Source organism: Notechis scutatus, chromosome Z (assembly GCF_049901735.1).
Source record: "Notechis scutatus isolate UNSWTSFEM ecotype Mainland chromosome Z, rNotScu1.2, whole genome shotgun sequence".
Taxonomy (NCBI): domain Eukaryota; kingdom Metazoa; phylum Chordata; class Lepidosauria; order Squamata; family Elapidae; genus Notechis; species Notechis scutatus.
In genome coordinates, this window is record NC_142025.1 from 3,906,552 (window position 1) to 3,978,640 (window position 72,089).

At 42.4% G+C, this 72,089-nt stretch overlaps 1 protein-coding gene across 1 annotated transcript; it reads right to left on the minus strand.

The window, feature by feature from the left end:
• Positions 1-5,015: 5,015 nt before the first annotated feature.
• Positions 5,016-37,797, minus strand: AQP1 (aquaporin 1 (Colton blood group)). Its single transcript, XM_026688169.2, has 4 exons — positions 37,159-37,797; positions 19,238-19,402; positions 9,126-9,206; positions 5,016-7,103 (listed from the first exon to the last, which is right to left on the minus strand). Exons 1-4 carry the CDS (start codon positions 37,546-37,548, stop codon positions 6,930-6,932), a joined length of 810 nt encoding a protein of 269 aa, XP_026543954.1. The 5' UTR covers positions 37,549-37,797; the 3' UTR covers positions 5,016-6,929.
• Between the last annotated feature and the right edge of the window lie 34,292 nt (positions 37,798-72,089).

The following is a 72,089-nucleotide window of genomic DNA, read 5'->3' on the forward strand; positions in this document are numbered from 1 at the left end:
CAATTATAATAAAGGCTTGGGGAAAATTAAAAAGAAAAACAAACCACGGTAGATATGTTTTGTCTCTTCTTAATTCAAACAACAGCAGACGGCACAATGGCAGCAATCGTGTTACAGGGAGTTAAATAACTGATGGTAAATTTCCAGGGTCAGTTGCTTTGGGGGCCTCTGGGTGGGGCCTGTAATTTTTCTCATAAAAGCAATCAGTTTGTGTGGGGGTGTCTTGTGTGGGGGTGTGAATCTGCTTCTCTTTTGCTCTCTCTCTATCATTATCATGTACTATCTAGTTAGCTATCTATCTATCATATTATCTATCTCCATCTTTAATCTATATCTCTATCTGTCCATCTATCATTATCTATCTATCTCTATCTATCCTTATATCTATCTATCTATCTATTTATATCTATCTATCCATCTATGTATCTATGTATCTATGTATCTATCTATCTATCTATCTATCTATCTATCTATCTATCTATCTATCCATCCATCCATCCATCCATCCATCCATCCATCCAGTCTGTCGGTCTGTCTACTGTACCTACCTACCACTTTCTCTCATTATCTCTCTCCCTCTATCTCTCCTCTAGCCTTACTAGTTCTCTACATCTATCTATATGTCTGTCTATCTATCTCTATCAGTTAACTATCTATTCTATGTATCTATCTATCTATCTATCTATCTATCTATCTATCTATCTATCTGTCTATCTACTGTCTGTCTGTCTGTCTATCTATCTATCTATCTATCTATCTATCTACCTACCTACCTACCTACCTGTCTATCTATCTACTGTGTGTGTCTGTGTATCTATCTATCTATGAATCTATGCATCTATCTATCTATCTATCTATCTATCTATCTATCTATCTATCTATCTATCTATCTATCTATCTATCTATCTATCTATCTATCCATCCATCCATCCATCCACCCACCTGTCTGTCTATCTATCCACCTACCTACCTACCTGTCTATCTACTGTCTATGTCTGTGTATCTATCTATCTATGCATCTATGCATCTATGTATGTATGTATCTACCTACCTACCTGCCTGCCTGCCTGTCTGCCTGTCTGTCTGTCTGTCTGTCTGTCTGTCTGTCTGTATTTATCTACAAGTAGTCCTAGGATCGCAGTTCCCCATGTTAAGCAAGACAGCTGTTCAGTGAGTTCTGCCCAATTTTACACCCTTTTTGCCTGTTACACCTGTTAAGGAAACCACTGCAGTTATTAAGTGAATCATGAGGTTGTTAAACAAATCTGGATTTCCCCCATTGACGTTGTTTGTTGGAAGCTTGCTGGGAAGGTTCCAAATGGTGACCACATGCTACAACCACAGTAAATGTACGCCACATTTTATTAGATAGGTTACATCAAAACACACAGACACACACAATTTGGCTCAGAGTGAATGAACTGTGTTTGGGAGAAGGCCGGTCTGCCCTTTTCCCCCAGGGATGGTGGATGTAACAGCCAAGGTTTAACCACAGTGTAAAATTGGGGAGGTTTAGTATTGATAGGTTTTAAAATGTGGTCCATCCAGAAATCTATTGGAAGCAAATGTGGGCCTCTCCTTTTTGCAAGATTCTCGGTGGAACAGGCAGTGGAATAAGTATATCTCTTCCTAATATTAATAGTCATAATGAGAAAGAAGAGGTAGAAATTGAGTTGAGGCCACCAATTAGCAGAGAGCCGTATTCTCCTTAGTTCACCGTAAAAGCAATTACAGCTTCTTTTCAATATTTCCTGGAAGAACTATCCAAGTACTTGCCCTGGGCTTCCATGAAATGGAAAAATACTGATCGCTCCCAGCTCTTTACAAGCAGCCTCTGTTATTTCCAAAGAAATAGGAAACGGAGGACATTTCCAGAGAAAGTTGAAAGAGTCTGAAAATCTTCCCTGGAACCCTTGAACCTATGGGAAGAGATGCCCATACGGGTTTATCCTGGGTGGTACCTGAGCTGGGTGGCTTTTCTTGCAGACGTTTCATGACCCAACTAGGAAACATCATCAGTGCTAGGAGCGGGATGGGGTTTGTGGAGAGGAGGAGGAGGAGGAGGAAGAGGAGAAGGAGGACTGTGGCTGCTTGGTGCTCTCTGAGTTTGGTGGTTTTCTTGCAGACATTTCATGACCCAGCTAGGGAACATCATCAGTGCTAGCGGGGAATGGGGTTTGTGGAGAGGAGGAGGAGGAGGAGGAAGAGGAGGAGAAGGAGGAAGAGGAGGAGAAGGAGGAAGAGGAAGAGGAGGAGAAGGAGGACTGTGGCTGCTTGGTGCTCTCTGAGCTGGGTGGTTTTCTTGCAGACATTTCATGACCCAGCTAGGGAACATCATCAGTGCTAGGAGCGGGATGGGGTTTGTGGAGAGGAGGAAGAGGAGGAGAAGGAGGAAGAGGAAGAGGAGGAGAAGGAGGAGTGTGGCTGCTTGGTGCTCTCTGAGCTGGGTGGTTTTCTTGCAGACATTTCATGACCCAGCTAGGGAACATCATCAGTGCTAGGAGCGGGATGGGGTTTGTGGAGAGGAGGAAGAGGAGGAGAAGGAGGAAGAGGAAGAGGAGGAGAAGGAGGACTGTGGCTGCTTGGTGCTCTCTGAGCTGGGTGGTTTTCTTGCAGACATTTCATGACCCAGCTAGGGAACATCATCAGTGCCGGAAAGAAGTGAAGTTTGCTCTCCATTTATATATTTGCCTTGTCAGTTTTTGGTGGTAGTATTCTTCAAAATTGAGTCCAACATTAATGTTGCTAAACGAGAGACTTGTTAAGTGAATTTTGCCCCATTTGACAACCTTTCTCGCCACTATCGTTGAATCATGTGTTTATTAAGTTAATAACACAGTTATGAAGTAAATCTGGCTCCCCCATTGTCTTTGCCAATCAGAAGGCCGCAAAAGTCGATCACATGACCCTAGGACACTGCAACCGTCATAGGAATTTTGATCACACGACCATGGAGATAGTACAGTAGTCCTAAGTGTGAAAAATGGCCATAAGTCACTTTTTTCGTTGTTGGTGTAATTTCAAACGGTCAATAAATGAATTGTTGCAAGTCAAGGATTGTAATTATCACTTATTCTTTGAGGCTGAACTTTATCGCTGGTTCAAAACTAAAATTTTAACATTCCCAGTTTCTAAACGAAGCACCAGGAAATAGTACTGGGGGAAAAAAAGACTTATAACTAGTCCTCGCACTTACGACTATCACAGCATTTCCATGGTCACATGATCAAAATCCGGACAACTGAGATGTATTTACAACAGTCCAATTGTCTGAATGTAAACACTATTTCTGACCTTCCCGGATGGTTTCTGAGATGCAAAGTCAATGGGGGAGGCCGGATTCGCTTAATGACTTGTGATTCACTTAGCAACCATGGGGATTCGCTTAACAATCATGGCATTAAATAGTCACAAAATCAGGCGTGACTTGCTTAGCAACAATCTTTGTTAGCCACAAAAATTCCATTCCTAATTGTGGTCATAAGTCGAGGACTACCTGTAAATTAGGAAATAAATGTCTTGGGTTTTTTTTTTTGTTTTTTGTTTTGCTTTAGCCATTTAGCGGATACCACCAAGATATCAAGCATTCCCCAATGCAAATTGTTAAATAGTAAAAACTGAAAGTATTTCATCAAAGAATTATATATAGAGGGGAGTAGAGATCAAGCTATTTTCTAAAAAAAACAAAAAAACCAGACAAGGAATAATGGATGGAAATTGATCAAAGAGAGATTCAACCTTGAAATAAGGAAAGCGATCAACCCATGGTACAGAAGTTGCCTTTGGAAGTTGTGGGAGCTTCATCACTTGAGACTTTCAAGAAGAGGCTGGACTGCCCTCTGTCATAAATGGTGCAGGGTCTCCTGCTTGGGCCGGGGGTTGGACTAGATGACCTACAAGCTCCCTTCCAACTCTGATTATCTGTATCAGATTGCATTTTAAGCTTCAGCTCTTCGTTTGCATTTTCAGCCATCCATTTCCTTTCATGTACACAATGAATCCCAGCGCATCGGTGCAGAAGCTGTTTATATATTCACGAGATGTCAACACAACTTGTTTTGGCAGGGTTTTTTTTTTTACATGTGGAACAGAAATAATGGTAGATCATCATTAGAAACATACCTGAGAAGATTTACATAAAGTCTGGCTTGTGCTACATAGTTCAATCTTACATAGTACAGGTAGTTCTCGCCTTACGACCACAAAATTTCAGTAACTAAGCGAGGCAGCCTTTAAGCGAATTCCTCCCCCATTTTTACAACCTTCCTTGCCACCGTTTGTAAGTGAATCCCTGCAGCTGGTAAGCTAATATGGTGGTTCAATGAATCTGGCTTCCCCACCAAATTTGCCTGTCACGTGACCCTGGGATACTGCAACCGTCATAAATATGAATCAGTTGCAATGGTCTTAAGTGTGAAAAACTGTCTTAAGCCCCTTTTTTCAGTGCTGTTGTTAACTTCAAACAGTTATTAAATAAACAGTTGTAAGTTCTGGAGAACTTGTACATAAAAATCTGCAATGATTCTGACAGAATTCACCTTACGTCCAGTTAAGCTGGCCGTCCACTTGTCAGAGGATCAAACCAGAGGTGGATATTCAGCTGGTTCTGACCAGTTTTGGAGAACCAGTAGCGGACATTTTGAGTAGTTTGGAGAACCGGCAAATCCCACCTCTGACTGGCCCCGCCCCCATCGATTCTCCACCTCCCACGTCCCAGCTGATTGGCTGGGTCTCCTTTGGTTGCCCTGCACTGGAGAACGGAGCTGGAAAGCAGGTCAGTGGGTTGGGGAAAGAATGGGGATTTTGCAGTCACCCTGCAACACCCACCAAGCCATGCCCACAGAACCGGTAGTAAAAATGTTTGAATCCCACCATTGGATCAAGCACAAATTTTAATTCAGTTTGATCCGGATCGATGTCCCCAACTTGTGCCATGTTCTAAACCAAGCGATATGTTTTTAAGGGCAAATCAGCCCTCATTTTCTATGGAGAGAAAAAAACAAACCAACCAGCAATACATTCAGATATTCAGATATTTTTACTTGGATTTTTGTGGAACATTTCTGGATGGAAGATACGCAGCGAATAATCAATACACTTTAGGTTCCCAAGCAAGGCAACTGTGAAATTGTCACTGTTTTAGGGTGACAGTTGACATCCGTAGAAAATGAAGTTAGGAAATAAACATATTTAGAGAAGCGGTTTAGAGAAGAGAGATTCTTACAGTAAGGTATGGCGGTAATCTTGTAATATGTATAGCTTCATATCAAAGTATATTTTTCTTCCATGGTTTGGACAACATTCAAAGTGGCACACACATATGTACATGCTAAGCAAGAGCTGGTTATTAGGCACCACGCTTCCAAGTGACCCTATTTAATGCCTTGTGGGAATATAATCTATAAGTGGTCATCAGTGAGCCATGTCAAGGGGTGCTAAAACATACGAAGAATGGTTGCAGGAATTAGTCTAGTTTAATGCAAAGAAGGACTAGGGGTGACATGATAGCAGTCTTCCGATTTGAGGGGCTGCCCCAAAGAAGAGGCAGTCAAGCTGTTCTCCAAAGCACCTGAAGGCAGGACAAGAAGCAACGGATAGAAACTAATTAAGGGAAGATCCAACCTAGAACTAAGAAGAAATTTCCTAACAGTGGAGAACAATTCAGTCGGTTGAACAATTTCCTTCAAGAAGTTGTGGATAGCTCCAATATTGGAGGTTTTTAAGAAGAGATTAGACAGCCATTTGTCTAAAATGATATAGAACCTCCTGCTCTAAAGATCTTCAACAACCGAACAGGATACCTTGGGTGATGATGGATATCTGGAGATGCTTCAGCAGGAGAAGGCATCTGTCTGGAATGCTATAGTAGTGCTTCCTGAATTGGGCAGTGGGTTAGACTAGATGATCCTAAGGTCTCCTCTAACATTCAGTGATTCGAGGAGAGGCAACTACACCCTCATCCCAGAGAAGGCCTGCCTACCTACTATATGTCAGTCTTTGTCAAACTTGGTGACTTTAAGATGGGTGGACTTCAACTCCCAGAATTCCCCTAGCCGCGTGCTTTAACAGGTATGGACTTCAACTTTCAGCTGGATAATTCTGGGAGTTGAAGTCCACCCAGCTTATGGTTGCCAAAGGTGAGGAACACGGCTCTGTTGCTATTACGAGTCAACGTGGATTTGAGGGCATCAAAATGTGTGTGTGTGTGTGTGTGTGTGTGTGTGTGTGTTTATGTGTGTATTCTATTCTCTAAACCAGGGGTCCCCAAACTTGACAACTTTAAGACTTGTGGACTTCAACTCCCAGAATTCCTCAGCCAGCATAGTCTTAAAGCTGCTAAGTTTGGAGACCTCTGCTCTAAACAATGGAGAAAAATATTTATTTTCCTAATATCTCCAAATGGCCCAGATTCTCTAGAAAATTCTACTAAATTTATTTTTTGCCACTGACTTTCTCATTTCTAAAATCTGGAACTTGGTCTAAGATCAAGGCATTGCTCTTCCTTGGCTTTTTTCTTTTCTTTTCTCTCTCTCTCTGGATAACATAATTCCATATTTATTCCCTGCTTCAGGCAGGCTCTTCCTATCATTCTAGGCTGAAATAATACAAAAATAATCTACTTTTTCAAGGCACCTATCCCTTTGGCTCCAGAACAACGACAAAAAAAGAACACACGAGGCTCCAGAAACATCTCCCTTCAATTCTCCCAAAAGGCTCAAGTTTAGAAATTTGGAGAGGGGAAAAAACAAACAAACACAGAAGCAAAGTCATCGCAGCTTACAAAAACGTTTGGAAAAATGGCAGGTCATTTTAGAAAGAGTCTATAATACTGATCCAACAGATGCACGTGTAAAAAAAAAGAGAGAGAGAGAGAGACAGCACGTTTTCAGAAACGAGTGCTTTGGCTTTCCGAGACCCCTCTCTTCCCTTTATTTCGGTTTCATCTCTACTCGCGAGTCGTCGGCGTCGAGATCGTACTCTTCCACGTTGCCAGTGGTCCAAACCTTCATACGGTCTGTGATCTCGCTGCTTCGTGGTGCCAGGATGAAGTCGTAGATGAAAGCCGCAGTGGCGCCCCCCAATAAGGGGCCAACCCAGAAGACCTGAAATTCAACCCCAAAAAGAGCACTGATCAATAATACAGCTGTGCCCGCCCCCAGGTTGGCAGAGCTGCCAAGCCATCAATCAATCGCTACCCTGTGTGCAGGGGTGGGATACAAAAGGGATAACTACTAGTTCGGGATTTACGAGCTTCCCTGTAAATCATCATAAATCATCATTAGCGAGTCATTAGCATGCTGCCTGTGGAGAAGCAGCCTTTTTCTTGTTTTTTTTTAACTGCAGCTGTGCCTCGTTCGGCAGCTGAAGTTGAAAAACCAGGAAATAAAGATCAGGTAAGAGCCCGGGTGGGTGGGTGGGTGGGTGGCCCTAAACATCAGCAGACATAGAACCGGTTCTATGTCTGCTGCTCTTCAGAGCTACCGGTTCTACAGAGGTGGACAGAACCGGTTAAAACCTACCCCTGTCTGTGTGTTCCCTCAATGCATGTTGGATAATCTCTACCCCAAACAATGCAAGGGAATATTTGGATCTTGGGGTTGAATAGTCAGTTCCTTGGTTCTCTTTGAGCCTGGGAGTTTTCTTGCAGGCATTTCGTAACCAAAACTAGGTGACATCCTCAGTCCTAAAAGGGAACGGATTCTAGCTTCTAGCACTGATAATGTTACTGTGATGACCCAAAGGGGCGTGGCACCAAGGCAACACAGTCAGATAATCAGTAGGAGTCCCTTTATTAGCTCCAACTTTGCCCCCAATGTCCAGGTTACCTTCTGGCTGGAGAAAAATTCTCCCAGGAACAGCTTTTGGGTGCAGAGAATCAAGTCCAAAACATGGTCAACAAAAACGGTAACTATAAGTCCAAACAAGGCAAAATGAGGTGATTAGTCCGGCAGGGCAGGAGAAGGAATTCCAGATGTGAAGGAACGGCAGTAATTCAACATGATTGAGAGGATGCCAGGAATACAGATAAACAAAGTCAACACAAGATAAACTTACATTTGCTCCCAACAGCTGCCACACTCAGCATGCATCTCTTTTAAACTCTCATTCCCAGGTGTGCCTAATGAAGGGAATCAGGGCCCTTTCCTCCCCCGTAAGCCACACAACCCACATTTTTCTCTTCTCCATTCCTCCCTGCGTGCCCTAGGATGAAGAGGGGGTGGGCCTGGGTCTTCCTCTGAACTCCCTTTCCCCTGCTCTACATCTCCCCTGCTCTGCCCAGCCGGACCTTGCCCTTCCCCAGTTTCCTCCACAGCCAATGGAGCCACACTTCCACTCCCTGCCAACTGTTCAGATTCAGACTCTGGCAGGGGCATGACAGTTACCTAGTTGGGTCACGAAATGTCTTCAAGAAAAGAACCAAGCTCAGAGGGCACCAAGGATGTCACAATCTCCTCCTCCCCCTCCCCCTCCTCCTCTTCTTCCTCCTCCTCCTCCACTCTGACACCCAGTCCCTTCTAGTACTGATGATGTTACCTAGCTGGGTCATGAAACGTCTGCAAGAAAATCATTAGGGAACTTACAAAACGACTACACCAATAGTCCTCGACTTAAAGCCCTTCACTTAGCGACCTTTCGAAGTCACAATGGCACTGGACAAAGCATCTGAGGACCAGTCTTCGCCCTTATGACCATTGCACCATGGCCAGGCGATCAAAGTTCAGCATTCGGCAACCAATATGTCACCTGCTTTAGAAGCAAAAAGAAACAGCAGAGGGGCTTCTCTACTGAAGTTTGTGGTGACGGTTGTCAACAATGTTGTGTGCACGTGTGTGTGTGTGTGAGTGTGTGTTTGTGTGTAACGTGACACTGCTGGAAACTATCACCCCAAACATTTGGAGGGCAGCCCCTCCGACGTTTCCTTCTGCTTCTAAAGTGCTTCTCTTTGCATTTTCCTTAGCTCATCCTTTGCTTTTGCTGTGTCCCGCCGCCAGTTGTAGCCTGAAGTGACACCCAGCAACTTTTAATGTAACTTTGATGAAGCTTCTTCTATCCAAGCACGGGATTCTCCACTTAGCCCTTCCGTGATGCATGTGTCCGGCTTGCGATCCTGATCGGAAACCTACCCAGTGGTCAGAGAAGTTAGTGGTCACCAAAGCTGATCCAAAGGAGCGTGCAGGGTTGATGCCGCAACCGGTGTAATCAATCTGTGAAGTGCAAAGAGGGGGAGATTTGGTTAGCTGGGAGTCGTGCCTGCAGGCCAGAATCAGTCATTTCAGGAAGAATTGTTTAGGGACTTCCGTTCAACGCAGGAGAGCTGAGTTTCCAAGTTTTAAAGATCACGGGCAATTCAGGCCAGAGTCGATGAATGCACCACTCAGAGGGTGTTCTGACTTGATAAGGCCTCATTTGGAATATTTGCATCCGGTTTTGGTTGCCAAGATGTAAAAAAAGATGTTGAGACTCTAGAAAGAGTGCAGAGAAGAGCAAGAAAGAGGATTAGGGGACTGGAGACTAAAACATACAAAGAATAGTTGCAGGAATTGGGTATGTCTAGTTTAATGACAAGAAGGACTAAGGGAGACATCAGAGGTGGTATTCAGCAGCTTCTGACCAGTTCTGGAGAACCGGTAGTGGACCTTTTGAGTAGTTTGGAATACCACCTCTGACAGGCCCCGCCAACCCCATCTATTATCTGCCTCCCGAGTCCCAGCTGATCGGCTGGGTCTTCTTTTGTTGCCCTGCAGAGGAGAAGGGGGCTGGAAAGCAGGTTAGTGGGGAGGGGAGGGAATGGGGATGTTATAGTATCCTCCCCCCTGAAGTGGGGAGGGAATGGAGATTTTGCAGTATCCTTCCCCTGCCACACCCACCAAGCCACACCACGCCCACCAAGCCACGCCCATAGAACTGGTAGTAAAAGAAAATTGAATCCCACCACTGGGAGACATGATAGCAGTGTTCCAATATCTCAGGGGCTGCCCCAAAGAAGAGGGAGTCAAGCTATTATCCGAAGCACCCAAAGGCCGGACAAGAAGCAACAGATGGAAACTAATCAAGGAGTGAAGCAACCTAGAACTAAGGAGGAATTTCTTGACAGTTAAGAACAATTAATCAGTGGAACAACTTGTCTCCAGAAGTTGTGGATGCTCCAACACTGGAAGTTTTTAAGAAGAGATTGGACAGCCATTTGTCTGGAATGGTACATAATCTGAGCAAGGGGTTGGACTAGAAGACCTCCAAGGTCCCTTCTAGCTCCGTTATTCTTTTATCCTATGCACTGATTTGCTTTCCAATTTGAGGACATGTCAATATCTTCCTTGTTCCTTGAAAAACATTGCAAAGGGCTGTGATAAATGAGGCAATCTGAAAAACCGAATCAGGTTTGTGTGTCGACCAAATGCCCAAGTTGATACTTACTGTCCTGCCTTAGACACGAAAGCCGTTTGGGTGACTTTGAACCAATCACCAGGAGATGGTGAGTTCTAGTCCTGCTTTAGTCATGAAAAAGCCAGCTGGGTGATATGAATCAGCCCTTCTCTCTCAGCCCCAACCTGCCTCACAAGGTTGTTTTTTGTTGTGAGGAAAAGAGGAGGAGGAAAAGTATTAAATATGTTTGCTCTGTTGAGTTACTTGCAAAAATAATGAAGGCAGAATAAAAATAAATAATATCTTTCTCTCATGTATCTTTCATTTATGTTTATGTAGTGTATGCACTCTGTGTGAGTGTGTGTGTGTGTGAGAGAGAGAGAGAGAGAGAGAGAGAGACAGAGCGAGACAGAGGGGGGGGCAGAGGCAGAGAGAAAGACAGAGACAGAGAGAGAAACACAGAAAGAGACACAGAGAGACAGAGACAGAGACACACACACACGCACAGAGAGGCAGAGAAAGACAGAGACAGAGAGAGAAATACAGAGAGACACACAGAGAGACGCAGAGAGAGGGGCAGAGGCAGAGAGAGAGAGAGAGAGAGAGAGAGAGAGAGAGAGAGACAGAGAGACAGAGACACACATACAGAGAGACACAGAGAGAGACAGAGAGACAGACACACACAGAGAGAGAGAGAGAGAGAGACAGAGAGACAGAGAAACAAAGACAGAGACATATATATATATATATATATATATAGAGAGAGAGAGAGAGAGAGAGACAGAGACAAAGACAGAGGGAGAGAGAGGGAGAGAGACAGAGACACACATAGAGAGAGACACAGAGACAGAGATGAACAGAGAGACACACACACACACACACAGAGAGAGAGGCAGACAGAGAGACAGAGACACACAGAGAAAGACACAGAGAGAGAGAGACAGAGAGAGACAGAGAGACAAAGACATAGATACAGAGAGAGAGAGAGAGAGACAGAGAAAGACAGAGAGAGAGGCAGAGAGAGGCAGAAAGAGAGAGAAAGACAGAGAGACAGAGAGACAGAGACAGAGACTCACACAGAGAAAGATAGAGAGAGGGAGACAGAGACACATAGAGAGACACACATACAGAGAGAGAGGCAGACAGATACACACAGAGAGAGACACAGAGACAGAGACAGAGACACACAGAGAGAGAGACACAGAGAGCGACAGAGAGACAAAGACAGAGACACATAGAGACAGAGAGAGACAGAGGGAGAGGGAGAGGGAGAGAGAGAGGCAGGAGAGGCAGAGAGAGACAGAGAGACAGAGACACACATAGAGAGAGACACAGAGACAGAGACACACACAGAGAGAGACAGAGAGACAGAGAAAGACAGAGAGAGAGGCAGAGAGAGAGAGAAAAAGACAGAGAGACAGAGACACAGAGACACACATATAGAGAGAGACAGAGAGACAGAGACACACACAGAGAAAGATAGAGAGACAGACACATAGAGAGACACACACAGAGAGAGAGACAGACAAACACACATAGAGAGACACAGAGACAGAGACACAGAGAGAGAGAGACACAGAGAGAGACAGAGACGCACATAGAGAGACACAGAAACAGAGAGACAAAGACAGAGACACACAGAGAGAGAAAGAGACAGAGAAAGATAGAGAGACAGACAGACAGAGACAGACACACACATAGAGAGACAGAAGACAGAGAGAGAGAACAACCGAGAGAGACAGAGAGAATTTTTAAGGGGGGGGGTGTATTTTGCAGAGGTGGAGCTTCCTAATTAAATGGATTGGATACACATAGCCCAATATATGGAAAACAAGATAAGGCAAACCACGATTGATTGATTGAACATCTTAATTACCTTAATGGAGTCTAGCGTGTGAAATGCGTCAGGAAGAAAATGAGCAATGGCTGTTTTTGTTTTCATTTGTGGCAAAGAAAGAAAATATTCCCTTTTTTGTGTGTTCCTTGCAAGTACAGAAGAATTAGAAAGTTGGGCAGACTCTGTCCAGATCAGTGAAACATACGTGTTCTCTTGGCATGTCCAAGGTGGAAGTATTCTATGGTCAGACTAGTCCAGAGATTTGCAAACTATGCAACTTTAAGACTTGTGGACTTCAACTTCCAGGGGAATTCTGGGAGTTGAAGTCCACATGTCTTAAAGTTGCATAGTTTGTAGATCTCTGGAATAGAAACCATAAAACTGGAAGAAAAGAGGAGAGAAGACATGAAGGAAGGGAAGGGAAAAGAACAAGTACAGAATGGAGGGATGCACTGAAGTGATAGACATAACAATTGTAGGTGTGCACCCAAGAACAGGTGAAGAAAAGGAAGATAAAGGCAGAAACTTTCAACCAGTTGGTATGCTGTGATTGAATTCAATCATGGCACCATCAATACAGGTAGTCCTCGACTTACGAACACAAATGAGCCCAAAATTTCCATTGCTAACCAAGACAGTTGTTAACTGAGTTTTGCCCCATTTCATGACTTTTTTTGCTGCAGTTGTTAAATTGGTGTCTGCAGTTGTTAAGTGAAGTCCACTGGGTGCCATTTTACCTGCTTTGTTGCCACAGTTGTTAAATCAATCACTGCAGTTGTTAAGTCATGACACGGTTGTTAAGTGAATCTGGCTCCCCTCCCCCATTGATTTTGCTTTTCCCAAAAGTGTGTTGGAAGAAAAATCCTTCTGGGTTCAGTTCCAAGTGGGGAAAAAGACACTGGAAACATGGAGGCTGTTTGGAAGGTTTAATGGTGGACAGGAGGACCCACATGGCCTGGAGCCCCAGAGTGAAAAGGAAGGATGATCACATGCTCCAAGGTGAAGGAAGAGATCCAGAAAAGGGGCTGAGGTGCTGAGAGTGCCTGGGTTTTATAACCTTTGTGGGGATTTGAATTGGAGCTTGTATTCTGATTGGTTGTCAGACTCCCATGGGGCCACGCAGGGGCAACTCTGTAGGCTGTCCTGGGTTGCAGGCTTGATTGAGCCTGGCTGGATGATGATGCACTGAAAAGGGCTTTTGAGCAATTGCTATAGTTTTTTACATGGAGATCTTTGTTATGTAAAGTATTCTGGCCCAGGCCTTAATGCAGGGGTCCCCAACCACTGGTCCGCGGACCGGGACTGGTCAGTGGAACAAGTCCTACCGGGCCGCTGGCTTGCTGGGCGCCGCCATCTTTTTTTTATGAAAAAGTGCTTCCGGTGAGCTTTTCCGGGTAGAAAGCTCACCAGAAGCACGTTTTCATCAAAAAAAGATGGCGGCGCCCAGCTAATGCCGGTACCGGGCCGCGCCATAAAAAAGGTTGGGGATACCGGGCCGAGGCGTAAAAAAGGTTGGGGATCACTGCCTTAATGGCCCACCCATTAACAAAGGTGGGGGTGAGCTTCTGCTTCTGAGTTTCTATTCTTTTTAGATGAAATATTCTGCCTTTTTAATATTTCCCAGGATATTTCATTTTTCTAGGAGAGGGGTGAGTACTAACTTCCTACAAGTAGATCAGATGATCCCAGGGCATTGCAACCGCCATAAATATGAGCCAGTTGCCAAGTGACTAAATTTAGGGCTCAGTTGTGGTTGTAAGTTGAGGACTATCTAAGTGGAAAATGAACAATATTCCCTGCCCAATCTGTTCTTTCTTCAGAGCAGCCCAATCCAGCTGTTTTTGGGTGGCCTGGGACTTTTTAAAAAAAGCAAATGTTCTGGAACAGGAAGTGGTTTGGGAGAGCCACCTTGGCATGCTCCAAGTCCCTCAATTGTGGTCTGGAGAAAGGGTGGAAAGTTCTAGAGTCCCTCGGAATAGTCTATTCCAAAAGCAGAATTTTTCACAGATCTACCGTAGAGGCAGAATATGATCTGCAGCTGAGGTGAAAAAGAGTAATCCAACATACTTTCCTACCTGATTTTAAAAAGCCAACATTGGATGGTGTGTGCTCTCCATCCCCGGAACAAAGATGGTTTAGCTTTCGAAGGTCTGTGGGAATCTTGACAACACGAGAACTTGTCTCAAAGAATGACACATTCTAGGGATGAGCTGCAGCCTCCTCTAGGAATGGTCTGTTATCTAAGCCTGTATCTGCCTCCACAGGTAAAGTTGGATGTCTTAAATGATGTAAAGATACACCTTCTCCATTATCTAGATCATTCTCCAACCCATTGAGTAGAACATGGGAGACGTTAAAAAAAAAAAACCTCGACAGGTTCTTTCATCAACAGAAGAGAATATTGGTAGCTCAAGGTTGAACTGTGGGGTTCTTGGTGCTCCTTGATCTGGGTGGTTTTCTTGCAGACGTTTCATGACCCAACTAGGGAACATCATCAGGGCTAGAAGGGAAGAGGGTTTGGGGAAGATAGGAGGAAGAGGAGGAGGAGAAGGGGAAGATGGAGAAGAAAGAGGGGGAGGGGGAGGATTGTGGGGTCCTTGGTGCTCTCTGAGCTTAGTGGTTTTCTTGCAGACGTTTCATGACCCAAGTAGGGAACATCATCAGTGCTAGAAGGGAAGAGGGTTTGGGGAAGGGAGGAGGGAGAGCGGGAGGAGAGGGGGAAGGTGGAAAAGAAAGAGGAGGAGGAGGAGGAGGATTGTGGGGTCTTTGGTCGTCTCTGAGCTTGGTTGTTTTCTTGCAGACATTTGATAACCCAACTGGATAGCATCATCAGTTCTAGATGGAAACGTTCTATCATGCCATTGCAACTGTTATCTTGACTTTTCAGACCTTTTTGTGTCCCCTATGGCAGTACGCTGACTGTTTTGCACTGTCGGTTTTGCAAAAGCTATCAAATTTATTTCTAATTAGATTAGAATATGAGTGCATCTTTAATTTTTCCTTTCTCTCCCATTCAGAATGATGAACTTGGGGATGGCATCAGGGGTGGGATTCTACCAGTTCGGACCTATTCGCTAGAACCGGTTGTTAACATTCTAATCAGTTCGGAGAACCGGTTGTTAGAAGAAATTCCTGGCCTAATCCTGTAAGGAAGGCAGGAAGGAAACATTCTGGTGTTGCTTACAGAAACTGCCTCTCCATTAACCCTTATTACATTCTTGGCAGGACTAGACTTCCTGTCTCTGGAACGTCTCTGGAGTTTTTTCCCCCTCCTTTGCTGGTACTTTGCTTGTGTGGAGGGACCATTCAAAGTTACAATGGCACTGAAAAAATTGACTTATGACCATTTTTCACACTTTTGACTGTTGCAGCATCCCCACAGTCACGAGAGGCCAGGAGATGCGTGCCTTGATGTGAGTGATATTGAGTTGACCACGCCCAGCCAGTCACATGACCACCAAGCCATGCCCACCAACTAAGCCATGCCCACAGAACCGGTTGTTAAAACAATTGAATCCCACCCCTGGGTGGCATGGAACACTTTTGAAGTATGGAGTCTTTGTTCCATTACCTAAATTGGGTAACATCATTAACGCTGGTGAGCGTGGGGCTTGTTCATCAGCACCATTGTCTATAAAGATGCTAGCTACTAATATTCTAGCACCAAGGAAGTTACCTAGTGGGGTCATGAAATGTCTGCGAGAAGACAGTCAAGCTCAGACAGCATCAAGGATTCCACAATCTTCCTCCTCTTCCTCCTCCTCCTCTTCCTCCTCCTCTCCACAAACCCCACTCCCTCCTAGCACTGATGATGTTCCCTAGTTGGGTCGTGAAATGTCTGCAAGAAAACCACCACGCTCAGAGAGCATCAAAGACCCCACAATCTTCCTCCTCCTCCTCTTCCTCCTTGCAAACCCCATTCCTTTCCAGCACTGATTATGTCCCCTACTTTGGTCATGAAACGTCTTCAAGAAAACCACCCAGCTCGGAGAGCACCAAGGACCCCACAGTTCAACCCCAAACTACAAATATTCTCTCTCTCTCTCTTTGCTAATCTTTTCAAAGACCGTGTCAGCCCCCAGTAAGTGAACCAGATCAGAAATCAATCCTACAGTTGAAAGCTACATGTTGATTGAGAGTGGGTACCGTAATTGAATCTTGCAGGCCTGTGCTTTTATCTCTTGCTTTTATACTCACGTGAATTATTGTGGTATCAGTCTGAGCTGCTTCCATATTGTTTCTGCTTGTTTAGGACTTCAGATATGTTTTGATTTCTGTTGCTTTGGTAACAGACCTGGCCTGTGTTAGGGTTTTTACTTAATATGTACACAACCAAGACAGCGCTTCATTTTTTTCCATACAACACTGTTAAAGTATAAAATATAATTCCCTACCGCATTCTATTTTCCATCAGTTTCTATTCTTATTTAATCTATCCCTTTTCTATCCTTGTATTCTATTTCTATGTTCTTATTCCTTTGTGTATAAATCTCATGTTTTTTTAAAAAAATCTTATCTATTTCTTAGCTCTTGAGGTTTTTTTTTTCCTTTTAATTTCCCTCTTCTCTATGTTCTTATTCCTGTGGGTATAAATGGTGTGACTTTTTAAATTATTTCTTAATTCTCTAAAAAAAATCTATTTTGAGTGTTTTTATTCATGTATGTATAAATCTTACGTTTTTAAAATCTAAACTACATCTTAGGTTTGTTTTAATCTTTTCTATTCTGTAGTCTGTGTATACATTGTATGTTTTTTCTTATTTAGTTTTTTTAAATAAATCTAAATAAATTATCTAATTAAATTATTTAATTAGGTTTTTTTAAATTACCCTATTTTTTCTGTTCATGTTCCAGTATGTACAAATCTCATTTTTTTTCTTTATGTTAACTATTTCTTATGGTTTGTTTTTTAATTCTCTTCTCTTTTCTTATTTCTGTATGTATAAACCTTATAGTTATTTTTTTAACCTCAACTATTTCTTAATTCTTTTCAATTTTCTTCTTTATGTTCTTATTCCTGTATGTATGAATCTTATGTTGTTTTTAATCTTAACTATTTCTTAGTTCTTAGATTTTTTTTAAAAAAATTCTTCTTTTCAAGGCATGTAATCCTATTATGTATAAATCTTGCTGTTTATTTTTTTAATTTTAACTATTTCTTAGCACTTAGGTTTTTCAAAAAAAATTCTTCTCTTCTACATTCTTATTTACCTGTGCATAAATCTTATTTTTTTTTAAAAAAATATCTTATGGCCAAATTCACACAATTGGTGTAACTAGGCACGTGAAAGCATAGAGGCTACCTTTACGCAATATGTTAAATTTGCATTGACTATGGTCAGATGTTATGGGCTTAATGTATGAAATTAATCCAGTATGGTTGATTAATTTATGATTCAGTATATTGCATTAACCCAGAAAATGGGTTAATCCAATAAAAAGGTTACAGATAGTCCTCGACATACAACTGTCACAGAGCCCGTGCAAAATGGTAATACTCCTTAACTATTGTAGAACGGATCAGCCACATGAAGAACTGCAGTTGTTAAATTAGTAACTGTGTTGTTAAGTGAATCTGGCTTCCCCGTTGACTTTGCTCACCCAGACGTGACCCCAGGACACTGCAACCATCATAAATATGAGTCAGTTGCCAAGCGTCAGAATTTTGATCACGTGACCCTGGGGGGTGTTGCAACGGTGTGAGAAAAGGGTCTGAAGTCAGTTTTTCAATGCCGTTGCAACTTTGAATGGTCACAAACAGTTGTAAGTCGAGGAATACCTGTAAGGATAGAGTTCCAATAATCCTGGAGGCATTTGTTTCCTGACCTGGCCCACCTGAAAGAGCCAACGTAGGCATCTGGATTAAGCCAGGAAACCATGTTAGGTTCATTATGTGGCATAGTGGTTAGAGTGCAGTACTGCAGGCTCCTTCTGCTGACTGCTGGCTGCAGTTTGAGTCTCACCAGGCTCAAGATTGACTCAGCCTTCCATCCTTCCGAGGTGGGTGAAATGAGGACCCAGATTGTTGGGTGCAAGAGGCTGACTCTGTAAACCGCTTAGAGAGGACTGCAAAACCACTGTGAAGCGGTATAAAAGTCTAAGTGCTATTGCTATTCCTTCCTTCCTTCCTTCCTTCCTTCCTTCCTTCCTTCCTTCCTTCCTTCCTTCCTTCCTTCCTTCCTTCTTATCCATCCATCCATACCAGCTCAAGGTTGACTCAGCCTTCCATGGTCAGTAAAAATGAGGACCCAGATTGTTGGGGGCAATTGGCTGACTCTGTAAACTGCTTAGAGAGGGCTGTAAAGGCACTGTGAAGTGGTATATAAGTCTAAGTACTATTACTATTTTTCCCTCCCTCCCTCCCTCCCTCCCTCCCTCCCTCCCTCCCTCCCTCCCTCCCTTCCTTCCCAACCATCCATTCATCCATCCCAGCTGAAGGTTGACTCAGCCTTCCGTCCTTCCAGGATGGGTAAAATGAGGACCCAGATTGTTGGGGGCAATTGGCTGACTCTGTAAACTGCTTAGAGAGGGCTGTAAAGGCACTGTGAAGTGGTATATAAGTCTAAGTACTATTACTATTTTTCCCTCCCTCCCTCCCTCCCTCCCTCCCTCCCTCCCTCCCTCCCTCCCTCCCTTCCTTCCCAACCATCCATTCATCCATCCCAGCTGAAGGTTGACTCAGCCTTCCGTCCTTCCAGGATGGGTAAAATGAGGACCCAGATTGTTGGGGCAATAGGCTGACTCTGTCAACCACTTAGAGAGGACCGTGAAGCACTGTGAAGCAGTATATAAGTACTATTGTTGCTTCCTTCCTTCCTTCCTTCCTTCCTTCCTTCCCTCCCTCCCTCTCATCTATCCATTCCATCCTTCCTTCCATCCTTCCGAGGTGGGTAAAATGAGGACCCAAATTATTGGGGGCAAGAGGCTAACTCTGTAAACCGCTTAGAGAGGGCTGGAAAGCACCGTGAAGCGGTATATAAGTCTGCTATTCTGGTTTCACAAATGTGCCGATACAGCTCCTGAATTCGTACTCACCGCCAGCAGGTGACCCAAAGCTACGGAAAGACCGATGGCCAGTGGGGCTGACCCAGAGAGGTCCGTTCGCCTCTTGTCCGTGGTGGCGAGCACGCAGAGCACCAGCTGCAATGTAGCGATGATTTCGATGCCCAGGCCTTGACCAGCATTGACCCCCGGTGCCAACTGCAAAGGAAAAAGGCCGCAAAGAGGAGAAATCACAGTTCTGCGCCAGGATGAAGCTGAATTGGACACTGGCTCACATAATGACCATGGTAGCCATTTTATGACCGCCAAGTTCACTTAACAACCTCCACAAAAAAAGATCATCAAATCGGGATGGATACATGATCAAACCCACCTGTTTTGCAACCATCACGACTTATGGGCCAGCTCTAATACGGTCTTATGTCCGAGACTATCGGAATTGCTTTGTCTCCAATACGGTGGTGTGTTTTATGACACTGTATTTCCCTCCTGGTGTTTTATAGCTCCAAGCAACATAATAAATAAGCTGATTAAAGAGTCAGAAGCCAAAATCCGAGGCCATTTGAAAGAGGAGGATTTGCTTAAACTTACGGTAGGGAAGCTAGGCCTTGACTTACAACCATTCGTTTAGCGACTTCTATATCAGTGGTTCTCAACCTTTTCTGGCTCCACAGACCTGGGAAGATAGTGGCGGTGTGTGTGGGGGGCATGGTTTTATATATGCATGTGCAAATGAAGTTTCACACACTCGCCTGCCACTTGCGTGGACCGGTTCCCAACCGGCCCCGGACCGATTCCCTGTCCTACATAGAAAAATCAATCATGTTGCTTTGAGCAAGGTGTGAAATGAACTAATGGGATTACTACACAATTTTGTGGCTATGTGTTTTGAGTTTCTCTCTCTGGAGCAAATGTCACTGCCGAACTTCTGCAGAAGGTCTTTTGATGACCTTCTAAAATAGCTTTCCTCAGCCTTTCTGGGTTGGTGCCCTGGTGTGTGGGGGGGAAAGGAGGGGAATGGTGTTGTGTGAGAGGTAGGCATGCGGGAACAGGGACACAGCTTCATTTGTGCTTCAGGCATGCGGGCACACAAGTGGAGGCTGTGTGGCACACACCAGAGGTGGGTATTCAGCTGGTTATGAACGGTTCTGGAGAACTGGTAGTGGAAATTTTGAGTAGTTCGGAAAACTGGCAAATCCCACCTCTGACTGGCCCTGCCCCCATCGATTCTCCACCTCCTAAGTCCCAGCTGATTGGCTGGGTCTTCCTTGGTTGCCCTGCACAGGAGAATGGAGCTGGAAAGCAGGTTAGAGGGGTGGGGAGGGAAGGGGGATTTTGCAGTATATCCTTCCCCTGCCACGGCCACCAAGCCACGGCCACAGAACCGGTAGTAAAAATATGTGAATCCCACCACTAGCACACACACTCATTTGGCTCATGTGGCCCAGCTCCCAATGGTCTGTGGCCATGGCTCAGGAGTTGGCAATCCCTGGTCTAAAGCAATCTCACCATAGGATGGACCTGCAGATTCCCAAAGGAACAAAATGGCAAGATTGCTTTATAGAGAATCACTTTGGTTTTAGTTACTCAACGTTAAGGGAATGAAAAGAGATAATGGTTTCTGGTAATTTCTAAGTAGTTGCTGAGAACTGGGCAGTGGATAATAATATGGAGGAGGAGGAGAAGGGCAGGAGAGGAGGAAGGAAGGAAGGAAGGAAGGAAGGAAGGAAGGAAGGAAGGAAGGAAGGAAGGAAGGAAGGAAGGAAGGAAGGAAGGAAGGAAGGAAGGAAGATAGAAGGGGCAAGGAGAAGAAGGGGGAGAAAGGAAGGAAGGAAGAGGGAGAGGGGGCGGGAGGGAGGGAGAAATGGGAGGAAGAAGAGGAGGAGGGAAGAAAGAAGGGAGGGAGGGAGGAGTGGGAGGAAGAAGAAGGAAGGAAGGAGGAGAAGGAAGGAAGATAGAAGAAGGAAGGAGAAGGGAGGGAGAAAGGAAGGAAGGAAGAGGGAGAGGGAGGGGGAGGGAGGAAGGGAGGGAGGAAGACGGGAGGAAGAAGAGGAGGAGGGAAGAAAGAAGGGAGGGAGGGAGGAGTGGGAGGAAGAAGAAGGAAGGAAGGATGATAGAATGAGGAGGAGAGAGGGAGGGAGAAAGGAAGGAAGAGAGGGAGGAGGAGCAAGGAACTGGAGGAGCAAGGAAGGAAGAGGGGGAAGAGAAGGAGGAGCTGAAGAAGGAGAAGGGAAGAGATTATAAATGCAATCAATGACTACAATTTACTCCATTTTGAGGGAAACAGGCATTTACTTCTGGTATCCGGCAAAAATGCCCCATAGTGAACAATGGATTTGCTTAACAATGGTGGCATCCACTTAACAACCATCATGTTTGCTTTAGGACCACCACAGAAAAAGGTCATAAAATTGGATGTTGTCACATAGCAACTTCCTTTATGACTGTCATGCCTTACGCCTGAAATTGCTGGCTCAATTACATTCATAAGCTGAGTGTCAGGATTCCAGCAGTTGCCCTAATTAAATCATTTGAATCAATTAAAACCTTTCTGTGCTTGTTTTAGAGTTGCCACTGAGGACTGCTCGTATGCTTATGCATGTGTTCTTTTTTTAAGCTGTCACAGGCTGACTTCTCTCAACTATAAAAATATAAACATTAAAACCATGAAACTAGGGGAGATATTAAGCTATAGTAAAGGAGCATGCGACAGATGTAAAAGAGACACCACACACACCCCATCGTGGGGAGAAAAATATCACAAATTTAAAAGGCACGCCTTACTTGTGACAAAAGTAAACACTTGTGGAAGTAAAGGCTTTGCACATTGAAGGAAAAGCCCAGAAACTCCAAAACACTCCGTGCAAAAAAGCAGTAGGGCTACCATCTTGACTTTTTTGACTTCCTCCCTTCCCATGGATACTCCTGGCACGGAAAAAGACCTTCCTACTTCCTCACATTGGTGCCCTAGGAATGTATGAATTATCTTCAAAAGCCAGCTTGGGCATTTTCACACAGGAAATCATGGCATTGGCAAAAAAAAAAAAAAAAAAAATGATCCATAGGCAAGGCAACTTGACCTAGGCTGCAATATTCCCGATGGCCACAAAGAGCTGGTGAGAACTCATCTAAATTCTTGACCACCATCTAGTGGTGGTCTGAAGTATTGCCATCTTAGGTCTTCTATGAGAAAAAAGAAAAATCCATGAATTTTTATTTTATTTATTTTGATCCCACTTTAATTGTGGTGAAGTGGGTGGCAAACAAATTTAATAAATTAATAAATATATGAATAAATAAATAAGAAAAACAGAAATAAATAAATAAATGCACAAATAAACAATTTTTATAAATAATTAAAGGAAGTAAATATATCTAATACTCATCCCAACTCCTATTTTTCCCACAACAACTGGACTAAAACACCCTTCATGTTCATGGCCATCTCAGCCAGAGTAATGACACTTGTGGTTCCGGAGTGCTGGAGGCCTGGAGAGAACCAGCCGCCTATCAACTAAATAGGAGGAATTGTCAGAATAAATGTCAAAGTGGACTAAGTGCTACTGTGGAAACATGTCTCCTAACATCTACGTTGTTTGTCAGAATCAGTGAGAACACTCAGTCCAAGGAAATCGCACGTTTCTGGCCTCCGCAGGCATGACCCCCAAGCGCATACGGAGCATCAGTGCATCGGCAGCAAAAGGCCAGAGTGTAATTGGCTGGATTAAAGTGCTCCCTGCTCATTCTTGGATCTGCAGACGTGAAAGACCCTGTCCTCGCTGCCAGCCCCACTTTTATTCTTGGTGCCCATTTCCTGTCGGCCCCAGCCTTCGCTCCAAGGCAGATTGTAAACCTCTTGAGACTTTATGGACACCTTTGGAAGAATGGGGGAAATGTTATTTGGATGTTGGAAGAGATAAGGGGAGCATCTCAGTCAGGGGTTAGGGACAGATGGAAGCCAACATGGTAGGGAGGAGGAAGAGGAAAAGGTGAAGAGAGATAGGGAGGAGAAGAAGAAGAGAGACAGGGAGGAGGAGGAGGAGGAGGAAAAGGAGAAGGAGAAGAGGGACAGAGAAGAAGAGAGAGAGGGAGGAGGAGAAGGAGGAGAAGGAGAAGAAGAGAAAGGAGGAGGAGGAGGAAAGAGAGGAGAAGGAGGAAAAGGAAAAGAAGAGAAAGGAAGAGGAGGAAAGAGAGGAGAAGGAGGAAAAGGAGAAGAAGAAGAGAAACAGGGGGAAGAGGAGGATTATTGTGGGGTCCTTGGAGCTCTCTTATCTTTGATATTTCTTGCAGACATTTCATGACCCAACTAAATAACACCATCAATACTAGAAGGGAGTGAGGTTTGTGGAGAGGATGATGAGGAGGAAAGCTGACATTTCAGAGCATCTTAAAGATTTTCTAAATGCATTATGCTAGATTTATATTTTAAACCTACTTTCCTTCCTTCCTTCCTTTTGCCTTTCTGGAGTTCACTTGACACAATCTTTTGCATTCTTCACGAATCAAAGTATTGTTGGAACACAGAAATGGCTTCATTCATGCTCTGCTTTACTGTCAGCCAACCAATATTGGTCTCTCTGTATAACAACCTTAAGTGACATTCTACCTCTCCACATTTTGGCTCCCCAAACAGCCTCTGGCTATTGTTTTGTTTCAGGTTCTTTTCTTTTTTCCTTCTTCTTTTCCTAGGAATTTAATTTCCACCATTTGAAAAAAGAAATGCAGATAACAGGGCACATATTTCAAAGTCAGGATTCTCATTTTCTGTCTGAACTTTAATGCACAAAGGGCATTAAATGCCGCCTTCGGTCTGATCTAAGTATAGTATATAAAATCATACATTGCAAGGTCCTACCAATGTCAATGAATACTTCAGCTTCAACCATAACAATACCAGAGCACACAATAGATACAAACTCAAGGTTAACCGCACCAAACTTGATTGCAGGAAATACGACTTCAGCCACAGAGCGGTCAATATCTGGAATATTCTACCTGACTCTGTGGTTTCTTCCCCAAACCCCAAAAACTTTAACCTTAGACTGTCTACTGTTGACCTCACCCCTTTCCTAAGAGGTCTGTAGAGGGCGTGCATAAGCGCACCAATCGTGCCTACCGTCCCTGTGCTATTGTTTCTTTTATTTTTCTTATTTTTTTATTTATATGTATCCATGTATTCATAACTATGTTTTTACTTATATCTATTATCTTGTAAGCAATTGACAAACCAAATAAAATAAATAAATGAATAAATTCTGGTGTTGCTTACAGAAACTGCCTCTCTGTTAACCCTTATTACATTCTTAGCAGGACTAGACTTCCTGTCTCAGGAACGTCTCTGGAGTTTTTTTCCCCTCCTTTGCTGGTACTATGCTTGAGTGGAGTGACCATTCAAAGTTATAATGGCACTGAAAAAAGTGACTTATGACCATTTTTCACACTTACAACTGTTGCAGCATCCCCACAGTCACGAGAGGCCAGGTGAGGAGATGCGTGCCTTGATATGAGTGATGTTGAGTTGGCCACGCCCAGCCAGTCACATGACCACAAACTACGCCCACCAACTAAGCCATGCCCACAGAACAGATTGTTAAAAAATTTGAATTCCACCCCTGATTGTAGGCCTCTCTTAAGACAACAACCCTCAAAACATTTGAGCAATGTAGCTGAAAAATCCCATCAATTTAGGATTCTGAAGGTCCTAAGACAGGGGTCCCCAAACTTCTACTGCAGGATGGGAAAAATACAAGTCCTGCTAGGTCAAGGGTCCCCAAACTTGGCCACTTTAAGACTTGTGGACTTCAACTCCCAGAGTTCTGGGAGTTGAAGTCTACAAGTCTTAAAGTTGTCAAGTTTGGGGACCTCTGTCCTAAGATATTTGAAGGACGCCAATTGAGAAGATGATACAAAACAAGGACTGTCCTGCTGGACTGGTTCAGACAAAAGGTCCATCTTTACTTCTCATGGAGATCAACCAGATGAATCTGAGATGTTTCCAATAAGAAGGGACACCGTTCTTCTGCATGGTTTACATGCGGCTGCAGTTTGGAAGCATCTCAGAGCTAACTATCCCCAACTTGGAGCCAATATTGAAACTTCAAGACTGAAAACCCTCAACAGACTTGTTCTTCATGAAGTTTAAGCCTCTTCTAATAAAAATTCCAGAGCAACCTACCCGCTGGAGAAGACCAAGACCCATCTTAGATCTTTATACTGGTGGTCTAAGTAGCCATCCAGATGCCACTGGGACACTAGCAGAAATGGACGCTATTTATTTATTTGTCAAACCAAAATTGCAAACTTGAACCAACAAAATGAAAAAAAAAAGAAAACTAAAATATGACAGGGATGGTAGGCACCTTAGTGTTCTTACGCACATCCTCTTAGGAACCTCTTACATATGGGATGAAGTCAGAGGTGGGTATTCAGCAGGTTCTGACCAGTTCTGGAAAACCGGTAGCGGAAATTTTGAATAGTTCAGAGAATTAGCAATACCACCTCTGAGTGGAGATTTTACGGTATCCTTCCCCTGCCACACCCACCCAGCCACGCCCACAGAACTGGTAGTAAACATTTTTTTTGAATCCCACCACTGGAGAAAGTCCACAAAAGTTAAGTTGGAATTAAAACTATGAAAGTTTAGTATCTGAAACAACTGGCTTGAGTAAAATATTCCAGATTTTGACAATACAAAAATTGAACTTGTTAACAACCAAATTTAAAGTAGTTTACATTAAGTTTGGAACTGTTGCTCACAAGTGTTGCATTACAATTAAAGCTAGAATAATAGAATAAAATATTCTTTATTGGCTAAATATGATTGGACACACAAGGAATTTGACTGCAGAAGCCCTCAGCGTACATACAAGCCACAAGTGATAAATCATGACTGTAATCATAAAATACAATCAGCATAAATCATAAGATACAAACAACAAAGTGTTAGTCATAAGATGATAGAGGGATATGTAATATGAAAGATGAGAAGGTTATAATAATACAGTCTACTACATGATTTGATTATCCTCGAGCATAAGACAGTGTAGTGTTTAGCAGAGTGATGGCACGGGGGAAGAAACTTGTGTCTAGTTTTGGTGTGCAATGCACAAGGGTGTCAAATTGGATTTCTTGGAGGGCCGGATCACAATTGTAGTTGTCCTCTGTGGGACATTTGGGGAGGGGGGGAGGAGGAGATGGGACGAACGGCTTCCTGCAGCACCCTGCTGGCCAAAATGGTTTGCGGAGGAGTGCCCACATGTCCCACTTTTGCTAGCAGAGGCACCGCAAGCCAATCCTTTGCTATTTCCAGGCTGGCTGTGTGGGCCAGAATCCAGTTTGACACCCCTGCCTTATAGCATCATCTTGAGGGAAGAAGTTGAAAATAAACTAAAAAACTTTTTGAAACTAAAAATGTCATTTATAGGTAAGACGCTACTATGTACAATTTTGTATGCAATACCTAAATTTGGCCACAAGTGTCACAGTTCTAAACTACCCAGCCTAACACTTTCAAGCCTTGTAGCTTAAGGTATTGTGCACAGAAGAGTGCAAAACATGTCTTGTCAGAGTGCAAGAAAGCACTTAGGTCCTCTCCCTCCAATGTTCTTGGGTGATTGGTTTTTGGAGGCAGTTAACCCACTCATGGAGGAATGCTCCCCCACCCATAGAATGTCCTCTCGTCACATCCAAGAGCCATGTCTTCCCTTGTAATATTGAGGAATATTAAAAGTTTGGGAATTGGGAATCAAATCAGGGCATAGTTTGCAAGGCTGTGGATCAAGTCGCTGGCACCGACCTCAAGATCCCATCATCGCTTTGGGGCATGATCTGCTTTTCATGCCAACATCTGGAATAAAATTAAAAACCACCCTCAAAAGAGCAGAGAGAGGGGAATATGAGCCAGAAGTGTGCTCCAGCTACAAAAACAACAACCTAATTAAGTCCTAGGCTGCATCAACAGAGGGATGGAATCAAAATCACGTGAAGTATTAGTACCACCTTATAAGGCCTCAGTAAGGCCACACGTGGAATACTGCATCCAGTTTTGGCCACCATATTATAAAAAAAGATGTTGAGACTCTAAGAAAGAGTGCAGAGAAGAGCAACAAAGATGATTAGGGGACTGGGGGGGTAAAAATGGTTGCTGAAGTTGGGTATGCCTAGTTTAATGGAAAGAAGGACTAGGGATGACACGATAGCAGTCTTCCAATAGTTGAGGGGCTGCCCCAAAGAAGAGGGAGTCAAGCTATTCTCCAAAGCACCAGAAGGCAGGACAAGAAGCAACGTGTGGAAGCTAATCAAGGAGAGAAGCAACCTGGAATTTAAGGAGGAATTTCCTGATAGTAAGGACAATTAATCAGTGGAACACAACTTGGCTGCAGAAGTTGTGGGTGCTCCAACACAGGGAGTTTCTAAGCAGAAACTGGACAGCTATTTGTCAGTAATGGTATATAGGGTTTCCTGCCTGAGCAGGAAGCTGGGCTAGAAGACCCCCAAGGTCCCTTCCAACTCTGTTATTCTATTCTATCCAGAAGCTGGCATGTGGGTTGTAACATTTCATAACACAATTGGAATGTGGAGATCAAAAAGGCAATTTCACATAGTACTGAATCGAGCTTGCAATCTGAGCTGGGAGGGGAGAAGGAATAGAAGTAGGCAATTAAATTAAGAGCGAACGACTTAGCTGCATCAACATCTCCTTTTCAACTTCTGGGTCAAATGAGGCATTTCAAACAGAAGAGCTTTGATAACACAGCCCAAGACGTAAGTGGTTTAATTTTGCCAGAATTATTATTCTTATTAGATTTTTTTTTTAAATCCTGTTTTCATTAATTTATAAGTTACTTGAGGAGGTAAACTCCTTCTTTGTGCTATTTTCCCACAACCACAACCCTGTGAAGTGGGTTGGGTGAGAGAAAGGGACTGGTCCAAGGTCACTCAGCTGGCTATCATGTTTAAGGCAGCACTAGAACTCACCATCTCCTGGTCATTGGCCTAGAATCACCCAGCCAGCTTTTGTGCTTAAAGTGAGACTAGAACCCACAGTCTCCAAGTTTTTGGCCCAAAGTCACCCAATTGGCTTTGTGTCTAAGACAGGACGAACTCACCAAGCTGATTTTCATGTCTAGGTGGTACTAGAACTCACCGTTTTGTAGTTGATCAGCCCAAATCACCCAGCCGGTTTTTGTGCCTAAGGCAGAACTAGAACTCACCGTCTCCTGGCAATTGGCTCAAAGTCACCCAGCTGACTTTCATGCCAAGGTGGAACTAGAACTCACCATTTCCTAGTGATTGACTCAAAGTGGAAAGCCCCCACATCTTGCCACATCAATGTGCAAGAATGCTACATTTACCCATCAGAGTTTTTGCAAAATTCTCTCCTCTTCTGCAAGGATTTTTCTTCCATAATTGAATGAGAAGCAATTAGGGAAAAAAATGAGATAATTTTCCTGACTTACTATGGTTGGCCTAGGTAACTATCCGCACCTAGAAAGTGCTAAACAGAGTTTGGTTAGTACTTGGATGGGAAACCACAAGGATTTATCCAAATTGTGAATTCTACAAAATTCACATTTATAGTAAACCATACTTGTAGCAAATCACATTTATCCACCATTCAAAAGCAGTGATGGGATTCAAAAAAATTTACTACTTGTTCTGTGGGTATAGCTTGGTGAGTGTGGCTTGGTGGGCGTGGGAGAAGAAAGATACTAACCTGTTTTCCAGTTCCGTTCTCCTGTGCAAGGCAACCAAAGGAGACCCAGCCGATCAGCTGGGACTCAATGAGAGGCAGAGAATAGATGGGGTTGGCGGGGCCAGTCAGTCAGAGGGGATATTTGCCGGTTCTCCAAACTACTCAAAATTTATACTACCGGCTCTCCAGAACTGGTCAGAACCTGCTGAATACCCACCTCTGATTCAAAGGAGTAAATGAAAAAGCTAAGCTGGAAGCAAAAGATTAAGAGTCTACATGCAGACAAGCAGGGATTAACACCAAACAAGCCAGCAGACAACAATATCCTAATGAAGGAACTACCAAGGAGAAAAGCGCACCTCACCAACAGAGAGGCAGGACTAACTATTATATGGGTAGTACAATCATTTGTTTAATGATCCAAAGTTACTATTGCACTGAAAAAAGTTGCTTATGACCATTTTTCCTACTTACGACCATTGTAGCATCCCCATGGTCACATGATTTAAATCAAACCCTGGGCGACTTTTGTGATTTTCTGACAAGAAAGGTCAATGGGGAAGCCTGATTCACTTAACAACTGGGGTGAGAAAAGTCATAAAATGGGACAAAACTCACTTGACTGCCGTCTTGCTTAACAATGGAAATTAGGGGCTCAGTTGCGATCGTGAGTCAAGGACTGACTACCTGTATATAAGCAAGAAGCAAGCCCAAACTCACGAGCACTGATAATGTTACTTAATTGTGTCATTAAAAACTCCAAACTCAGAGAGCACAAGGATTCTATAGGAATGGAGACCACCAAGAGAACTCTCAGAAATTGAAAGCCATTCTGGAAAAAGACAGGGCAAACTGCCTCCACAGTTGTTGCCAAGAACGCAACACAGATGTGTATGTCCATCAATCACCAGAAGCTTCATCATCCTTAGAAGTGTGTTCCTCAACCTTGCAAATTTAAAATGTGTGGATTTTAACTCCCAGCATTCTAGGGAATTGCATGCTGGCTGGGAAATTCTGGGAGCTGAAGTTCAGGCAAGCTATCTGGAGAATCCTGAATTATAATGTTCTACCTTGCCAGGAAACGCAGAGGAGAAAAAAACATATCTGTTTTTATCCCTTCCTTGGCAGCATTTCTTTAACGTTTACCTCTACATATGCTCTCTGTCTCCCTCCCTTAGTTGCCATAGGAAAAAGTTAACAAAAGTTTCCATGCCACAAAATTTAGCCACAAGCTTGGAAACCGTTCCCTTGAGAACACAAAGGATTTCTACACAAATGAAACAATGCCGAAACATACTGTTGGGACCTTCTTGTCCTGCACATAGAAAAGTGTACTGCTACGCCCAGCAACATAACAGAATAACAGAGTTGGAAGGGACCTTTGAGGTCTTCTAGTCCAACCCTCTGTTCAAGCAGGAGACCCTATACCGTTCCTGATAAATGGCTGGTCCAGTCTCTTCTTAAAAACTTCCAGTGATGAAGCAGCCACAACTTCTGGTGGCAAGCTATTCTGCTGGTTGATTGTTCTCAGTGTCAGGAAATTGGCAATGGCCTGACCCAGAGATACTGCAACCATCGAAAATTCATGGCAGTTGCCAAGTGCCTCAATTCTGACTCCATGACTGTGGGATGCAAGGATTGGTCATAAGGGCAAGGACCGGTCATAAGTAAAAGTTTTCAGCACTGTCATAACTTTCAAGAGTCACTGAGGAACAACTGTAAGTCAATATATATCCTCTGATATATTCTTCTAACAGGTACAGTAGCTTCTCAAAAGCCATTGTTGAGAAAAGTCAAAAGTCAAGCTTCTCTTTGTTATTTTTGTGTCTTCCTAATGCCATTGTTAGATAAAATACTCAGCCTCTGCTCAGGAACAAGTTTTTGTTATTATCAATGCAGCCATGGAAAGCGTACGGCCCCAGGTCCTTAAAACAAAGTCTGATGATAGATCGATAGAGAGACAGACAGAGATAGATATCTAGATAGGTAGGTGCGCAGTAGATTTGTGTGAACCTCATGGTAGACCTCATGAAACCTCTTGAGATGTTGGTGGTCTTGGAAAGGAATGGCTCGTGGCTGGTTTCTTCTGCCATTTGGCCCATCTGAGAAGACTGCAAAACTGCATCCTAAGTGGTCAACAGATTCTTCCGCCTCCCCCGCTCCACCACATACACACACACTAATCCTTCTGATAATTCATCTGGATCTTGGGACATTTTACCAACATACAAATTCTATCAAGAAAGAAGTCCATTGAAACAGAACCAAGTCGAAGAGCAGCAGTGGAAGAGGGAGGAGGGAGGAGGGGAGAGGAGGGAGGAGGAGGAGGAGGAGGAGGAGGAGGAAGAGGAGGAGGAGGAACATAGAGAAAAGAAAATCAGGTCATTGCTGCAAATTTCAGGCTTTGAAACCTGGAGACAAACTGTTAGTAACTTGGAAATGTAGGTTTTGTGTCCAAAACTTTTAAACCTTTAAAAAGTTTAGTTGACAACGTTGTAGAGGATTTTCTCTCTCTCCTTTTTGCAAATCTCTCTTTTTCCCCTCTCCCCCTCCCTCCCTCCCTTTCTCTCCCCCTCTCTCTCCCTCCCTCTCCCTCTCTTTTTCTCTCTCCAAAATAAAAACCTGACATGAGGGGAACTGACTAGCTGAACTGAGAATGAAGTGGGCAACCTTCCATTCCAAATGGGTAAAATTAAAATCTAGTAGTGGTTCCCAGATCTTCTGCATGTTTGAACTGGGCTTTTTCTCCAATCCTACTTCCAACCCCACAACGTCGCATCAAAAGAAACTATAAGCCAACTATAGAGAAGTTGGAAAGGCAAAAAAGCCCGCTCTTCTCATCCAAATGTTTGAGATTTTACAGTTTTTTTCTATAGAACAGGGATCTGCAAACTTGGCAATTTTAAGACTTTTGGACTTCAACTCCCAGAATTCCTCAGCGGTTGAAGGTGAACTTGGTGGGGGAGGGAGAAAGAACTTTTTAGATAAGCAATATATTATCTTTGGTATTATTTTTCCATCTCTCAGTGCTGTTTCTTGCATGCTCAAAATTTAGGGCTGCTGAAAACACCTGTTGAATTGTGATCAAAAGAGATGAGAACTGGCTTTCCCGATGCATCCTTGAATCACTTAGTTTCTCCCTGAGGCAAAACCAGATGGGAAATGAAACATTCCTGAACAAGAAAAACAATCCAAATATCTAGTTGGACCTGCAAACCAGCCTGCAAAACTTTGTCTAGCCAGAGATGGCGGTCATGAGTTTAAGAGTTTTTCCTGCTCTTTAGTGGTCATTGGTAAGTTTGCAGTCTAAATGTGGAGGTTTCCAATAATTTTTCCAACATTTGTCATCACGTTTGCTAACCAAGCGTCATATTTTTAAACATGTTGTTCCTTGGATAAGGAGGTTGCTTGCCTAATAAAGTCAGCAAATGATTGTTTATAGTATTCTCTTCTGTTTCTGTTCTCTGTTAGGAAGAAAAATGGATTCAAAAAGCAGAGGAATTGGCCCGAGGTGGCAAACGGTCAATGAAACTTCTGTTCCCTCTCTGACTCGTTCACTGCATCTATTCATCAGCAATTCAGTTCTGCAAGTGCCAAGAAGCTTCTCCCAAAAATGATTTAAGTTCATACAACAATTGAACATTACAAGATAGGCCCAAAGCAGCAGAAAGATAAAAGCCCAATGTGTTCTGACTAGGATTGGCAGGCAGGATTTCTTCAAGATTCAGGAGCAAAAAAAAGCAGGGTTGAGCTAGGGTGAAACAATTGAAACTTCCCTTCATTTATCCTCCCTTCCCCTTCCCCTTCCTTCCCTCTCTTTTTTCTTTCTTTTCCTTTCCTCTCCTTTTCCTTTCCTTTTCTTCCCTTTTCTCTCCTTCCTTCTTTCATTTCCCTCTATTTATCCTCCCTTTATCTTTCTTCTTTTTCTTTTTCTCCTTCCTCCCTCCCTCCCTCCCTTCCTTCCTTCCTGTTTCTCTCCCTCCCTCCCTCTCTTCTTCTTTTCATCCCTCCCTTTCTCTGTCCTTCCCCCCTTCCCTTCTTTCCTTCTCTCTTTGGCCTCCCCATTGTTTTCCTTCCTGTAGCCACAGATGGCAATATCTAACGGGCCAAGAATGGAGGTGGATAAACTGTAGCATTTCGCCCCCAGAACATAAGCTCTGATTTGCTATTGCAATTTAAAAGTCAGATATCGTTACTAAGAAAAGTGGGGTTTGGGCTGCATCATGAAAAAGAAAAATGGTGATTCTCATATTTTTTTCATGGGGCAATTTCCGGGTAGGGGGAAAGTTTTAAAATTATATTTTATTTTTGAGAGAGGGGACAGCCCAGACAGACCACATTAATAGCCTCTCTTGCCCCTGAACAAGAAACAGATCATTCCTCATTTCTATGCCAACTGCTCTTCCTCTGACAGTAGTTAGTCTAAACAGCTTTCTAGTCCTCATTGTGCCTCTTGTGTAATTTCCTATAACCTAGGGAAGAAAGGTTCTTCCCCAAGCTGATTTCCTCCCGTGATTTCCAACATTCTGTCCCCACATTTGCAATGCTGCCATAGTCAAGAAAGTAGTCATTTGGAATGAAGAATCAATGTTTAAAAATCCAAGCCAGGTGGTTTAGCTGGTGTTCTAGACAGAGACCAGCTGGTTTGATGGATCCTGAAGGAATCTACCACTGTGTGAAGTGCTTTTGCTATAACTCAATAACTGAGCATGGGGTATTTTGTCTCTTTCCTTCCTTCCTTTCATCCATCCATCCATCTCTTCCTTCCTTTCTTCCATCCACCATCCTTCCATCCATTATCCACCCATCCTCCATCGATCTACCCAACCCTTCCTTCCTTTCTTCTATCCATCTTTCCATCCTTTCATCAATCCCTTCCTATCTTTCATCCACCATTCTTCCATCCCTCCATCCATCCACCCACCCCTTCCTTTCTTCCATCTACCATCCTTCCATTTATTATTCATCCCTCCATTCCTCCTCCCTCTATTTACCCAACTTTCCATCCTTCTTTCCATCCATCCATTCATCCATCCATCCATCCTTCCTTCCATCAATTATGCGTCCCTCCATCTATCCATCCATTCATCCATCTCTTCCTTCCATCCATCCACCCATTGTTTTTAAGCCATTGAAGAAGAAGAAGAAGATGCAGATGAAAAACTCTTCACATGTTAAGTTGGGAGATATAAAGATATATTATGTGAATTTCTTTTTGCCAGTATATAAAAACGCTACACACTATCAGCATTTGTAAATGAGGGAGAACCATGTTAGGATATTTAATTTAGTAGATAGGACAGTAAAGGACAGTTGCAGTTGATTGACTGGAGAGTGCTGGCTCCTGCATGAGGCAATCTACGCTATGATTGGCTGTTGTAGGTATGAAGGGGGCGTTTCCCTTCTTTCCCGCCTTTTTTCTTCTGTGTGTTCTGCATGTTGTTAATTTTATCTCATGAAGTTCCTGTGTACCTGACTATTTTATGTTCTTCCTTTTCTGAATGATGACAAAGACTACTGAAAGTTTGAACATTAAATATATTTACATAAAAGACTACAAATTTATGTCTGTGTCTCCGACAGCTGCTGTGGACAGCTGCTGTGCAATTCCATGACACAAAGCTTCTACTTGGTGGCCCCTAAAAACTGTCATTAAATATGCTTTGGGAGGGGAAAAAAGTTGCTGTAATTTGAGGGAATCCCTTTTTATTTTAGCTACTGGAGAAGATTTTTCTTGCAGATATTTGAACATAGGCAAACAAACTGGACCTCATCATGCAGGGAGTTTGCAAAGTATGGTCAAAAAAAATCAAAGATGCAATGTGCATAAAAATACTTGAGGCTTCGATAGGACCAACCGAGTCACCAGCTTGCCTTTTTTGACCTGATCCTGTGGACCGCTTGCCATAGTTATGTGTGCAGCATGTTGGGACGCACCTCCTGCCCCAATACTCAGTCAGCCTGATTTTAAAGGGAGGTGGATAAATAAGAAGCAACTCATTGCTTAATTAAAAAAAAATACAAAAAAGATGTTGAGGCTTTGGAAAAAGTGCCAAGAAGAGCGACTAAGATGATTAAGGGCTTGGAGATTAAAACATATATGAAGAACGGTTGTAGGAATTAGCCAGTCTAGAGAAAAGAAGGAATAGGGGTAATATAATAGCAGTATTCCAGTATTTAAGGGGCTGCTGTAAAGAGGAAGGGGTCAACTTATTCTCCACCTGAAGACAGGACAAGCAGCAACGGATGGAAAATAATCAAGGAGAGAAGCAACCTGGAATTAAGGAGAAACTTCCTAACAGAGAAGACAATTAACCAGTGGAACTGCTTGCCACCAGAAGTTGTAGGTGCTCCATCACTGGAGAACTTCAAGAAGAGACTGGACAACCATTTGTCTGAAATGGTTTCCTGCTTGAGCAGGTGGTTGGACTTCCAGCTCTATTCTGATTGATTGATTGTTTTAAAACTTTGGGAAATTTCAGTTTGAAGTAAAGAGCAATTTTGAGCTGTTGCCAGATGGGGCTTCGGGGGTCATAGAGCAGGGGTCCCCAATTCCCAAGCCACAGCCCACTTCTGAGCCTTGGATTCTTTGGAACCGGGCTGCGGAAGTGACGAGCGTATACATGCATGTACATCCCCATTTGTGCAAGTAGCGATCGAGTGCATGCATGCATGCTCCATTTATGCGATGGGCATATGTGCCTGCTACTCATGCAAATGGAGCTGTATGCATGTGCTTGCTCGCCGATCACATGGAACCATTCCCTCTCCTCTTTTCTCCATTGGGCTGCAAAGCTGGAAAGGTTGGGGAACTTTGTCGCAAAGAACCAAGCGCCCCCATGGATTCTGCAAACTGGGCCAGGAAGATGGCCAAATGTCTGCTGCAACTGACAGCTCCATAGAGGCATGTGCCAAGGAACATAGATTATTCCTGAGTGTGCAAAGGCCATGCCTACATGTGCAAGGGTGGAAGATGGCCAAATGCTCACTCTTTTTGGGTCACTCCTATTAAAGGAGACTGCATCAAAACATGAAAACTGAGTGTCTCTTTTGTACATTTCTTAAAGACGCAATTCTGGAATGGGCTGCCCCAGATTGGTGTCTCTGTTTGCCTTGGTAATTATGAATATCTCCAGAGTGGTCTGCTAGAGAAGATAAGAGACCATCTATGAGCACAGACTGATGGAATATCTTTGAATCTCCCCCAATGGAGTGAGTCTGCCAGAGAAGATAAGGGTCCGTCTATAGGTAGAACCTGATGGTTGACCTGTTTCTGTATTTGAAGGAGATACTTGTTTGTGTTTAAAGGGGCCACTCCCAGTTTTAATTTCTCTGAGTTCTGTTGTTTTAAGAAAAACAGGATAACTCACACACACATGAGGGGGGAGAGGGAGGAGGAGGAAGAAGATGAGGAGGAAAATAAAGAAGAAAGGAGGAGGAGAAAAAGAAAAAAGGAGAAGGAAAAAGTGTGAGAGAGAAAGAAGGAAGGAAAGGAGAAGAGGAAAGGGGGGAGAGAAAAAAGGGGAAGGGGGAAAAGGGGAAAAGGAAAGAGGCCAAGAGATGAGGATTTCACTTGTTAAATTTCTGCCTGTTGCCTCTCTGTTACCAGCTACGCCAGCAGACCTACCTCTCAATTTTCATGCTTTGATGCCCACCAATTTCATACTAGTAAATTCTGGGTTCTGGAATAGTGTACTTACAAACACTTCAAATTCCACCTTTGGCAAAGCTTCAGGGCTGAACAAGGAATGCAGGCTGCCAATGTCCTTTCCGCAAAGAAGCTCCTCTGCTATCACCAGATGAACAATTCATCTCAACATGGGACAATTGGAAACCCGGAGCCCCAATATTTAAAATTTATCTTGTCAAGGGATAAATGTTCATCCTTTGCAGCTTATCTCCGACCTAATATGCCTTTGCGTCCCCATGCTCTGCCCTATTCTTATCTCTAGCTACAACAAGCTGTCCTTTGCTTCTCACACCCAGCTGTTAAAAAGCACCAACTCTGGCTGGAAGCAAAGTCTTATGAACAGCTCTTGGGAAAAAGTTCCTGAAAACCCCCTCAGAAGAAGAATTTGCTCTTTTGGCTTCCATGAAATGAATGTCTGGGCAGCCGAGAAGAACATCACTGACATCCTCAATTCATTTGGAGCAGCTGGTGCCAATTCATGTCTCCATCACCCATGAGGACTAGAATCTTTAAAAATCCACACCCCCAGGGCAGGAACAGCAGAGAAGAAGAGCTTCCCAGCCCACTTACCTGGTTGAGTCCCAACAGATTGCCATCCAGATTGGATGTGATGCCTGAAAGAATGGCAGTGCCCACCACGGCGCCCAGGCACTGTGCCACAATGTACATGACCGCCCGGAGGATGCTGATTTGGCAGCTGAGCAGAAGACCTAAGGTCACGGCCGGGTTCAAGTGGGCTCCGCTAATGTGGCCCACGCTTTGGGCCATGGTGGCAATGGAGATGCCGAAAGCCAAAGAGACTTTCACGTTGTCTTGAATGGGCGTGATAGTCTTGTTGGCCATCACGGGGAATTGGAAACCCAGGGCTGAGCCGATGCTGATGAAGATGAAGAGACTCATGGCCAAAAATTCGGCCACGACAGCTCTCCAGAATGCTTTCTTCTTTAATTCACTAGCCATGATGTTCTTCCTTCTCCGTCTTCTCTTTGTCCTCCTTCTTTCTCCTCTTCGCCCTTTTCTCCTTTCCTTTCTCCCCTAAGGTCCTCTTCTAGCCTCCTCAGCTGGCTTCCTGCTGCCTTAAAAACTGGGAAGTGAGAAAGACAGGAGAAGACGGGATTATTTATAGGGTTCTGGGTGGCCAGGAGGAGGGAAGGGTGTTGTACAATGAGAGGAAAGAACCTCAAGCTTTCTGCTCACTGTTAAACCGATGCAAAGCACCATCCGTTGCTTGCCAATTTTTTTCCCTCCCTCTTCCCTTAGCTTCTCCCACCCACAAAACTTTTACTCCCTCACTTCTTCCTCTGCAGACTCTGTTCTTTGCGGCTGCTGCACCATTCTTCTTTTTGAATAATTCCCGATTAATCAGCCACCACCATGGCTCATATTCAGGCTTTTTAAACACCTTTTCCTCATCTTGCACCTATGCAAACACAGAAATGGGCCACAATTAAAGCCCTTTCTGACTCTCTTAACCAGAACTGCCCTAGTTGAGTTTTCTGGAAATGTTTGCAAGTGGTTAAATCTCCCTTGCAAGGACTGTGAAGAAGCGGGGTCCTAAGCTTTAAATATATATATATATATATATATATATATATATTTTAAAAATCGGAGGTACAATAACCAAAGAGAGAAAGGTTAGTCCTTCACTTTTGCAACCATAAGGGAGATAGAAGCCTCCTCTGATTGGGCTTTTTTAGAGGTTGTGATCAATTTCTCTCTCTCCGGATAAATGGTTGTTAGGAAGCTAATCCCACAAAGGACAAGTTTGCACAGTCTTGGAAACAGGAAAACAAAGCAGAAAAAAAATATATGTATGATTGTTTTCTGTTAAATGCCAGCAAAAGAAGTGGGAACTTATACTCACTTGAAAAGTGGCTCCTATCAGCTTCAGATCCTGAGAGGCTGCCATGGAAACCCCAGCCCTGAAGCTCACCCGGGAATTTGGCTCACTCCGTTTAAACTTTTCGAGTTTTATCTCAGATTCCTTCAGTAGCTTGTCTCTGAACTGCTCTTTTCGAGCCCAACGTGGTGACAGCAGATCTAGACTTGGGATATATTTTATTTGTATGTGACATTCCTTTTGGGTGAGTAGTCTCCAGGGATCTAAAATAGCTTTAACAGTCCTGCCTAAGCCGTGATCATATTCAGATTTAAGGTAGACGTTTAAGAGGCTTTATCAGAATGACCAGCTGAAGATGAAACTGGGTTTTTCTTTACCCGTCCTATTTCTTCAAATATTTGCGTGGTCAAATTAACCTCCAAAGTTATCCATTTGGTACAGATCAAACTGTAACTGCTTGGATACCACGATGTGAAATTCAAGCAGCCAAGAATAAAGTAAGTTTTATAGTGACAGTGAGAACAACTAACCAGTGGAATGGCTTGTCTCCAGAAGTTCTGGATGCTCCAACACTGCAGGTTTTCAAAAAGAGATTGGACATGAAGGTATAGGGCAAGGAGGTTGGACGAGAAGACCTCCAAGCTCCCTCTATTATTCCGCTTTCTGTTATTTTTAAGTTATTCTGCACTGTAACAGCATTTGATATAGGGCAGGAGGAGAAAACTAAGCTAAGAAAACTTTTCTGCTGGAAGCGATTTCAACCCTGGAAGAAAAAAAAAGATCAAAACAAAAAACTTAAAAGTAGTGCGTAGAGCTGTTTTCCATCACCAGGGACTATACAATTACAGGCCAGGTTTCTACATCAAAAGGGAAGGAAATTCTATAGATGGTACAGTAAGTGTCTATTTAGAAAAAATGTACAAGACGGCTTCTATATGTGTTTGTATCCAGCCCTCGTGAAGCAATATAAAATGCTCCAAGTAATATTTTAGAATTTGATATGTCCTTATATCTATGAGCAGTACAAAATGTATTTCTCTCCCACAACGACCCTGCAAGGTAGGCCGGTTTAGAAGAGACCGATGGGGTACAAAACAGCCTGTGAAGTCTCATGGTTCAGCAGGGACTAAGTAGTCCTTGACTTATAACCACAACTGAGAAGCGAAATCTTCATTGCTAAGCAAGACAGTTGTTAAGTGAGTTTTGCCTCATTTTACAACCTTTCCTACCATAGTTGTTAAGTGAATCACTGCAGTTGTTAAGTTAATAATACAGTTGTTAAGTGGCTTCTCTATTGAATTTGCTTGTAGAAGGGCGCAAAAGGGCGCAACCGTCATCTGAATTTTGATCACATGACCATGGAGATGCTACAATGGTCATAAGTGTGAAAAATAGTCATAAGTGACTGTAACAAACGAATAATTGTAAGTCAAGAACTACCTGTAATCAAACTGAATCTCTTATTGTTAGATATCTCTCCTACATTCTTTACAAAACTTCCCAAGTTCAATGCAATATACAGTACTTTCTTTTTTCATTTCCTTTGCAGTAACAACAACCTTTTGAGGTAGTCTGAGCTGAAAGAGGGAGACAGGGACAAAGTCCAACCCATGAAGCTTCTATGGTGGAGGAAGAGTAAAACCTGGATCTCCATTCTTTCTTCTTCCTCCCCTCCTCCTCCTCTTCCTCCTCCCTTTCCCCCACTCTCCCACCACCCTTTCCCCTCCCTTTCTCCCTCTCCTCTTCCTCCTCCTCCTCTTGTCCTCTTCCCATTTTTGACTCCTGTCAACTACCAAGTCCCTGCAATATTTTGGCAACACTTTAAAACTGGTTTATTTTTTATTTATTGTTTATTTATTTATTTTTATTTGTCAATTGCTTACAAGATAATAAGTATAAGTAAAAACATAGTTATGAATACATGGATACATATAAGAAAAATAAAAAATAAAAGAAACAATAGGACAGGGACGGTAGGCACGTTGGTGCTCTTATGCACGCCCCCTACAGACCTCTTAGGAAAGGGGTGAGGTCAATAGTAGACAGTCTAAGGTTAAAGTTTTTGGGGTTTGGGGAAGAAACCACAGAGTCAGTGGATTCCAGACATTGACCACTCTGTGGCTGAAGTCGTATTTCCTGCAATCAAGTTTGGTGCGGTTAACCTTGAGTTTGTATCTATTGTTTGCTCTAGTGTTGTTATGGTTGAAGCAGAAGTATTCATTGACAGGTAGGATATTGCAATGTATGATTTTATATACTTAGATCGGACCGAAGGCGGCGTAGTTCTAGGTTTTCTAGGTCTAGAATTTCGAGTCTGGTGCCATTGCCTTCTTTCTAGGGCTGAAAAATGCTTAAGATCACCTAGCTGGCTCCATGCCTGAGGCAAGACTAGAACTCACAGTCTCCCTGTGATTCTAATGTACTCCAAAACATGGCTCTCACCCACCAGCATGGAAATCATATCCCCAAAAATGCAGAAAGTACTTTTTGTTCTGTGTTGGACCTCCTTGTGGCACCAGTTGTTGTTTTATCTTAACACATATACACACAGAGAGAGAGAGACATTTAAGTCATTTCCTTGAGCAATCCTTTGCTTAAATCGTGCGCATGATTTGTAGTTTGAAATCTGAAGCATGCCCAGCCCAGGACCTTCCTCAATTAGTGGTTCACAATTTTTCTGAATCACTAGCACAATATTGAATACTGTATAGCAGTTATTCTATCGCACATCAGAAAATTATTAATCATAAATACATGTTTTTTAATATGTTAGATATGGTCGAAGGCCAGTTATACATATATGTTTAACATCTGCACTGTATCAAATATATACATTATGCAGGATATAATTAAAAACAAAAATAACACAAGATTAAAAAAAAAACTCACAGCACACTATAATCAAGCCCATGGCTACTGATACATTGTAGGAAATTGTTTGAGAATCAATGTCCAATGATATTATGGTGCTGTTTTAATTTTTTTTTAAAGCTGGTAGATTGAAAAAGAAGATAAAATACTGAGAGCCAGTTTGCTGCAATGATAAGGTATTGGCCTAGAAATCAATATGCAATGAGTTCTAGTGCTGTTTGGGGTACAAAAACCAAAGGGATGACTTTAGGCCAATCAACACGAGACAGTGAGTTCTAGTATTGCCTTGGGCATGAATATTGGCAGGAAACTTTCAGCCAATCACTAGGAGACAGTGACTTCTAGTCCCGCTTTAGCCGTGAAAGCCAGCTGGATGACTTCAATCACCATGAGATGGTGAATTCTAATCCTACCTTAATCACTTTGAGCCAATCACCCCATGCCCCTTGAATATTCTAGCCAGGTGGTGACCAGAATGATCATAAACAGAAACTTATGTTCATTTCAAATGAACATATTCTTTTAGTTTTGCAAATTTGTTTTATTGCTCATACCAAGAACTGAAAATTCAAATGCAGTTTTCAAAGTTCCATGTTGGATTTTAGTAAATGGTTTTAAAAAAAGAAGTCCTATTCGTAACCACAATGCAACTGAGCCCAAAATTTTCATTGCTAAGCAAGAAAGTTGTTAAGTGAGTTTTGCCCCCTTTTTCAACCTCCTTTGTCACCATTGTTAAGCGAATCACGGCAATTGTTAGTCACCTGGTTGCTAAGTGAATCTGGCTTCCCTATTGACTTTTGAATGTCAGATGGTTGCAAAAGGGAATAACATGACTCCAGGACATCATAAATATGAGTTAATTGCCAAGAGTACGAATTTTGATCACATCTATGAGGAGTGCTGCAACTGATATAGGTATTAAAAACTGTCATAAGCAGGGGTGGGATTCTACAGGTTCGCACCTATTCTCTAGAACCGGTTGTTAACATTCTAAGCAGTTTGGAGAACCGGTTGTTAGAAGGAATTTCTGGCCTAATCCTGTAAGGAAGGCAGGAAGGAAACATTCTGGTGTTGCTTACAGAAACTGCCTCTCCATTAACCCTTATTACATTCTTGGCAGGACTAGACTTCCTGTCTCTGGAACGTCTCTGGAGTTTTTTCCCCCTCCTTTGCTGGTACTTTGCTTGTGTGGAGGGACCATTCAAAGTTACAATGGCACTGAAAAAAGTGACATGACCATTTGTCACACTTTTGACTGTTGCAGCATCCCCACAGTCATGAGAGGCCAGGCGAGGAGATGCGTGCCTTGATGTGAGTGATGTTGAGTTGGCCACACCCAGCCAATAACATGACCACCAAACCATGTCCACCCCGTCACATGACCACCAAGCCACGCCCACAGAACCGGTTGTTAAAAATTTTGAATCCCACCCCTGGTCATAAGTCACTTTTTCAGTGTCATTATCACTAAACAAATGGCTGAAAGTTGAGAAACTCTGAACTTCTGCCACACATGAACCAAAATCTTGATTCAAACTGAATTAAATGTTTTATTTTCCATCTAATAAAGGGCAACCTGCAGACAGGATTTTTTTTAATTATCTGACTCTTTACATCTTTTCTTGAAACCAGCGTATACAGGATGAAATACTCTGGGCAATATCTTTTGAATTTTTTTAAAAAAAATTTTTTGCCAATATAAGCTGTTAAAATCTTAGTATCAATACTGAAGAAAGATAAAATGGAGGCTAACTCAGATCAGGTCTTTACTGACTCCAACATTACAGTAGTAGAAGCATTATGGTTCAAAACTGGAAGCACTTTAGAGTCACAAAATATTTGCAAATTAAATATTTACTAAACAAAAACTGGGAAATAAATTAGGACAAAAAATTACAAAAGCATACCATAATCATAACCACTAGGGCAGGTTTTGCCAACCTTTAGTCATTTTAAGATATGTAGACTTCAACTCCCAGAATACCCCACCCAGCATTGCTAGCTGGGGTTTTCTGGGAGCTGAAATCCACACATTTTAAAATCTTTAGACCCAGCAGAGACTTCATAATGTATCAGGAAGAGGATTTAGAGTAGCACTTAGACAGAGGCAACCTGGAATTAAGGAGAAACTTCCAGACAGAACAATGAACGACTTGCCTTCAGAAGTTGTGGGTACTCCAACACTGGAAGTTTTCAAGAAGAGATTGGACAGCCATTTATCTGAAATGGCATAGGCTTTCCTTCCCATCCAGGAGATTGAGCTAGATGACCTCCAAGGTCCCTTCCAACTGTTGTTCTGTTAGTCCTATTATTTCTCATGCTTGAGAACCTTAAGATATGTGGACTTCAACTCCCAGAATTCCCTCTCCAGCATGTTTTAAGGTAAATGAACTTCAACTTGCAGCTGGAGAATTCGATGCATCTTAAAGTTGCAGAGGTTAAGAAATACTGCTGATAAATGACACATTAAAAGATAGTAGAAGAAGAAAGAGAATAGGGATGCAAATAACTTGGAACTTTGTCTTTCAGTCCATCTGTCCATCCATCCAACCGTCCATCCACAATCATTCATTCATTCATTCGTTCGTTCGTTCTGCCTCCTTTATTAAAAGTAACCTAAGGTGGCAAACATACATAATACTCCTTCATCCAATTTTCCCCACAGCAACAACGCCGTGAGGTGGGTTGGGCTGAGAGAGAGTGACAGGTCCAAAATCATTCAGCTGGCTTTCGTGCCTAAGGTGGGACTAAAACTCACCATCACCTGGTGATTGGCCCAAAGTCACCCAGCTGGCGTTCATGCCTAAGGCAAAACTAGAACTCACCGTCTCTTGGTGATTGGCCCAAAGTCACCCAGCCGACTTTCATGCCTGAGGCGGGACTAGAACTCACCGTCTCCTGGTGATTGGCCCAAAGTCACCCAGCCGACTTTCATGCCTGAGGCGGGACTAGAACTCACCGTCTCCTGGTGATTGGCCCAAAGTCACCCAGCCGACTTTCATGCCTGAGGCGGGACTAGAACTCACCGTCTCTTGGTGATTGGCCCAAAGTCACCCAGCCGACTTTCATGCCTGAGGCGGGACTAGAACTCACCGTCTCCTGGTGATTGGCCCAAAGTCACCCAGCCGACTTTCATGCCTGAGGCGGGACTAGAACTCACCGTCTCCTGGTGATTGGCCCAAAGTCACCCAGCCGACTTTCATGCCTGAGGCGGGACTAGAACTCACCGTCTCCTGCTGATTGGCCCAAAGTCACCCAGCCGACTTTCATGCCTGAGGCGGGACTAGAACTCACCGTCTCCTGGTGATTGGTCCAAAGTCACCCAGCTGACTTTCATGCCTAAGGCGGGACTAGAACTCACCGTCTCCTGGTGATTGGCCCAAAGTCACCCAGCCGGCTTTCATGCCTGAGGCGGGACTAGAATTTACTGTCTCCTGAATTCTAAGCTGCTGTCTTGACCAAACTGGCTCTCATTTTATTTTTCACTGCTTATTTGAACCCCGCACATTTTTTTTTTTTGAAGTTTGAAGTTGCTTTGATATCACCAGGGAGATAGGCTTTAGAATATACATCAATCCCCCCAAAGCAATCCTTTTTCTGTTTCCCAGGCAGAATGTTTCAGGGAGTGGCAGGCAGTTACTCAGGAAGCATCTGGTTTAAATATTGATTTTATTGCCAACGATGGCAACATTTTATTCCAAGACAGTACCATGATTTCATACGTTAAATCATCCTGCCTAATACTTTTTTAGGTAGTAATGTCAGCCATGTCAAGACTTGGAGGGAGCCTATAAATGATACTAATAAAATAATTAATAGACCGACTAGGTGAGAGAAAAATTGGTTTGCCAATCAATAGTTTGCATACATACAAACCACAAAATGTTAAATCATAAATCATGTGATTCATAAGGTAAACAGATTTCTCAGAGGTTGCAATACTAAAAATCCCATTAACAACTTGTCTTTTTAAAATATCCTTTTTACATATATGGAAATTGAGGGCTATGATTATCTAGATAAGTTTTTTTAATGGTTCGAGATATTTTTAAGAGCCTTTTTTTTTTTTTTTTTTTAGTTTATTGTTCCCAAGCGCAGGCACAAATCCTATTCAGATTTAATTCCTTTTGTTCAGGATGTTTGAAAAATAGATGTATATTCTGTGAGTTCCCATAATACCTACTGGTTGTAAAACAAAACAAAAATACACCCAAGGCCATTGGATATGAAGGGTTGAAACATCTGAGTGGAGTCCAGAGGGATGAGGTCAAAAAGTGTCAAGATGGCCTCCATAACCATGTCATTAAATCTCCATCCCATTTCTAGGTATGGTGTGAAAAAAAATTGATATTTCCATGCCATTCATCTCTCTGTCTAAAGGAGAGGCCTCATTCTCGCGGCCCAGCGAACTAATTCTGACCGCATGAAGGCGATATCCTGTGCCCACCGTGATATGAAAGTATAATATTAGTGTATAATATAAATATAAAGTATAATATAAAGTATAATATTATGCGGCCCAGCCTCACCCAGCCTCTGCCTCCAGCGGCCCCCAGGTAAATTGTGTTTGAGACCCCTGGTGACTCTGGTTGTAGTGGCCATTTTGACTCTTTCGACATTCTCAGAATAAGAAGCTTCTCAAACACACTGCAGGAAACAATACTGATAATCCTTGACTTACGACAGTTCATTTAGTAACCATTTGAAGTCGCAACAAGGCTGAAAAAAGTGATGTAGGACCGGTTTCCACACTTACTTGCAGCATCCCCAAGGTCACGTGATCAAAATTTGGATGCAAAATTTGGCTCATGTTTATGATGGTTTCAGTGTTCCTGAGTCACGTGATTACCTTTTGCGACCTTCTGACTATGGGGAAGTCAATGGGGAAACTCACATAACAACTGTCTTGCTTTGCAACAGGAATTTTTGGGCTCAATTCTGGTCATAAGCTGAGGACTACCTGCACAGTGCTGCTAAAAAGAATGACTTACAACCATTACAGCATCCCTTTAGTCACATGATCAAAATTCAGGCACTTAGCAAGCAGCATATATTTTTGACAGTTTCAGAGTCTTGGGGTCACATGACCCTCATTTTAACTTCCCCAACTAACTTCTGACAAGCAAAGTCTCATTGTTTACAAAGTTGATGGCAGAAGCCAAATTCATTTAACGACTGCATGATTCACTTAACAATTGATAGTAAGCAGGCTAGAGTCCCCTTTTAGTCAGATGAGCGGCATATAAGTTTTAACAAATATATAAATAAACAACTGCAACGATTCACTTAACAAAGAGGGCCAAAAAAAAAAAAAAGTTCATAACATCGGGTGAGACAGATTTAACAACTTCCGTGCTTAGCATTGGAATTTCTGGTCACAATTGTTGTCACCACAATTGTTGACTCCCTGTGTTAAAATAACAAAACAGTAAAAACATCCCCCAAATAAATACATTTCATCTGATGCTGAAAACAGAAGCTCTGTCCCACTTCAGAATCCTGAGGCTGGTTCTTATACTTATGACCATCGGTTTTACAGAATAACTGAGTTGGAAGGAACCTGGAAGAGAAGAGAAGAGAAGAGAAGAGAGGAGAGGAGAGGAGAGGAGAGGAGAGGAGAGGAGAGGAGAGGAGAGGAGAGGAGAAGAGAAGAGAAGAGAAGAGAAGAGAAGAGAAGAGAAGAGAAGAGAAGAGAAGAGAAGAAGAGAAGAGAAGAGAGGAGAGGAGAGGAGAGGAGAGGAGAGGAGAATATAGAATATAGAATATAGAATATAGAATATAGAATATAGAATATAGAATATAGAATAGAATAGAATAGGAATAGAATATGGAATAGAAGATAGAATAGAATGGAATGGAATGGAACAGAACAGAACAGAACAGAACAGAATAGGTTAGAATAGAATAGAATAGAATAGAATAGAATAGAATAGAATAGAATAGAATAGAATAGAATAGAATAGAATAGAATAGAATAGAATAGAATAGGTTAAAATAGAATAGAATAGAATAGAATAGAATAGAATAGAATAGAATAGAATAGAATAGAATAGAATAGGGGATGGGGATGGGGATGGGATGGAAGAGAAGAGAGGAGAGGAGAGGAGAGAGAGAGGAGAGGAGAGGACAGAGTTGGAAGGGACCTTGGAGGTCTTCTAGTCCAACCCCTGCTCAAGCAGGATACCCTATACCATTTCAGACAGTTGGCTGTCCAATCTCTTCTTAAAAACTTCCAGTGTTGGAGCATTCACAGCTTCTGGAGGCAAAGTCGTTCCACTCAGTGATTGTTCTCAATGTCAGAGAACCTCCTTAGTTCTCTCCCTGATTAATTTCCACCCCTATCTTCTTGTCTTGCCCTCAGGTGCTCTAGAGAATAGACTGACCCACTCTTCTTTGGGGCAGCCCCTAAAATATTGGAAGACGGCTATCCGGTCACCCCCTGATGCCCTTTTCATTAGCCTACATTTCATTGAAGTTGATTTTCTTTACTTTCAATCGTGCGTCTTGATTTTCATTAATAAAATGTGCAGATGGTGTGCAGTTATGGCTATCAGGGTAATGTTATAACATCAGGATGTGATCTTTAGCATATTCCAAGATTTTGTTGGGTGTGGCCAAAGCGCAGTGAGTCTTAAACAATTTTTTAATCTCCCTTAACACATTCCACAATTTATAAGCAGCTGTTTGCTTTGCAAATCCCTGCCAAAAATTTCAACATGTATTGCATGCAACTCTCAGGAAATACTTGCTGTTGATTTATTTATTTCGTGACAGGGCAGTGGTTTTTTTTTTTTTTTTTTTTGCAATCATCTCTGGGTAAACAATACAGATAATCCTCAAGTTACTCAAGTAACTAAGCAATTACCTTCTGTTAGAGGTTCGATAGATTTAATCTAGTGGTGGGATTTAACCAGTTTGCACCACTTCAGGAGAACCAGTTGTTAAACTTCCTGAGTAGTTTGGTGAACCGGTTGTTGGAATAAATCATTAGGGCAGATAACTGGTTGTCAAGTTATTTGAATCCCACCACTGATTTAACCCCACGCACAAACACTGCAGCGTGTTTTGTACTCCCTCCCGTATCTGGGCCGGGAAAGGGGTGTTCCTTTGGACACTTTCCCCCAGTCCTACTTTATCCGAAAAGGAGTTTGAACAGTTGCAATCTATATTTGATAGTCCTAAAATATCAGAGACTTAATTTCACCCATCCACTTCCATATAAAAATATTTAGTTCTAAGGCTGTGATTTTCTTGAGCACAAAACCATATGTGAATACTGAGAATACTAAAAAAAAAATGGAAAGGATTATAAAACATAAAATTCCTTTTCTCCAATTATAGTTATTAATCTCTACCTTAGCTTTGCTTCAGGGTTCATGTTCTCCAACCATTAAGAATGTAAAAAGAGACAATATGAACATGAGAAGAGTTTGAACAATCAAGAAAAGAGAGTTCCAGATTTTAAATCAATCACAATAGAACTGGAAGGGACCTTAGAGGTCTTCTAGTCCAACCCTCTGCTCAAGCAGGAGACCCTATACAATTTCAGACAAGTGGCTGTCCAATCTCCTTTTTAAAAACTCCAGTGTTGGAACACCCACAACTTCTGAAGGCAAGTTGTTCCACTGGTTAATTGTTCTCACTGTCAGGAAATTCCTCCTTAGTTCTAGGTTGCTCCTCTCCTTGTTTAGCTTCCATCCATTGTTTCTTGTCCTGCCTTCAGGTGCTTTGGAAAATGACCCCACTCTTTTTTGTGGGAGCCCCCAAATACTGGAATATAGCTCTCATGTCGCTTCTAATCCTTCTTTTCTCTAGACTAACTATACCCAATTCCTGCAACTGTTCTTCATATTTTTAGTCTTCAGGCCTATTTATTGGTATGGAGTTTTTTTAAAGTTATCTAGATTAGTGTGTAGACTTCAACTCCCAGAATTCCCCAGCTGGCACGGGTGGACTTCGGGACAATTTAGATTCCATACATGTAGTCCTCAACTAGTTTGTTAAATGACCATTCAAAGTTACAACAGTAACAGAAAAAAAGTGGCTTATTGTTTTTCACACTTAGGACCTGCAAGGTCTTAATTCAGATCAAAATTCAGACACTTGGCAGTTGACAGGGATTCTTGGATCCCCTTTTGCAATCTTCTGACAAATGAGCTCAGTGGGGAAGCCAAATTCACTTAACAATCATATTACTAATTCAACTGCACAACAAATTCTAGGTTGCTTCTCTCCCTGATTAGTTTCCATCCATGGCTTCTTATTCTGCCTCCAGGTGCTTTGGAGAATAGCTTGACTCCCTCTTCTTTGGGGCAACCCCTGAGATATCGGAACACTGCTCTCCTGTCTCCCCTGGTCCTTCTTTTCATTAAACTAGACATACCCAAGTTCCTGCAACCGTTCTTTATATGTTTTAGCCTCCAATCCCTTAATCCTCTTTTGTCAGAGCATTTGCAGCATGACTACTAATTATAAGACAACCCAGGAACAAAACACACCAGACAGAGACATTCAACAGTGTTTTATATATAAGACATATACAGAAATATATGTGGTAGGCAAATACCTGACAAGCAAGCAAACTTCTGAGCTCTACACAGAGAATTGTGTAAAGGAGCAAGGAGAGAAAACTCTCCCCCTAATGGCTGCCCTATATAAACTTCTGTGAACTCATTCTTTGTCTTAAAAGAGCAATACCCATGCTATGCTGATTCACCCTCAATTGCATCAGCCTAACATTGCACCAGACTTACAGCGGCTGGCAGCTATTAAATTTTATACCTCAACATCTTTGCTGCTCTTCCCTGCACTCTTTCCAGAGTCTTTTTTATATCGTGATCACCAAAACTGGATGCGGTATTCCAAGTGTGGTTTTACCAAGACTTTTTAAAGTGGCATTAACACTTCATGTGATCTGGATTCTATTCCTCTGTTCATGCAGCCTAGGATTGCATTGGCTTTTTTTTTTTGGCCGCTGCAACACATGGCTGGCCACTTTTCTCACCACTGAATTTCATTTTGTTAGATAGGGCCCTGTGTTCAAGTCTGTCTATAGTCAATTGCGGGTGAAGAACAAATTCTCTGCTGTCAGACTGGTTATTTGAACATCAACATAGAGAAGATGATGGCCAAGGCCGGTGATCAAAGATGTAGATTTTGGAATCTGTGGGCCATCAGAGGTTAAACAGCTTTTCGATGAAGGCACAATGCAGCCTTCTTTCTTTCTTTTATTAATGCCTCTTCACAGTTAATGGAAATATTATATAAAGAAAAAGAGAGATGAAATTATCTCACTGCATTTTGAAAGGCAAAACGCATAAGAGGATTAAGAGTTTTTTAACAATCTCCATCAGCTGCCTTTTTAGTTTTTGCAGGAAAAAGCCACTTACAAATTAAATGTTGCCAGACACAGAATAGATGGACTACTCTTGAGCTGTTGAGAGGTGCATCTTGATTTTCCTACATCTTTATTTCTATTAACTGATCCAAAATATTTTTGAGGCTAATTGCTATTTATGGGAAGATAACTGTTAATATATTTCATTTTAAAGCAAGATGTGGGGCTTGGGGCTTGAATGAATAAAGTCTTCAAGTCAAGGTGGATTTGAGGATATGTTTGCCCAGTTTTTTAGTCAATAGAATAGAGTAGAATCTGGAAGGAACCTTGGAGGTCATCTACTCCAACCCCCTGCGCAAGTGGTGGCTGTCCAGTCTCTTCTTAAAAACCTCCAGTAATGAATCACTCACAATGTCTGAAGGCAAGCTGGTTAATTGTCTTCACTGTTAGGAAGTTTCTCCTTAAATTCCAGGTTGCTTTTCTCCTTGATTAGTTTCCATCTGTTGCTTCTTGTCCTGCCTTCAGGGGCTTTGGAGAATAAGTTGACCCTTATTCCAAAGTCTCAGCGTCTCTTTTGTAGTATGGTGACCAAAATTGATTGCAGTATTCCAGGGGTGGTTTTACTCAGGGGTGGGATTCAAAAATCCCAGCAATCGGTTCTCTACCCGGTGGGCGTGGGTGGGCGTGGCCTACTGGAGAGCCGTTCCAGAGAGCCGTTTTTCACCTTCCCAAGGGTCCGGAGGCTTCCCCCGGGCCTCTGGGGGGAGAATATGGCCTCCTCCGGGCTCTGGAGGCCCACCGGAAGCTGGAAACAGGCCGGTTTCCAGACTTCCGGAAGGTCCGTTTTTCCCCCTCCCAGAGCCTCCGCACAGACCTTTCACTTACCTGCATCGAGAATGGGCCACCTGGAGACTCCTGGGAGGGGTGGGAGGGGCCAGCCGGTTGATTGAAACACCAATTTGGCGAAACAGAATGAAAACATAACATCCGCAACCAGTCCGAACCAGTAGAATCCCACCCCTGCAAACGATACCCCATTCAAGGAAATGACTAGGGTTTTGTAAAGTGGCAGTAATACTTAACGTAATTTTGCTTCTCTGCCTCTGTTTATACAATCCAGGACTGTATTAGCTTTTTTGGCTGCCGCTGCACACTGCTGGCTCATGTTTAAGGGATCGTTCACTGGGACTCCAAGGTCCCTCTCACAGTAACTGTTTTGGAGCTGGCTCATATAGTTTGGTTTTTCCTTTTTGGGTGTCCTTGTTGCTCCCTCAGCTCGGTTGTTTTCTTGAAGACATTTCATGACCCAGCTAGGTAACATAATTAGTGCCAGGAGGAGTGGGGTTTAGAGAAAGGAGGAGGAGGAGGAGGAGGAGGAGGGAGAGGAGGGGAATTGTGCAATCCTCGATGCTCATTGAGATTGGTTGCAGACATTTCATGACCCAATTAGGTAACAACATCAGTGCTAGAAGTGAATGGGGTTTGCTCTTTATTTATATACAAGTGGCTTGCCCTATCAGTCTTGGTGACAGTGTCCTTGTTAATTAGGCTGCTGTTTACTGTTAGCTTGTTTGTCATTTCCTTGAATGGGGTATCGTTTGCATATAAACAGAGATTAATAGTAAGATTAACATTAGACCAACAATAAAAAAAGATACAACATCCTACCCATTCCCACCCACCCAAGCTCACTTCTCACCCCTGAAAGGACCTAATGGTAAAGACTGCAACGATGACACCATTAAAGCCAACATCTTTAACACATTCTTTGGCTCAGTATTTGTAAACAGCAATGGATCATGTCCAGTATTTCCTAGCCGAACCACAGACAACTACAATGATCTAATACATACCGATTTTACAAAAGAGAACGTTGAGAAAGCACTACGCAGTCTAAAACCATCTGTACCTATTGGACCGGATGGAGTTTGAGCCTACTTCTTAAAAAAGCTATCCATTGCCATAGCTGAACCTCTAAGCATAATCTTTGAAAAATCCCTCAGGACCAGCTCCTTGCCTAACCTATGGTCAAAAGCCACGGTTATCCCCATCTTCAAAAAGGGAGACCCCAGCCTAGTTGAAAATTACAGACCAATCTCCTTATGCTGCGTCACCTGTAAAGTCATGGAATCAATTATTAACCAATCCATCATCTTCCACTTAGAAACAAACAACCTAGTCTCTAATAAACAATTTGGTTTCAGGAAAAAACTATCATGTAATCTGCAACTCTTACACTGCAAAAACATATGGACTATACAACTCGATCAGGGCAAAGCAATAGACGCAATCTACATAGACTTCTGTAAAGCCTTTGATTCAGTGGTACATGACAAACTACTCCTAAAACTAAAATCTTATGGTATCTCGGGACAACTGCATAACTGGATAGAAGCATTCCTGTCAAACAGACAACAAATGGTCAAAATTGGGAGCGTCCTATCAAATTCTGTACCTGTCAACAGTGGTGTCCCCCAAGGCAGTGTTTTAGGACCAACCCTTTTCATAATCTACATAAATGACCTCTGTGATCACATTAAGAGCAACTGCATTCTCTTCGCTGATGATGTAAAGCTGTTCAACACCACAGACAATACTGCTACCCTTCAAAAAGGCCTTGACTATGTATCAAAATGGTCAAGCAAATGGCAACTTCAAATCTCAACAAATAAATGCTCTGTCCTACATATTGGCAAAAAAAATAATCAGAAAATAAAATACAGCCTGAATAGTCAAGACCTTGTTGATGATCCAAACTCTGTCAAGGATCTTGGAGTACTCGTCTCTAATGACCTAAGTGCTAGAGCCCACTGTAACTACATAGCCAAAAAGGCATTAAGAGTTGTTAACCTAATCTTACATAGCTTTTTCTCTGGTAATATTACACTAATAACTAGAGCATACAAAACATTTGCTAGACCAATACTCGAATACAGCTCATCAGTCTGGAACCCACATTACGTATCTGATATTAGCACAGTTGAGAAAGTCCAGAAATATTTCACAAGAGGAGTTCTCCACTCTTCTACTCGTTGCAGAATACCTTATGCCACCAGACTCGAAATTCTAGATCTAGAAAACCTAAAACTACGCCGCCTTCGGTCCCATCTACGTATAGTATATAAAATCATACATTGCAATGTCCTACCAGTCAATGAATACTTCAGCTTCAACCATAACAATACAAGAGCAAACAATAGATACAAACTCAAGGTGAATCGCACCAAACCTGATTGCAGGAAATAGACTTCAGTCACAGAGGGGTCAATGTCTGGAGTACTCTACCTGTCTCTGTGGTTTCTTCCCCAAACCCCAAAAACTTTAACCTTAGACTGTTTACTATTGACCTCACCCCTTTCCTAAGAGGCCTGTAGGGGGCCTGCATAAGTGCACCAATGTGCCTACTGTCCCTGTCCTATTGTTTATTTTATATTTTTATTATTTTTTATTTTTCTTATATGTATCCATGTATTCATAACTATGTTTTTACTTATACCTATTATCTTGTAAGCAATTGACAAAATAAATAAATAAACAAACAAACACCAAGGATCCCACAGCTCAACTCAGAGCTATAAATATTCTATCAATATCACCTATTTTCTGTGTGTTTTTAATATTTCACTCTTTGGCTAATAACCTTGGATCTCCTGGTGGTCTCCACTCAAGTGCTAAGCAGATAGATAACAGAATAACAGAGTTGGAATGGGACTGGGCAGTCTTCTCATCTATCCCACTGCTCAAGCAGGAGGCCCTCTACTGTTTCAGACAAATGAATATCTAATCTCTTCTTTAAAACCTCCAGTCTGCAACTCCTGAAGGTATCTGACGCCCACAAAAAAGGAAGGAAGCGTTGATCTGTCCTAATTTGGGGTTAGAACTTGAGGCAACTCAGTTCTGGTTCCGTGATAGCTTCACGCACCATCAGTTTTAACTTGCATCAATTTACATTTTGCAACAAGCTGCTTTAATGCTATAAATCTTTTCCAGAAATATCAAGGTTTTTCCATTAGGAAAAAATGAACAATTTCTCCAGTGGTTTGTTGGTGGGCTGATGCTTTTCTTTTCCCCTCTTTTTTTTTTTTTTTTTTGCACACATATGTTTTTCATTTGTGTGAAGGCAAGGGAAAGCAAGTCTATAATCTACTGTCTGCCAAATCAAACACTATTTTCTAAAATATGTATGTTGTAAGCTGGGACTTCAGGCAAATTCAGAACATTGAAAAAACAATTTGCCTTGAACGCTTCATTTTTATTTATTCGGAGTTTTATTGAGCAAAAAAATTAAATGAATGTTGATAAGCATTTTTAAAATCCTGAAAAGTTTTTTTTTATGAGACAATGTTTAGGTAAATATGTAACGGTTGTCTTTGACTTACAACCACAACCAGAATTTAGGTTGCTAAATTTAGGTTGCTTAAGAAAGTTCAAAACATTCTCAAAGATCCATCTCATCTTGGGTACCCTTTTTTTACCATCTGGCAGACGGTACAGAATAATGAAAACAAGGACAAATAGACTGAAAAACAGCTTCTATCCCAGGGCAGTAGCTCTGTTGAATTCTGCTGTATAGTGCAGTGTGTAGTCAGGGTTTTCAATTCAATGTGTGGAGTGTGGAGGATGTGTTTATTTTCATGGTCATGATGTGCACTGAAGATGGTGTTTGATTTCATTGTACAAGGTGCAATGACAATAAACTAAACTAAACTAAACTAAGCAGGGAAGTTGTTAAATGAGTTAAATATTAAATAATAAGACAGGTTATCCTGTCCCCTCACAGTAGCATAGTAACAAAATAAAAACTTCTTTCATTAAAAAAAAAAACCTAATATTTCATGTACAGCTGACTAGAAACTTCTTACAGGTAGTCCTCAATTTACGACCATATCTGAACCTAAAATTTCCATTGCTAAGTGAGGCAGTTTTTAAGCGAGTTTGCCCCATTTTACAACCTTTTTTTGCTCTACTTGTAAAGTGAATCATTGTAGTTGTTAAGTGAATCACTGCAGTTGTTACATGAATCCAACTTCCTCCATTGATTTTTCTTGTCGGAAACTGATCTGGGAGGACGGAAATATCAATCAATCGACCTCAGGATACTGCAATCATCTTAAATACATACTGGCCATCCAAAAATTCAAATTTTGATCACGTGACCGTGGGGTTTCTGCAATGGCCATAAGGGCGACGACGGTTGTAAGTCAGCCTGAAAATCAGTGTAATTTCCATTCTAGGCTCCATTTTGACACATCTTTTTTACATCGTGGTGACCAAAACCAAATCCAGTTTTCCAAGTGTGGCCTTACTAAGGCATTATAAAGCAGTATTAACACTTCACGTGATCCTGATTCTGTCCCTCTGTTTATGCAAACTAGAATTGTGTTGGCTTTTTTGGCAGCTACTGCACACTGTAATCACAATGTAAGAAAGATGTTGAGACTCTGGATAGAGTGCAGAGAAGAGCAACAAAGATTATTAGGAGACTGGAGGCTAAAACGAATATAAAAAATAGTTGCTGGAACTGGGTATGTCTAGTCTAGTGAAAAGGAGGATTAGGGGGTAACATTATAGCAGTATTTGAGGGGCTGCCCCAAAGAAGAAGGAGTCAAGCTGTTCTCCAAAGCAGGACAAGAAGCAACCGATGGAAATCAAGGAACTTAGAACTAAGGAGAAATTTCCTGACAGTTAGAACAATTAATCAGTGGATTAATTACACATTAATTCACAACTTGTCTCTAGAGGTTGCAAATGCTCCAACACTGGAAGTTTTTAAGAAGAGATTGTATAACCATTTGTCTGAAATGGTGTAGGGTTTCCTGCCTAAGTAGGGTGTTGATTAGAAGACTTCCGAGGTCCTTTCCAACTCTGTTATTCTAATTCTAGTCCTTGGTTGTATGAGCACTTCACATTTCTCTACTCTGTTCCTCAGTGATGAGTGTTAAGATCTGGAGATCACTTCTGGTGACATCTGTCTTTTATTAGATGGGATGTGACCGGCGAAAGTTTGGTTCCTCCAAATGAGTCATCATTTTGAGTGACTCAAGAGGAACTTCTTGCATTTAAGGACCGAAATGAACCCTTCCTCAAAGGATCAGAAGGCTGGAGAAATTTCAGAGGAGCTGTAATGTGTACTTTGGGTTGAATTCAATGGGCATGGCCTCATTAGCCATCAGAAAGAATGCAGCGGCCTTTGGGGAAGACGCCTGACCAACTAATGCTTCTGGAATGAACTAACAAAGAGATTGCTCAGCTCTGATTTGTACACAAAGAACCACAGAGAACTACTACTTTTATTGAGAAAAATGATGGGGAAATTTTGAACAACAGCCTCCAGGTTTCTGCAAGATTGCCATGGTACTACTTAAGAGTTATAGTAGAGCAGGAATGGCAGAAGCAGGCTCCATCTTGACTTGATGATAAGCTGGATTGAAAATTAGAGCCACGCTGAACCAATACGAGAGAATATTGGTAGCTCAAGGTTGAACTGTGGAATTCTTGGTGCTCTCTTGAGTTTGGTGGTTTTCATGCAGACATTTCGTGACCCAACCAAGTTACATCATCAGAGCTAAAGGGAGTGGGATTTGTGGAGGGGAGGGGGGAGGGGGAGGAAGACAACTATCTGGTCCTTGGTCCTCTCTGAACTTGATTGTTTTCTTGCAAATATTTCATGATCCAACCAGGGAACATTATGAGGCTAGAAGGGAATAAAGATTGCAGAGAGGAGGAGGAAGAGGAGGAGGAGGAGGAGGAGGAAGAAGAAGAGGAGGAGGAGGAGGAGTGGGGGAAGAGGAGGAGGAACCTGAAGCATGCATTGCCACCACCACATAAATTAAAAGGAGCAGAGCTTCAATTATGGATTCATCATTTTCTTTTCACTTGTTTTAAGTGGAAATGATGGAAATATACATTATCTGTCCCAGATTTCTTGTGTGTTTACTTGCAAGATAAGAAAGTACCACAAAAATAATTGCGTGCCCGGAACTTCAATCACAAATGACAATAAGGGCCCCACCTCTTCCAGAAAGTTCTTTAACCTCTTCTCTTCTGTGGCACTCTTGGAATTTCATTTTAAGTGATTGACAAAAGTCCAACCACCAGATTAAACATATGGGAATGATTAAAATGCTCAGCCCTGTAGATTACTAATGTGATCCTTTCCTTCTTCTTATCCTCCTTTTTTCATTCTCTTCTTCTCTACCTCCTTTTATTTATTCTGTGCATTTTTTCTCTCTTTCTCTTTTATCAATGTGTCTTCCCCTTCATCTCCTCTCCTAATTCTCTTTCTTTTGTTTACTTACTTTTTCTTCTTCTCCCTGTCCTTTTCTTTCTTTCTCTTCTCCTTCTTTCTTTTTCCTCCATCTCTTACCTTTCTTTCTCCACCTTCTCTCCCTCTATCATCTCTCCCTCTTTCTTTCCCCTTTTTACTTCTCCTTTCCCCCCTTGTCTTAGTACTTTCCTTCTCCCATCCACCTCTTCTTGTTATTCATTTTCTCTTTTTTCACTCCATTTCTTTCTCCTGTCCATCTTTTCCTTCATTCTTCTCTTCCTCTTCTCCTCCCCTTCTCTTCTCACTTGCAGTCTCTCACCACAATAAAACCTTGCCTAGGAAGTAGTACACACATACAAAGACATCAATGTAGATAGTTCTCGACTTACAACCACAATTGAGCCCAAAATTTCTGTTGCTAAGTGAAACAGTTTTTGGTGAAGTTTGACCCATTTTACAACTTTTCTTGCTACCGTTGTTAAACGGGTCATGGCAGTTGTTAATAGCCTATTGTTGTGAATCTGGTTTCCCCATTGACTTTGCTTGTCAGAAGGTCACAAAAGAAACTTCCAGGACCCAGGACACTACAATGGTCATAAATATGAAGCAGCTGCCAACCATCTGAATTTTGATCACGTGACCTGCAAGGGTAATAAGTGTGAAAAATGGTTGTAAGTCACATTTTTCAGGGCCGTTGTAACTTTGAACACACTAATTGAACTGTTTGTAGATCGAGGATACCTATACTTGAATCAAGTACCCTACTCAATTGAGGCCCTCCCTAAAATTCCACATACAGAGACCACCAAAGAACTCAAAATCCAAAAGCCCAATTTGTTATACGTCGTTTGGAATTCCACAACCCGGGAAGAAATTTTCAAAAAATGTCAGATGGGTTTTTAAGTCTTTATGGAACAGAATTAATTGCTTGTTTTGCCCATTGAGATCAGGTCAAGAAGGTCACAATAGCTTGAAGATTTAGAAGGAATCATCATGAGGTTTAGCAAAATGGAAAGAACTCAAGAGTGGATGACAAATTCCAGATGTGGCTTAAGTACAGCAAGGATATCTTTCTCCAACAGGTCTGTGCATACAATGGACAACTACTGTAAACATACTGAAACAGCAGATTTCCTTGACTGGAAGTTCTTCAGGATCTCCCAGCATCTACTAAGCTTCTACTTCCTCCTCCTAATCTCTTCAGCCATCCGTACCTTCAAAGCACAAATATTTTAATAGGGACCCACATTCCATGTTTATGTCCTGCTTTCTCTTCAGTGTCAATGACCTTCTTACTGCTAATCAATTCTGGTAAATGAGTATATGGCATGTTCTTTGAGAAGGAAATACCCAAATGGCTTTCTCTATGTTGATAGTCTATCTATCAAGAAGAAGGACCCATCTGGTAGAATTAGTGAAGGCCTGTTGGTCATCATCAGTATTGACCTTAATTGGCATCACAAAGAAATCAACATGGGTCAACTTATTCTACAAAGCAACTGAAGGCAAGACAAGAAGCAATAGATGAAGATTAATCAAGGAGAGATCCAACCTAGAACTAAGGAGAAATTTCCTAACAGTGAGAACAATTAATCAGTGAAAGGCCTTGCCTTCAGATGTTGTGGTTGCCCCACCACTGGACATTTTTAAGAAAAAAGATTGGACAACTGTCAGACAAAGACAATTGTCTGAAATGGTATAGGGTCTCCTGTTTGAGTAAGGAGTTGGACTAGAAGACCTCCAAGATCCCTTCCCATCCTTGTTGTTCTATTATTTTGGCATGCTGGAAGACCCAGGCCCCTCCAGAAAGGTCTATGAAAAGGTTCTGCACCAAAGCTGGAAAACCAATATTTGGTTGCATTTGCCAAATATGACAAACTAGACCAAAATAATATTGGTTAATATATAGCTTGAGGCGTTGAGCCATCTCAGCTATTGTCTTGACATGTACAAGCCAGACTATTGCAATAAAGCATAATACTTTGAGTTAGATGCTGTTACATTTCAGTATCACACGCTATGTGAACGCAGAAACTGTGTTTTACAAACTAATGAATTCAAACACAATTGTGTGAATTAAACTTGCCGCAGTGTAGATCAGGATTTCCCAATCTTGGCAACTTTAAGATGAGTGGACTCCAGAATTGCCCAGTTGGCATGACTGGCTCAGGGATCATGGGAATTGAAGTGTACATGACTGAGGTAGATGATACTAGAATGGTATAATTTCTAATATTTTTGGTTTGCTGGAAGGCCACAGAGTAAGAAAAATGAACCAACATACACCATCAATGTGTCAACTTATGTATCATCCTTTTGCTCACTTAAACGTTCCAGTTTTGCAAATATTTCCTGACATCAGTCAAAACAATAAGAAATATAAAAGGAAATGCAGAACAGAAAATCCATTAGAAGCAACAAGCGAAAGCGATGATTCCATCTTCAGAAACCTGGTTGAAGAGGCTTCTTGATGGTGGAAAGAAGGTTGCCAACTCCTGAGAAGATGAGTTCCATTGTTTGAAAGGGTTGCAGAAGAAGCACCACCAACAGCTTATCAAAAATAAATGTGAGGACATTTTTATGCATTCCACCACCCAACCTTGACACGAAGAGAGTAATGTTACAGTAAGAAGCTAGAAGATCTTGTCCATGAGTATTGGAACACTTAGAAGCCCTGCAGACAATCTTTGGTTTGATTTCATATCTACTACAGCAAAGCCACCACTACATCAACTATGCCTCTACATTCAGGCTGCTCAGTAGGCCATCTGAATTCCCACAAAAGGTCCTGGGCAAAAGTATCTATTGTTTGGGAGATGTCTCTCACCAAACATATGGCCCAGAGAAGTTCAAATTGAGATTGGTGGTCTTTTAATGGCGAAACCATAACTTCTATAAGGCTTTATATCTTCAGACCAACACTGTGAATTGGGATGTCCTCGTTGCTCTCTGACCTTGCTTGTTTTCTTGAAGATGTGTCATTACTGTGAATTGTCCAGAAAATATCTGGCTACCAGGGAAGATCTTCCAATGCCCAGTCTTCCAACATGACCAACATCTTCCAACAAGGCCAACATCTTCCAGTTTCATACTCAAATTAGTTTTGCACCAACTAAAGCTGTGAGATGTTCTTCAAGAGTCATTCCATGCTGGCTGCATTGCACAGAATACCAATCTGAGTTTATTTCAGATGCTGTCAGTGACACGGGAGGTGAACCACATAATTAAAGAATTCAATCAATCTTCTGATGTTGCCGAGTTATCACATGCTCTCTTGACTGGCTTGGCCAACATCCCAAAGAAGAAACCTAACCCATTTAATACTATCAAGCTGCAAAATAGTTCAGCAGGAAAGATTGAGGTGTCTTAATATTTCAGGACTAGAAAGAAGTACCAATCCACTGCTTCCGTGGTGGATTATTTATAGCGGTTCTCTCAGATAGGTTAGTAGTCCTGCCAAGAATGATGGAATCGGTGGTCTTGGGTCTAATGAAGTAGAAGGCTCCTTTTTTTTCTGTATTAAGCAAAAAAATGTACACCCAGAATCACTTATGGGCAGCTTCATTTCCCTGAACTATTAAGAGGAGATGCTGAAACAGCATTTTTGATAAATTTGAAACACATTTGTGGGCCGTAGGAATTTAAGCAGGAAGCACCCAAACAGAAGCTGTGAAAAATTAGACAGCCTCTTCCAGTTTATCTCAATTGTTTGTTGAAATAGTAAACGAATCTAAGGAATCCTGAATCCTGAATCCTGTTTCTGTCCAAGAGCTTAGGCCTCCCAGCCCACCACCAGGAGACATATCCATTCATCCCTGTATTAGCAAAAACATGTCCAAACGATACAAAGATTATGTTCTGTTTATCAATCTGGTTCTTACTGAATGCTTGGTGATTCTTAGCAGATTTCCACATACCTGACTCAAAACGTGCAACCATTTCTAAGTTGTCTATGAAGGTCCCTCAAGACTCGAAGATGTATCATACAGAGCAGTATTTCTCAAACCTTGAAGATGTGTTACTTCAATTCCCAGAATTCCAAGGTCAACATGCTGGCTGGAGGATTCTGGGGGTTGAAGTCCATACATCTCCAAGGTGCTGAGGTTGGGAAATACTGATATAGAGATAAGCAAAAAGAACATGGGTGTTTCATTTTTCCTAAAGGCATCCTTCTAGCCACTGTCTATCCTCCGCAGGACAAAGGCCTCTTCTGCATCTTTCGAACCCATTAGTTCCTGAGCTTTCTTTTGCCAAGTAAGCCCACAATACTGGCTCATCCACCATCTTGTTTTAGGTCTCTTTCGCTTTTTATCAAGTGGGAATCCATTTTATGTTTGCCTTGGTCCTTCTGCCATAAGTTCTTCTACTTCCTAAAGTAGATTGACCTATATCTTCTACAGATCTATATCTTCTCTCTTCTTCTTCTTATGATTATATTTTATTTATCTCTTGAATTTATTTGCCATCATCTATCTGGTAGCAAACTATTCTGGGAGGCTTCCAGCAGTAAAACATTAAAAAAAAACCTAAATGGCCTTAAAAGATATTACGTTGTGTACAGACTATAGAATTCGTCTCTGAGAGACAGAATAAACAATACATCTCTGGATTTTGCCATCCAATATCATCTTTTACTGAATTTTAGATTAGTCTGTCAGAAAAAAAGAGAAGCATGTAAAGCAAATAAATAATAACAGTAATAGGGACCTTGAGGTCATCTAGTCCAGGGGTTCAAGCTTGGCAACTTTAGAGCTTGTGGACTTCAGCTCCCAGAATTCCTCAGCCAGCTGGCTGAGGAATTCTGGGAGTTGAAGTCCACAAGCCTTAAAGTTGCCAAAGTTGGAGACCTCTGATCTAGTCCAACCCTCTGCTGTCACAGGAGACCCTAGACCATTTCAGACAGATGGCAGTGCAGTCTCTTCTTGAAAGCCTCCAGTGATGAAGCTCCCACAACTTCTGAAGGCAACTTCTGCTCCATGGGTTGATTGCTCTCACTGTCAGAAAATTTCTCCTTATTTCTAGGCTGAATCTCTCCTTGTTCAGTTTCCATCCATTATTCCTTGTCTGGCCTACATAATGCTCAAAGTGTTGTCTGATCTCTTCCAGAGGTTACACAGAATTTTTCTTAAATTTATCAGAATAACAGACCTGGAAGGGACCTTGGAGATCTTCTAGTCCAACCCCACTCCTCAGGCAGGAAACCTATACTATTTCAGACAAATGTCGCCCAGCCTCTTCTTTAAAACTTCCAGTATAATTCACAACTTCTGGAGGCAAGTTGTTCCACTGGTTAATTGTCCTCTCCATTAGGAAAGTTCTCCTTAGTTTCAGGTTGCTTCTCTCCTTGATTAGTTTCTCTCTGTTGTGGCAGCCCCTCAGATTATCACAAATGCAGCAGGCTGTAAAAAAAAAAAAAAAAAAGACAGTGGAAAACTTGTACATTTAAATTTGCAAGATTCTGTTAATGCAGCCCTGTAATAAAGTAGAATTAACTCATCATCATGTTTTCTCTCTGGTCTACCTGCGAAGGCTGATATACCTGACATAATAGGCTACTTTGCTGCCAGACAGCAGCAATAACATTATCCCTTCCACACGGTTGTGTCAACATCCAGGAAATCATTTTATTAAGAGGCAATAAAATCAGGTTTACGACCGCGTCCCTGAATAGCCTTAACCTTGACCTCGTTTTTATAGGGAAGTTGGCGGATTTACAGCAGAAGGTACATCTGGTTGGACGATGCTTTTGGGAGAGAAAAGGAGGTTTCTTTCTTCTTGGACTAGCAAAAAATAAAAACAGTAGAACAACCATCGTAACAGCAGATAGCAGGGAGTGGGGTCCCCAATATCGCGAGACTTTGATTTTTATGGGGTTTGGCTTTGCATGTGGTCCTGAGCCTTTGAAACTCAAGAGATGGACAAATGGATCCAGAAGACAATGGCTGTTGGATCATCAAATCCTCTTCTTGGTGCTATAAACCAGGGGTCCCCAACCTCCAGTTCCAGGGACCGGAACTGGTCCGTGGCATGCCAGAAACCAGTCCGTGAAAACAAGTAAAGCCCCATCCATGGGATGTAGGCAGCAGATAAAACCACACACCCTATTGTCCAGAGAAAAACCTCGCTCCAAAGAGCCAGTCCCTGGTGCCCAAAACATTTGGGGCCACTACCATAGACAAAAGACTTCGCTCCAAACATCCGACCTATTACGACAGCCAAAAACTTGCTGGATAACCATTTCGATCTGCTTCGGTCTTGGACACAAGAATTGCCTTCTACTACAAGTCTCCCCCATCCCTGGTCTGTGGCCTAATACTGGCTGTGGCCGGTGGTGGGATTCAACATTTTTTTATTACTGGTTCTGTGGGCGTGGCTTGGTGGGCGTGTCAAGGGAAGGTTACTGCAAAATCCCCATTCTCTGTGCAGGGCAACCAAAGAAGATCCAGCTGATGAGCTGAGACTCGATGGGAGGCAAAGGATAGGTGGGGCAGGGCCAGTGAGAGGTGGTATTGGCCTACTACTCAAAATTTCTGCTACCGGTTCTCTAGAACTGGTCAGAACCGGCTGAATACCGCTTCTGGTTGTGGTTCATTTGAAACTGGGCTTCTGGGCGAGCATGAATGCATAAATGGAGTTGCACCTGGGACCATGTGCACCCGCTGCTTGCCCAGAACCATATCCTCCCACCTCCCACCGATCTGCAAAGTCGTAAAGGCTGAAGACCCCTCCTCCACTGTTCCTCCAGAGTGTCCCAACATCCCCTACTTAACAGCTGGACTAAAAGGAGTCAACCTATCCCTCAAGAGCCTCTGTGGCGCAGTAGTTAGAGTGCTGTACTACTGCAGGCCACTTCTGCTGACTATCGGCTGTTCAAAACCCACCAGGCTCAAGGTTGCTTTAGCCTTCCATCCTTCCAAGGTCAGGTTGTTGGGGGCAAGAGGCTGATTCTGTAAAAACTGCTTAGAGAGGGCTTTAAAAGCACCGTGAAGTGGTGTATAAATGGTATTGCTATTGCTATTAAGACCTGGTTGGTCCTCAATTGGATTAAAACTTGAATGTGGGCAGGTGTGCTAGTCTCCTCCATAAATGGGGAACGTTCTCCCCTTCGGCATAAACCCCAAGGATAAAACACCCAGGCATGAACTGAGCAGTGTGGTCTATGCAGTACAATGCAGTGAGCCATGTGTAGATTTGTCCATTGGGGAAACAAAACAGCCACTCCACAGACGCGTGGCACAACACAGGAGAACAAACCCACCAGGACAAGATTCAGCAGTCCATCTGCATTTGAAAGGCAAAGGCCGCTCTTTGGAAGACAGCAAAGTCCACATTTTGGACAGAGAGGACCGCTGGTTTGAAAGAGGGGTCCAAGAGGCCATCTACGTTAAAACTGAATATCCCTCTCTCAACAGAGGCAGGGAGAGGGATACGATACCAGCTATCTCCAGGCCTTTCAGCAGTTCCAAGAAGGCTCCACACCCATTTGCACTACTCAGGTGAACCCGAGGACACAGAGAAACCTCCAAGTGGCCTCTACGGCTCGCTAAAAGGATGCAAATGACCAACTTTGTCTACAAAGAATGTAAATCCTTCTGTTCCCCACCACCCAGTCAGAGCTGAAGAAGCTTCTTGAAGGAGAAGAGAAACGTCTTCAAGGAAAAACAAAGAAAGCCCAGTCTTGGGGGGGGAAAGCACCTCTGGGTTCCCCTTCAAGATGCAGCTATGGTGCTCCAAAGCAGATAGTACAGGATCCTGTGAAAGCATCTCAGGGGACCCCAGAGACATTCTGTATGCAACTCTATGGTCAGACCCCTGGGGTCTCTTCCTTGACCTGGCCTCCCTCACGGTGGCCATTGATTTCTCCCGTCTGTCTGTCTGTCTGTCTATCATCTATCTTTCTCTCTCAATCTCTTGCTATCCATCTCTCTCTCTCTCTCTCTCCCTCTCTGTCTCTGTCTCTCCATCTCTCTATCTTTCTGTCTGTCTGTCTGTCTCTCTCTCTCCATAAACATACACACACACACACACACACACACAAATAAATATCAATCTCATCTTGCTGTGTATGTGGGAGGAAGTAGAGACAGGATGAGGAAAAGAAGAACACGGAGGAGGAGGAGGAGGAGGAGGAGCTAAGGCATGAAGGAAAGAACATGGAGGAGAAGGAGGAGAAGTACACAAGACAGAAAGGAAGAATATGGAGGAGGAGGAGGAAAGAAGAAATAAAAGGAGTAGAAATAAAAGGAGAAGATTGGAGAAGAAAGAAGGAAGCTATCCGGAGCCTAGCAATTAAATTCAAGAGAACCGCTAGTGCAGGAATTCAAGCACATCCACAAAGGATGCCAATAATTGCAATAAAAAAACAGGAAGCCCATTTTGACATCGGCAGAAAATTGTATTAAAAAAGGTCATCTGTTTCAGTTCAGCTTCGTACGTTTGTATTGTCAAGTCAGTGATGGATCGTGTTCTCAAAAACATGTTTTTAATATTATTCTCATTATTATATCCATATCCCCCTCCGAATGTCTTGGGAAAAGTAGATTGGACGGATGGGGTGTGTCCTTTTCTGTTCCAGGTCATTTCAAAGGAGTGGATAACCTTTCTAGGGAAGTTCAGCAAACAGACTTTAGTCTTTAGAATGCTTGCCAGAGAGCGTTAACCTCGGGGCCCGGCATTTCTCTGCGGCCTCACAAAAGCTACGTGCCGTAATTTAACCACCGGTTCTCTGCCCTAATGGCCGGCTGGGTGGGCGTGGCCAGGGTGGGCGTGGCCAGGGTGTGTGTGACAGGCAGCACTCGGCCTCCTGCACGCACACCCCGGGAGCAAAAACGGGCCATGGGGGAGGGGGTGTTGCCCCCCCTGTGCCCTGTTTTGGGCCTAGTAGGCCTTACCTGGGAGCCAAAATGGGTTACGTGGTGACTCCTGGAAGGGGCGAGGAATGCAGGGGTGGGGCCAGCCAGCAATTTAACAATCAGTTTGGTTGAAGCGGTGCGAACAGGTTGAATCCCTGGCTACCGAAAATGGCCCCCTAGGTCTTTATTTCCTTGTTTATTTCTTTATTTTACTGGGATACTCTGTCTGCCAGTCATCATCTGTCCGTCTAGTATGACACTGTCTGGTTTGGTTCTGCAACCCAAAAGGCAGACGCAGACTCCAGAGGATAATTAGGACTGCAGAAAAAACAATGGCTACAAACCTGCCTTCCATGGAGGACCTGTATACTGCAAAAAGAGGGCTGTGAAAATATCTACAGACCCCTCACATCCTGGTCATAAACTGTTTCAACTCCTTCCCTCAAAATGACGCTATATAGAGCACTGCACACCAGAACAGCTAGACACAAGGGCAGTTTGTCCATCACTCTGCTAAACAAATAATTCCCACCAGACTATCAAACTATTTGCTAAGACTATATTACTATTATTATTCTCATCCTAATACCTATCTCCTTATTTTCTTATGACTATTCTTTTGTTGATGTTGCTTGTATCTCACGAGTTACATTTCACTTACAAGAACAATATATCTTAAGAGGCATATTGTTATATTTAGTATCTTAGTATAATTTATGTTGATTGCTTATTTAGTATTCTATGACTATCACTAAGTATTGTACCTTATGATTTATGATGAATGTATTTTTACTATGACTATGATCATGATTTATCACTTATTGCTTGTATGTACACTGAGAGGTTATGGACCAGAGACAAATTCCTTGTGTGTCCAATCACACTTGGCCAATAAAGAATTCTATTCTATTCTATTCTATTCTATTCTATTCTATTCTATTCTATTCTATTCTATTCTATTCTATTCTATTCTATTCTATTCTATTCTATTCTATTCTATTCTATCCTATTCCTAACCCTATCCTATCCTATTCTAATCATTGTGGGGAGCTCATAACAGACAAACCTAACATATATATACATACATGTATGGTATTCAGCTTTGTTCGGGTATTTTCCCACGTCATTATAGTTGTGCTTTTAAAGTTGTAGCAACGTTTTGTCAGAATCTCATCTGCCATCATCAGGCTTCTGTATAGTGTTTGTATATATGTGTGTGTGTGTGTGTGTGTGTGTGTGTGTGTGTGTGTGTGTGTGTGTGTATAAATTAAACCTTGAAAGAACATGAAGAACTGGGATGAAGACCAGTCACTCAACTGTGCTAGAAGACTTTGTTAGAGTTTGCAGCAATCCAACCAGCACACAAGTAAATAAATCAGCAGGTTTCATTTATAGAAGAAACTTGCTTATATGCAATAATATAACACATGATGCATGTATACAATACCCATGCAGTTCTTGCAACGTGGTAGCAAATACAAGAAGCAGAAGCAACCAGAACCACCAGAACTCAGAATTCACAGAAGCTCTATATTTATACATACCTGTTATCTTAAGCCACGCCCAGTCTCCGAGCTGTCTGGCATGGCTCACAATAGGTGCTGTTTCTTAGTCACCAAACAGTTCCCATTGGCTGACTTGTGGTTGTGGCTATCCCAGCTCATAATTTCTTATATACTGACAGACTTTTAACAGAAGATCATTTTCATCTTCTAATACAGGTAGTCTTTGAGTTACAACCACAATTGTTGCTAAGTGAAATATTTGTTAAGTAATTTTGCCCTGTTTTACTACTTTTCTTGCCACAATTGTTAAGTGAATCACTACAGTTGTTAAGTTAATAACACAGTCGTTAAGTGAATCTGAATTCCCCATGGACTTTGCTCTTCAGAAGGTCCCCAAGGGGGATCACATGACCCCAGGACACTGCCATTGTCATGTTCTGACCCACACCTTTTCCCAACAAATCGAGCACAATCCAAAAGGAACAGAAACCTTGTAATGCTTTTACAAAATAATTAGCTGTGATAAGCACAAGCCTTGCCAAACTGTGCGAGGCTTGCCAAAAGATAACAGACATAAAATAATTTGCAATACAAAAATGTTCAAATACAAACTCAGGATACTAGAATGTCCACAAGGCTGGAGTTTCAAAACGTTTTTGCTTCCTGCAAAGAATGTCTGATTCACAGCTGGGGCCATTACCTTGCAGCCTTACTCCTGAGTCACCCGTGCTGTTGTAGCTGCTCTTTCCTGCGAGCAGCCCTGCGCTCACGAGCACTTGGCACAGGCTCCTCAGGAACCTCCTCATCACTGCTGCCAACCCCCCCACAATTTCTGAAGGCAGCAGTCCACTCCCTAATGGTCCTGGCCCCTCATCTGAGTCCTCGCTCTCCTCAGCTGTCTGCACCTGCTGCCAGCTAACCACAACATGTCATAAGTATGAACCAGTTGCCAAGCATCCGAATTTTGATCCCATGACTACGGGGATGCTGCAATGTTCGTAAGAATGAAAAATGGTCACGTCAATGATGTCGTAACTTTGAACAGTCACTAAATGAACTGTTGTAAGTCAAGGATTACCTGTATTATGAAGGGAACTACAGGTAGTGCTCAACTTACAGCAGTTCATTTAATGACCGTTCTAACTTACAATGGCCCTGAAAAAAGTTATTTATGACCGTTTTTCACACTTACGACCATTGCAGCATCCCCGTGGTCATGGGATCAAAATTGAGATGCTTGGCAACTGACTCGTACTTATGACGGTTGCAGTGTCCTGGAGTCATGTGACCCTCTTTTGCGACCTTCTGACAAGCAAAGTGAATGGGGAAGCCAGATTCATTGTTGCTAACTTAACAAGTGCATTGATTCACTTGGCAACCATGGCAAGAAAGTTTGTAATATGAGGCAAAATTCACTTAACAACAACAGAATAACAGAGTTGGAAGGGACCTTGGAGATCTTCTAGTCCAACCCCCCATCCCCCGGCTCAAGCAGGATACCCTTTCAGACAAATGGCTGTCCATTCTCTTCTTAAAAACTTCCAGTGTTGGAGCATTCACAGCCTCTGGTGGCAAGCAGTTCCACTGGTTAATTGTGCACATTGTCAGGAAGTTTCTCCTTAGTTCGAGGTTGTTTCTCTCCTTGATTGGTTTCCATCCGTTGCTTCTTGTCCTGCCTTTAGGTGCTTTGGAGAATAAGTGAAGCTCCACCCTCTTCTTTGTCAACAAGATGACAAATTGTTGGTCAACCAATCAGTCTAATAAACTATCCTGCCCTCCAGAACAGTATGTGTAAAATAGGATGGGTACACCCTTCTTGGGTAACTTGGCTTTGGAGATCATTGAGTCTTCAATGAAAGCTCAACAGGAGATCATTTCTCCTTGCCCTGAGCAGTGAAAGGGACACGGTGGTTCAGTGGCTAAGATGCTGAGCTTGTAGATCAGAAAGGTTCGAATCCCTAGTGCCATGTCACAGTGTGAGCTCCTGTTCCTTGTCCCAGCTTCTGCCAACCTAGCAGTTCGAAAGCATGTAAAAAATGCAAGTAGAAAAATAGGGACCACTTTGGTGGGAAGGGAACAGCGTTCTGTGCACCTTCGAAGGCGTTTAGTCATGCCGGCCACATGACCACAGAGACGTCTTCGGACAGCGCTGGCTCTTCGGCTTTGTAACGGAGATGAGCACTGCCCCCTAGAGCCAGAAATGACTTGCACGGATGTGCGAGGTGTACCTTTACCTTTACTTGAAAGCAAAATGGGTGACACATAATTTAGATAGATAGATAGATAGATAGATAGATAGATAGATAGATAGATAGATAGATAGATAGATAGATGATGGACAGACAGATAGGTAGATAATAAAAGAAAGAAAGAGAAAGAAGGAGGGAGGGAGGGAGCAAGGGGAGGGAGAGATTTAAGATAAGATAAGATAAATTTATTGTCATTGTACTCAGAACCTGAGAACAACGAAATAAGGTGCTCTTTCACAACATACAACTGAACAACACAAATAACAATGTAAAACAAATTAAAACAATTAACAGTTAAAAACTATACAACCAGGATATATATATGTTAAGACCACCAGATTCATAACTCTGCATTTAACCTGATCACAGCACTTGGGTAAAAGCTATGTTTAAATCTACTTGTCCTGGCTTTCAGCACTCTATATCGTCTTCCTGATGGTAGGATCTCAAACAACGAGTGGCCTGGATGCGAAGGGTCTCTCAAGATCTTTTGTATCTTCCTTCTACATCCCATGTTGTACAAATCCTCCAATGAGGGAAGAGAACATCCGCTGATCTTTTGTGCCCTTTTATCACTCTTTGGAGTGCCCTTTCTCCGCCTCTGTACAACTCCTAAACCACACACAGAGGCAATAGGATAAAATGCTCTCTATAGAGCTTCGATAAAAGGCAACCAACAGACTCTCTGGCAGTTGTTGTGATCTTAAAAGTCTTAAAAAATACAGTCGTTGATGAGCCTTTTTTTCTAGGGCTAAAGTATTTGCCCCCCATGTTAGATCCTGTTTCAGGGCGATACCTAGAAACTTACATTCTGCCACCTGTTCTACCAAAACACCATCGATGTACAACAGCTGAATGTCCGAACTGCTCTTCCTGTAATCCACTATGAATTCCTTCGTCTTATTTATATTAAAAATAAGATTGTTTACTTTGCACCAGAGGGACAACTGATGAACCTCATCCCTGTACGCAGACTCATCATTATCAGAAATGAGCCCCACCAACGTTGTATCATCTGCAAACTTAATGATCTTATTACTCAGATGAATAGAGGTGCAATCAGACGTATAAATAGTGAATAAAAGTGGACTCAATACACAGCCCTGAGGAGTGCCAGTATTGAGGATCTTTGCAGAAGATTTCATCTCTTTCTTACTGAATGTTGGGGTGGTGGAATATTTTGATGGACCTGAAGGATTAGGTTGGGGACAGATCCTCTTGGAGAAGATCTATCTACATGGTTTCTAAGAATTGACACAAACCAGATCAACTAGCTAACCAATCAACCAACCGACCATGCAATCAATCAATTATTATTTTTTTAAAAAGCAATATAACTGCCGGAACAGCCACGGTTAGAAAATGTTGAATGGGAAGACCCTACTGGACAATTTGTTCTGAAGACCTCAACTCTAGAGGGTTTTACAAAGAATTACCAACATCTCAATTTGTAGTCAGAAATTGTTATCTCTTAAAATATCCAGGTTGTGTTGCTAAACCGAGCTAAGCGGAATTAATTTTTTTAATTCAGGCTTGAAATGTTGGACCTGGACAACCTAGAACTATGCCACCTACAGTCT

Bases quoted from the DNA above. Each gene is read 5' to 3' on its own strand.
- AQP1 (XM_026688169.2), bottom strand. From the start codon at position 37,548: ATGGCTAGTGAATTAAAGAAGAAAGCATTCTGGAGAGCTGTCGTGGCC. The intron at 9,207-19,237 runs GTGAGTACGAAT...TGCACTTCACAG, and splicing joins CTTTGGGTCACCTGCTGGCG to ATTGATTACACCGGTTGCGG. The intron at 7,104-9,125 runs GTAGGTTTCCGA...GTTGAATTTCAG, and splicing joins CTAACTTCTCTGACCACTGG to GTCTTCTGGGTTGGCCCCTT.